The sequence below is a fragment of the Mangifera indica genome, chromosome 6 (genome assembly GCF_011075055.1).
Source record: "Mangifera indica cultivar Alphonso chromosome 6, CATAS_Mindica_2.1, whole genome shotgun sequence".
In the NCBI taxonomy this organism is placed as follows: Eukaryota; Viridiplantae; Streptophyta; class Magnoliopsida; order Sapindales; family Anacardiaceae; genus Mangifera; species Mangifera indica.
The window spans coordinates 15808783-15866355 of NC_058142.1; the positions used below are offsets into that span (position 1 = coordinate 15808783).

Consider the following 57573-nt stretch of genomic DNA (forward strand, 5'->3'; position numbering starts at 1 on the left):
ACCTTTGACATTTCTCTGCTTCTATCTTAAGTTTTGGGACATATCTCTTTTGGCTTAATAATTCATCATTTAATACAGGAATATCAACATGTTCACAATATACCATATTGGATTGTTCTAGAATCTTTTGAATATTATGCTCTTATGATAAAGTCAAAAGTTTCTTTGAACAATTCCTCTAGATATAAATTCATAATATGTAATATGTTTTCCTATATTTTGCAAGTCAAAAATATGGATAACCATCCTTTGATGATTATCACTTACTTCAAATCATTTCTAGCTATCTATTCATCATCACACACATTGATAAAATTACAAATTTGTCATCAGACTTTGTCACATAGACATGATGGTCTTGATTAATCATTTCAAAATCATAAGGTATTAATACTTATGAAATCATTTCAAATTTCAAGTACCTGTATCTAGATGACAGTTTTAGGTCATTCAACATCTTTCAAACTTGCACACTCTGCGTTTCAGACTTATAACAATGAGATCTATATCTCATTTCATACATATTTCTTTGTCATGTTTTCCACTAAGGAAAATTGTCTTGACATTCATCTGGTGTGATTCTAAATTTAAATATGTTATTACAACTAGAATCAAATATATTGAAGTAAATCTCATAAATGACAAAATATCTTTCTACACAATCTATACCTTCTCATTGGGTATAGTTTTTTACTATTAAGCGAAATTATATCTATTTATTAAGCCGTCTGCCTTACGATTAATTCAGGAAACTCATTCATTCCTAATGAATTTTTGATCTAACAATAAGTCAACCAAAACTTAGAATTGGTTTGTTTTCCTTGTATTCCATCTCTTCTTCCAATGTATTTCAAAATTTTCTTATCAATGGATGAGACAATTATTTCAGGTTCATCATCATCTCGGAGAGTGGTTATGAAAACCTCGTTTTCACTTCAAAATGTCATTTGAGTACTTTTAGACGTCCACTCCAATGTAATTAAGAATTAATACTCCCACTATCCAAAATAGATTAAAGCTTAATCTCAATGCTCCCACTAAGTTGAGATGAATGAAACAAACAATTGAAGATCATTACTTCCACTATCCAAAATAGATTAGAGTTTAATTGCATTTGCTCCTACTATTTAGAACAAGTATAGGTCTTATATCTTAGGACTCAACTAATGGTCGTTAAGATATACCCATCTTTATTGTTTTCTCATTTCATTCAGATGAAACCTTTTATCAACATCATCCCTATTAAGAAAAATATCCTCTATAAATGTAGTATCCCTAATACAAGTTTAGTTAATCTTCCAACGAAATCCTTTCTAATGAACACATACCCTTTGGAGCGCTCAACATATCTGATAAAGATACATTCATTTCTTCTCAGTCCTAATTGTTCAAACTTATGGGAAAAGTTATAGATTGACATTGCTAACCACTAAGGTTGCAATCAATTAACTCAAATTTCTACCTGACTATAACTCATAAGGAGTGGAAGTACCTAGATTAGTAGGCAATTGGTGAAGTATACAAGCAGTAATAAACATCATATCATCACAAAGTGACTCGACATTTTGCTTGCACTTTCATTGACTTAACCATTTCCAATAGAGTTCTATTACTTTTCTTCATTACACTGGTTTTCGTGAAGTTTTGGAATTACTATTTACCATATTATTTCTTTTTCATTACTTTGTTTCTTGAACCTTTTGGACAAATGCTCAAGATCTCAGTGAGTTCATAAAACTCTTATCTATTTTATCTAATTGATTCTCAACCTCAATTATATATAGTGTCTAAAGCAGTTTATTGCATCTGACTTGTGGGAGATCAAGTAGACAAAACCGAATTGAGCATTGTTATCATCACTAGTAATGAAATATGAGATACATTCTTAAACTTTACATTCATAGGAAAACATTGTTATCATCACTAGTAAGGAAGTCAAACATTTATATCATTGTTGAATGATTTTCTAGAAGTTTTTTTAGCTAGACAATGTTTACATATGAACAATTCTATTTATGTGAAAGTTTCTAGTAAACTTTCATAGGCCAATTTATTCAACCCATCTTAGCCAATATGCCCTAATGTAACATGCCATATATTTGCATTCATATCCATACACAGGAGAAACAAATAATGAAAAACTTAACATTGTCAGAATGTAAGGTGACAAACCCAATATAACTATTCAACCAACAAACCAAATCTCTAGAAGTCGATTCTATCGTATTTCACTCAAATACCTAAAGAAATTCAAATTATATCCTAGTTTAAGAAGAACAAGTACTTCGACTAAGATTTGTTGAATATTTGGAGTATTTTGGATTTTGTGTAGGTATAGGATTTGACTACCTCGCAAAACTCATTTGCTCATGTCTATTCCTCTTACTACAACCCTTGTGTGTTGCCTACACACATCCGATTTACTTTATTCAGAATTCTATAGAAATCTACTAAAGATCTTCTATTATGAACTACTTGATCGGTGGATTTTGAGTTCATAATCTACGTAGGATAATATTCAGTTAATATCATAGTACTAGAAAATAAAGTTTCATCACTTTATCTTGAAACAAGATTATCTTTTTTCAGCTCCATTGATTCACAGATGATATAATTCTCGTTGCTTCTATTGTAACTATTCATCTTGTTTCCGTCTCTTCTTATAATACTTTTGCCACGCTACCATTTCGATTCCTTATTCTTATTCTTTGAGCATTAAACGATCTCCCTTTTGTATTAGAACTTGAGCCACTCACTTTTAAAAGTTAATTCTGTAACATATGCACGAGTACCAAGTTTAGCTGCCTCAAATGCGCTTGTCCTCTAATTCTATGTGGCTAGAACAATTAACAAAAGTCCTTCTTTTCTTATTATAGGTCATATGTACCTTTATACGCTGCCATTATTGGGAAAAGATCATTTTTCTAAATGAACCTATTGTTCATATATCAGGTTATGCGTAGCTAACTTTAGTTTCATAATCAGATTTGACATGCAATCAAATTCAACAATCAACTGTTTTTATTTGGGGACTGCAGTTTCTTCAAACTTTTTAACTAAAACCATACTTATGGTATATGCAGTTGAACATTACTAGTACTCATATACCGGATCGTTATTCATGAAACTGCTCAAGATATCACAAGAAATGGATCTTGCTTCTTACATGCGTGATGTGCATCCACATCACGTTTGTGTAAGACACTCATTTGCGTTTCTATCCCTTAGTTAGCCATAACTCTATCTTAACCTGATCTACGGCCTCAAAAGCCTTTTGTTCATCTAGGATATTATGCATTTCAAATGCCACATGGTTTAATTCTCTCTATTCAGTATCATTCTCATTCAAATCAGCCATCATTTTTTAAGATGTTATGGTTAACTAGATCACAGAGACATATCTATTAGACACAACGCTATCAATGCAATCAAATACATATCAATTGTCACGATTACGTATTAAAATTTAAAATATCTCACATAGGGCACAAAATCGAAAGTTTACTATGTTCCCAATAATTTTTCATGACACAAATACTTGACATTTTAAACTTTAATCTAATTGCGCCAATATTAATTCTGGATGAGAATTTCATTAAATTCTATCAATCTCAGAATTCCCACATTTAACTAATATATATGATACAACGAATGCATCATCTATTTTGACTAGGACTATTTCATCAACCCGTATTGATCTTTGAGTCACTTTATCCATGATAAAGTCTCTATTATATTTGCGTTAGGTCAAATATCTTGTATTACATTAATTTGGGAATAACGTTAAAATAATGGATATTCTCTCGTATATTACTAAGCGTCGCTCCATAGCAAGTGTTAATAAATCCACTTAGTCTCAAAAGATTTCAAATTACATCCCGAATAAGATCATTGATTACAGGGCTCATATTTATGCATGGATATTATCTCTTTTCCAATTAAGAGGATTCAATAGAGTATTCATAGTTTCAACATGTAATGCGATGGTCCCTAGTCAACAAACTTGCATGAAGTAGAAACATGTATTTCAAAAAACCAATATGTGTTTTCAGGAGTCGGAATAAGATATTACATGTCATTATGTGCCGTAAGACCCACGAAACACATCTCATATTTAGATCCAAGTACCACACAACTTCCAAGGATCAGAAAACATGTTTCACATGCCAAGACATGTTGGAAATAGGTGCTCATGAGCTATCATGTGCCAAAATAGCTCATACACTCCTTCACACATCAAGTCGACACCGCACGCATTGTAAAGGGTTTGCAACAAGCTTCAACACGCTAGGAATGAGTTTAACGGGTCGTCATGCATTGATTATTGTATGTCATGTGCTTCCACTGGTCGGACTATGTAGTCACACACCGCCATGTGCTCACATGCGTCAGTCAACGGTATGGTCAACATTTTGACCATTGACCAATCAATTGACCCGATGGATAGTTGATCGGATCGGGTGCCTAGTTGACTCAACGGGTTAACCCATTAACTGATAGGTCTTGACTAGCCCATTGACCTCCAGGTCAGGTAATCCGGTTTTTCCAACTCGATTTTGATCCGAAATCACTCGATGAACCCTAGATTTTCTGTCTGTCTAATTGGCCATTTTTGATGATTTTTTGGCATCTAAACTATAGGGCTTTTGTAGCCCGGTCGACGAAGAGTCCTATCATTCCAAGTTCCAATGCTGATGGCGTTGGAATCTGTCAAAATGACAACAAAGCAAAAAACACCTATAGTCTTGGTTTTGGGTCTATTTCAATCGATTCCAACGTTAATTTGAGTCATTTTTCAATTTAAAACATGTAATATCATTCTAATCATTCATCCAACATGTTTCCCAACACCAATTTCATGCAATTTTGGCCGAATTAAATTCGTGCCCAAAAACGAAATTTTAAACAAAATTCAATATATAGATTTTAATTTGCATAATATACGCAATACGATTAACATAAAACATAACAAATACATATCCTAGGCTTTGATACCAATGTTGGGAATAAATAAAACATGCCATGATCAAATTTTGTGAAATCTGTAAATACGAATTTGCATACCCGTTTCAATTTTCGATGAAATGTCTTCTAATACTGCACGAGGTGTTGACGTTAGTCTATTTCCATGACGCCATTTGCCTGCGTACTGATTTCTAACTGGGAGACAAAATCTATGCAGTTTTTGTTGGGTGGAGAATTCATCCCTTCTCGTAAAATGGCGTATATATATTTTTGGAGGCAGTTAGGACTATATATAAGAGTCCAATTGTTAATTACTAACCACCAGTAACTGCCCTTTGGCAGTTATCAAAATCGGGTCTGGTCGACCCATTATGGATGGACCCGGATCCAATAATGTAAAACTCATCTAGATTCGGTTCATTACTATTGATATACAGACCTTTCTAAACTATACAGACGTCAATGTCTTTCCTATCAAAAAGTAAATACACAAATGAAAACTGTATCCCCTCAACTACCTTGTCATTGATGTCTTTATCAAATTCTACTGATTCATTTTGTTGAGCACAATTTATCATTATGTCCATTTTAAGACTTCTTGCATGCGGTTTTTGATACATGCTTATTGGATGATTCACTTCAACAGTACTGAACGTATTAATTGAAGTATTAAATGTTTGCCTATCTGATGAATTATTTAAATGGTTTTTAACACAGTAAATTAAGTCTATTGTTTACTCAAAGGACTTGCAAGATCGATGTTTGAGAATATTTCGGAAGTTCATGTTTCTCATTTCTATCTTTGCAGGCTACTACCTTATCATGTGGTAGCAGACTACGAAGCAGAGGAAGATGATAGAATCCTTGATTCTGACACAATAGGATTAATGCCTTCTTGCTGTCAGCCGTGGGATAACAACATTACTACCAAAGTTGCAGAGTTCACAGCAAACAGGCCCTTGCTTTTACCATAATAACACACAAGCGAGCCATTGGTGAATTCCGATGTGAGGAGAGGTTGATGATTGAGAAATCTCTTCATCAAGAAGAGAAAAGAGGGATACAGGAACTGAGGGCATAGATAGAAACGAGGGAGAAGGCTGGTAGGGAGGCTCATGAGGCTATGTTGCGAATGGCTGCAATGGTTCAAACAGAGCAGACTCGAGCCGAGTCTCATGCTCGTGATGAAATGATGGCTTGAGCACCAATAAGGGCAGGTGCTCTTGGTTCCCAAGGCAATAATATTGGTGATGATATGAGAGAGCAGCAACAAGGTGTTCATCCAGATGAAATAATGAACGGATGAGGAAGCAATACACAGAGAGATGAGAAGGAGCCATCTAAAGATTTCTTGAATAACGAGGAAACTGAAAATGAGGAGACAGGTATGCAAGACGAGTGGCGAGAAGTGGGAAATTTTGATTTGAACTCCAGGTGAACTCATGAGAAATCTTAAACAACAATCTCCACAAGGGAAATCAATGCAATTTTTTATGTCGTGAGCTTTAAGGTAAATTTGGTTGATGAATGTCAACTTTTTCTTCTTTCTGTGAACTTATGAATCTTTATAAAGTCGGTATATATAGCAGGTTGACTGTTATTATCCTATTTGTGGATTGTATTGCCTCACATTATTTCTTCTCCGGAAAGTGAGTTTCAGAATAACTTTGGGCATTGTTTTGCATTTTATAATTATATACTTGTGATAAGGTGGATTTGAGTTGAGCTCAAGTCAAACTTAAGAAGAGACAGTACTAGCTTGAGTTTGAGTTGAGCTAGTTTGACTTCTATCGAATCATTGAAAAGTCACTAGCATACAATTTTTTCTTTCTTTTTTCATTTCTTTTGGTAAAACTTTCTTTTTTTTGGTAGTTTCCCTGGTAAACTCATTGGCAACTCAAGCAAGTTAAACTTGTGCTTGTTTTCACCGTTCTAGTTTCGAATTGAGTTTAAATTAGTCTTATTCAAGTTTGGCTTGGCACAATGCAACACTAACCGTAATATAATTCATTTCCTGAACAAGAAGTCATTAGGTAAGCTTGATCAATTACCAATTTGATTCAACATACATCTCATAATCTCATCAATTTTCATGGTGTTTAGTTGTCAGGTAGGTCATTTTAGGATTCTTTAGAAGTGGTGTTATATGTATTTATGATAAGTATCAATTTAAATACTGATGATGATATATTATCATGTGACAGGGTGTTTTATTTTAACTTTAATTTAAAATCGTTCAATAAAATTAGGTGTAAAAACAATGTACATAACTTTGTGCAGACATGTCACCCATACATCATGATTGACACGTGTTCAAGTTTTGTTTAATGATATTTCAAAATCAAATTCTTGACTTACCTAATTTAGTAGTTATGAGATTGATCATTGAACTCGAGGTTTGATCTATTCAGTGTGGTTGGTTTCGTCCTGAAGGGGTAGTCTAATTCAGGTGGGATTCCTCTTTACAAACACAAAAAAAAAAATCTTTTATATATTCATCTTAATATTGAAAGAGCTAGTAGCATTTTGAAGCCAACGTTTGCGAGTGATGGGGACTAAGCTTTTTTATACTAAAGTGATAGTTAAACAAAATTGTAGGGCCTAAATTATTTTCACATAGGCCAAAAGAGTAATTCCCACCCAAGGTTTGTTGTATATCAAAACTTTTACCCACAAAGTTTTAAAAATCCAAATATCCACCATTTTGTTAAAATTCTCTGTTGGAATTAAAGTAAAACTATCCTTTAACAAAAAATAAAAAAAAACTAAAATTTTATTTTATTTGTCCTCTTTAATTAAAAAATTTCCACAAAAAGTTTGAAAAACTACCATTTCTCCTTAGGTTTTTTTCTTTTCTCTGGCCACTTCTTCTATATTGATAAATAGTTAGTGTTTCCCACTCATCTTCCCATGCTAACCACTTTGAAGAAGTCGTTGATGACTAAAGAAATGGACAAAGACGAATGAAATCATTTTCTAGTCAAAATTAGAGATAAATCTGTGGATGTGTCGTAAAAAAAAAAGATAAAAAGAAATGGTAGGAATAGGGATTGGAACCGAGAAAGGTCAATTTGTAATCGAAATCAAGATTGTTAATTTTAAATAGGTTTTGATTCTTACCTAAAAACTTCATTGTCAACTAATAGTTACTCTCTAATATGGGACGAAGAAGTAAATAAATATAAATCAATATTGATTCAATATTACATTGATTCCGACACAAAAACTTAACACAATATCTCTCATACACATGTCTCATTCTTCATTAGAAGTCCAAGAATATCATTATTGGTGGTAGATTTCCTCCTAAATTACTTTGAATCTTCAAAGGTCATGGTTTAAAACCTAGTTGGCAGCATTCACCTTCAGATCAAACACAAAATCCAGAAGCTCTACATAGACAACAAAGAATTTTACACGACTCCATGCATACTCTCTGAACATTGCATGTCTCATATTCAAATCTCTTCAAACGCACTTCAACATTCCTTATCTTGTAGTTTGTTTCTCTTTCTCGAGCTTCATTCTCAATGTTCCATTACGTGAGTTTCTACAAGAGCTCATCACCAAGTTGTGGTGATAAAGATGTATTCAATCAAGAAGATTCCATGAAAACTTTAGGAATATATAATCAAAATTTTCAGAAGATTTTCGACCAAGGAGTTGATGAAAATCGATGCCAATGAAAATTTTGTTTGTTATTTGGGTTCACAATACGAGGAAATGAAATGAGGGTCATGAAAAATCTTCGCGATTTTAGGGATATCACTAACATCAAAATGACATCATTTTGTGCTTTAAAAAAGGTCATTTTATGCTTGGATGGTTCTAGAAATAATATAAGTTGGATGGAGATAAATGAAAATACAGGATAGTTTTGGTTCCTTATTGAGAAGAATCAATTTCCGATTTAGAACCTGATTTCACTATATTACTGCCTAAATTTTATCATATTTCTATCTATTCAAGACAGAAATTAGAATTGACTAGGAATCAGAATTAACAATTGGATATCCGACCGTTCTAATTCCTAATATGTAATTTGCTCACTCTTTATCGGTATATCAACATAAATGTTGGTAAGACCATACATATTTAACGTGGGAATGATTGTATTGAACTAAAACGGTGTATAAATATCTAGTGGTGTAGAAGCATGGTCCTTATACAAATTTATTAAGACTCCTAATTGAAAATTTTTTCTTTGTAATAATAATAACACTTTAATGGGGACATATAATTATATCAAGGCCAAGCGACTAATTTTCACCCAAGGTTTAATGAAATCCTAATTTCTTACCCTTTAAGTTAAAAAAATTAAATTCTCACTTATCATCTATTTTTCGTTTGTGAATTACATTGAACTTGCTAAGAAATTATTATTGTACTCTTTTATTGAATTTATGAAATTACCATTAACACCTAATATAAATATTCAATTACCAATATATCCTTACTTATTTAAAGATTTATCATTTAAACCCTCAAAATATATAAAAATTCTAATCAACTTTAAAATATTATGTTTTGTTAAGTTCTTTGAGGGTCTTATTATCATTTTTAAAACTACTACGGAACATGTTGAAATTTTAAAAATTTTTAAGATACCCCATACTTTTTCAAAAATTATAGTTTACTTCTTAATATATATCGTTTTGAACAAAAAAATAGAATAGAAAACTAAACAAAATGACTTTTAAACTTTTTCACTGAATGAAATCCTTTAATAAAAATGGATAATTAATGAAATTTAGCTTTTTGAAACTTACATAGTAGAAATTTGTCACTTCAGTTAACGATGCGTGGGCAATAGTTTTTGGGCTTATATCAACATCACTTTATATAAGATTAGGGGCAACAGGTAGTGCTGGGACATCCGCAGCACTGCCTAATAAATTGAAATAATATTTTACAAACAATTTAGGGCGAAATGAGTGTTGGATTTTTAAATAAATGTGAATATTCTCCATATATAAGATTAGAAAAACCTTTGGAATGGTAGTGATATATAACTTATCTCTAAATACAAATGCAATGTGAAAACATCTTTCATCTAACAACAATAAAATAAAATTCTAAATAGAAAAGTAGAATCTGTCATTGCACTAGCATAGATCTTTGTATGCTGATTTTGTATGTGTGAATTCTCTATAAGTAATAATATACATGTAAATCATATAAATTTACATATATGTGATAATATTTAATTAAATGATTTTGATATGTGAGAAAAAATAAACAATCAGAAAACTCAATTATAAGTTATCATCTCAGTTTGTACAATTTATTTATATGTACAGTTTTATTTGTTTTAATTTATTTATTCTGACACATATGTAATCGTAACTCCATTAGTATAAATTTAAGACAATGGGAGAGACACTTCTAGTATATCCTATACTAGCATCTATGCCTTCTAACATTGTAATATCGCTACTCTCTTTAAATCACTCAGCTAATATCGTCTCCGTGGAAGTAGACTCTTGTCTATTGGCCGGCGTCTAGATGAGATGAGCATATGGTCTATATGGAAATTAAGATTTTTCCACATATACATGAATGCACACGCTGGTGTCTACATCAGTTGGCTCAGTTGGCAACATCAAAGGGATGTTGGTATTACATCGTCAACCAATGTAAACTTAGCATGCCTTATCGTTTCCACCGGGGTGGGCTCTTCAAATGGTGTTGACTTGTCATCTTTATATGACCATTCAACAATCGAAACCGAAAGTGAGTTTAGATTATACTTTTATATACATTTTAAACTAAAACTTACATTATTCAAAATGAATAAAATTATATGTTTAAAAAAAATTATATAAACTTTTACGCATGAACTTATATGATTTTTGTAATTGAATGATATAAATATTTATTTTTTTCTTATTTTAAAATCAATTAATTAGATGTTACTATCTTAATTTGTATATATAATTTTGTATTGTACATATAGTATAAAATTATGTAACTTGATGGATGTTACCATCATTATGTAATCTTGCCGATGTGGTAGGAGAATGGTTGCACTTTGATTGTAATTACTGTGATTATAAGAAATGGTTCTATGACAAAAAAAAATCATTATTTAACATTGAAGAGATTGTGAGAGTCACGATAGATATTAGCTATCTATCGGTTGACATGTAGTCTATATATATTAATAATTGATCGTGCTACGAGTTTAACTAAAAAAAGTTTTCACCGTGTATAACACACTCATCAGTTTTTCTTGTCTAAATGGGAAAATATTTAAAATTATTCCGGTACGTTTTATTCTTTCACCTTTAACCCACTACAGTCCCTCTCTCACCTGTGTATATAGCTGAGTCGAGATCCATCATTTCTTCATTATTCTCCTGTAAACCGAATGAATATCATGAGTTCCAGAACGAAGCTGCAGCTGCTTTCTTCTTCAGGATTTCACCATTGTCTTTTATGTATTTGCTTCTTCATAGCTTCTTTTATAGTCCATAAATCCACTGCTCAAACAAATAATGCCACTACTGATCCCAGTGAAGGTACTGTCTTCTTCTTCTTCTTCTTAATTTCTTTGTATTTTATATTTCATTTCTTTCTGTGTTTCAATATTTATATGTATTTACCATTTCGCATATGTGACGGTACCAAGCTTAAGTTCTGCCTATTTTTAATTTTTTCTTCATCTTCACGTGTATAAATATTGTTTAATTATTTCAAAATATCATTTCACGTGTATATATATATTTCAAAATTCTACTGAATTTACCGAATAAGACCGTCCAAAACTAAAATCTTATCTTATTCATAGCGGTTCAACCATGAGTTAATTTAGTCTGATGACTAATATAAATTTTTACTATTTAATGGATCTGATTTTGGATTGGTTCTTGATTGGATCAAAATAATTGATTTTGGATTGGTTTTAAAATGATGATTTGTTGTAGAAATGGATCAATATCAAGTTAACTCAAATAAGTTAATTTTAAATTATAGCTCTAATGCGAGAACTCGTTTCATTTATCCATTCATTAATATTGTTCGAATTAGACATTATATACTAACTCAAACGAGCTTCAATTTAAATTCGAGTTAAATATTATAGCTTCAGTTTAGATTTGAATCAAACCCTAAACTTTGATTTGATTAGACTTAAATTGAGTTTATGTTTAATAACGTTAAATTAATGTTAAAGTTTTCTATCATATGGATCACAAAATTAAGATAACCTAGAAATATGATTGGTATCCATCAATCATATCAATACAAATAGATATTTATATCAACTATTATAATATTAAAAATACTACCATAATACATTTCTATAAAATTAAGACAAAATATCTAAAGTTTTTTCAATAAAAATTAATTTAATAATTAAAATTCAATAAAATTATCTAAAAGGCATTGTCAAGTGGGGAATTTTGTTCTGTAAAATAGATAAAAAAAATTGCAATTTTCAAAACATAGAAAAGCAACATTATACAGTTAGTATAAAAAACATTAAGAAAACAAAAAAATTATAAAACACACCAAAAATTTCATTAAAAAACATGAAAGACAATAAAATTAAAAAAATTGAAAATACTAAAAAACCACAAATATATAAAAGTGAACGATTTTGAAAAAAAAAATCAAAATTTAAAAACTAAAAACATCAATTTTAAAAAAATAAAACAGTAAAATATAAAAATAAATATATAAACCAGTTAATAAAAAGGTTTTCACAAAATTTGGTTTTGAGATATATTTTAATTTTAAAATGTTGAAAACTATCTAATTCTAATATTCAAGGATACATCTGATCAAATATTAGCCCATCTAATATTCTAATATAAATTTATATACTATTATTCCTAACCATACAAAATTTAACAGTACTTTAACGGAAAAACATTGCTATTTGAGAAACCTCAGGGGTTGGGGTGAATTCAATGGCGGATCCAAAAAGGAACTTTGGGGTCTCAAGATTACAATATCATAAATATATTTAAATTAAAATAAATATAAATATTTGTATTAATAAAACATTCATTAACTTATATATTTATAATTGTCCACGATATGATTTCATTGTATACTAATACTATCAAATACTTTTTTTTTTTCTATATATACAATTAAATTATCATTTAATCACTTATTGCTCATTTTATTTCATGAACAATTCTTCATAAAATTTATTATTGAAAATGCTCTCTCCACACTAGCAATGGTAACCGATAAAATTAATACTAATTTCATTAACAAATAAACTAATGGAACCACTTTATCCTTCTTAGCTTCAATCGTCACTTTTGCAAGATCTCAAATCCCAATTTGAATTTCAACAAACTTGTTTTGGGTTGAACTCATTTTTGAATTTCAACAAACTCAACTTGAATATAGCCCTACTTGTTTACTTGTTCAAAGATTGAAAATACATTTTATAGTATAACATTGAACATAAAATATAAAGGGTACAATTGCACATAAATAAAAACTTATGGACCTTTTTTAAAAGTCAAGAAAGGTTAATTGACCCTTCTTACCTAGCTCCCTCTGCCACTTGGTGAATTTGATTTAAACCAAGCCGAGTTTGAGGTTGGCTCAATCTTAAATAGAATTCATAATCCTATCTCGAGTTCGACCTTTTTTGAAATAGTATATAATATCATTAGAAGACTGTTAGTAAAATGAACAATATTGTCGCAGACCAGAGTAAATAGTATCATCGACATAATGAATAGTGTCATCAAATAGACAAACAAGTCTATCTCGAATCGAGCCCTAATCTCCATGCATGCCTTTTTTTTTTTTAACTCCACTTTTATATTCATCGAAATTTTAATCAACTTAATATGCATGCATGGTGTTGTGAGCAGTGATGGCACTGAATTCAATATTCGGGCAATGGGGTGCAGAAGCAGTGACTTTTCTGTGGAATATAAGTGGAGATCCATGCAGTGGAACTGCCATAAGTGATATTCTTAATTTTGAGGACCCTTCGAATAATCCTGCTATCAAATGTGACTGCACTTACGACAATGGCTCAACCTGTCATATCACCCGACTGTAGGCCTTCCTTCTTCCTTGAATGCTGCCATTCTATTTACAGGGTCATAGCTCAATATTACAAGTTTTAACATTATAATTCATCTTACAGGAGAGTTTATGCTCTTGACTTAAGAGGAATAATTCCAGAAGAGCTAGTGGCTTTGAAATATCTCGAATTTTTGTATGATTTTTCCCACTTACTTTCAATTTCCTTATCTATATATATTCATCACGCCAATATTTTTCTGTTTGAGGTCTGTAGGAAAATGGATCAAAACTATTTCACTGGTCCTTTGCCTGCATTTATTGGAAACTTATCTCGATTGACGTTACTGTGAGTACTTCATAGTTGTGAATCAATGTTCGAAATAACTATTAAATAAACTACATGTATCAAGTTTTGAGTATTCAATTGGGAAACTAGATATTGCATCATCAAATAATTCTGTGATTTTGAGTAAATCACATAATGATATATTATCTTGATATTCAATTAAGTACTTACTTAATTGAATACTCAAAACTAGATATAGATAACATCACTCACAACTTATCTATATCAAGAATAAAAAAATATTACTTATAATTCTAACTGCACATATGAGCATTCGATTAACATGTAAGATGAAAGATAGGATTCTAGTTTGTGTTTCCCTTGACTAATAATATTTCTGACTTCTGTAAGGATTATTATAGTGCTAATTGATGCCTGTTTGTTTTGTTCTTTGGCTGTTTCTAGGTCAATTGCCCACAATGCATTTTCTGGGCCTGTTCCCAAGGAGCTTGGAAACCTTAAGCGGTTAACTGTTTTGTAAGATGGAATATTTCTTCCTCTTTTCAAATGAGTTTATGATTAGAATTGGATTAATGTTAAGCACTCATCTACCAGTTTAAGTAGTTAGATGTGATGACAACTTGCTTTACCATAAGTCACTCCAAATCTGGTTACCACAGATCACACCTGCCCTGTTCGTCTAAATGAACACGCGAACACGATCCTAGCACACTTAAATATAGTGGAAAATATAAACTGCTGATTCCAGTAAACCATTTATTGTAAAACTTTATTGGCACTTCAAGACTTATCATTTACATTGATCTCAGAATATGAATATTACACATATGGGTTATATATGGTTGGATAAGATACAATAGAAACTATATATGGCTGGATGAGATACAATATAATATATGGCCAAGATATGAGTTGTACAATATTCAACAGAATATATGATGCTAAATATGTCTGTGTGAGTTGGCATGAAATGTTCGTATCACCTTCCCTCAAGCTGAACAGGTTTTGGAAAAATTGTTAGCTTGTCGATTAACATTTGAAATTTGGATTTAGATAACGATTTAGTTAGGACATCCATGGTCTAATCAATGGAGGACAAATACTGCAACTTGAGGAGATGTTGTTGAACTTGATCTCAAACAAAATGGAAGCAAATCTCTAGGTGCTTAGATAGAGAATGGAAAATGAGGTTCATAGGGAGGTCAGTGGCAGATAAATTATCACACTAGATAGTTGGAGGCGATCTAATGGGAAAACCAATTTCACAAAGTAGAGATTTGAGCCACATAATTTCCAAGCCACATGTAGCAACCACACTATACTTAACATCTGTTGAGGATCGAGCCATGGTCCGTTGTTTATTGGAAGTCCCGGGAATTAGATTAGAGCCAAAGTAAACTGCAAACCTGATGGTGCTTTTCTAGTCATCCAACTGCCGCCCTAGTCGACATTACAATATCCCACTAGATCAACGATACTTGATTTGCGAAGTAGGTCATGACTAATAGTGCCACGTAAATAATGCGGGATCCGCTTGATAGGCTACAAGTTAGACACACAGGGTCGATGCGTGTATTGCGCCATTTGATTAACAGAGAAGGCTATGTCGTGTCTGGTGATACATAAGTATTGCAAGCTACCAACTACTTGGTTATACAACGTCGAATCACCAAAGGCTTTAGAATCTTTATAAGCAAATTTGAGGGTAGGACATGAAAGAATGGAGACTGATTTGATAATGCTCATGCCTGTTTTGCACATAATATCTGTAACGTATTTCTCTTAAGACAACCAAGGAAGCACGGAAACGCTTCAAGGGGTGTGTTTCACCGATTCTGAAACGTTTCCGTTTCTGAAACGCCTCGAAACTGGTACGAAACGTTTCGGGGCCGTTTTGGAAATTTTAGAAAGATGTAAAATGCATTTTCAGTATCTGAAACGCGTTTCTTTGTAGAAATCTGTTGCATTTCCACTTCTGTAAACATTTTAAGCCACACCTCTCATACTGATTTTGTCTTCTCAATGTTTCGACATCTGAACTTCCTCTCCTCTCCGGCGAAACTCATCTCTCCTCCTTCATTTTGTCCTTCTTCCCACTAGTTGTTGCCTCTTTCCAACTATTTGTTTCATCCTTCCAATTATCAGTTCCCTTTCTGGTATCTGTTTCACCAGTCTTCTCACTATTGATTCCCTTCTTCTCATTTTTCATTCGTTCTCTGCCGAAATGGATCCAAAGCCTGGGAAATATTAAACACCTTTATAGTACCTGATTATGTATCCTATTAAAGGTAAATTGTTCTTATATTATATAAAAATATTTGTATATTTTTAAAGGTTATATTTTTTTAATAAAATTTTGGTATTTATAATAAAATTCTTATATTTTTCATGTTTACACGTTTCCCCACGTTTTCGTTTCCTATATTTTTTAATAAAGGTGTTTCAACGTTTCCGTTTCAGTGTTTCGCTGTTTCCACATTTCCGTTTCCATGCTATTTAGAAGACAACGAAAGTCCATCAAATAGCTAACAAACCTCTACACCAAGAAATAATTTAGCCATCCAAGGTCCTTAAGAACAATTTCTTGCTGGAGTTGCTAGATGACATTAGCCAGAAAAATGGTATTGCTACCCATAAGGATAAGATCATCCACATAGATGAGGCAGTAGGCCATATTGTTTCGATGGTGATAATAGTAAAGAGAGGTATCAGCCTTAAAGCCAAAAAAGTCGAGCTTGTGCAAAAGAGTAGTGAGGTGTGAGAACCATGCTTTAGGAGCCTACTTAAGACCATAGAGAGACTTGCAAAGACGACATACATGATGAGGTTTCAGAGGATCAACAAAGCCTTAAGGTTATACCAAGTATATTATTTCATCAAGGCGACCATGTAAGAAGGTGTTAGAAACATTCAATTGATTGATAGTCCAACCTAGGGATACTGCAATCGAGAGGGCGAGTCAAATGGTGGATGGTTTAATGATCGGGTTGATCGTCTCAAAGTAGTTGATACCAGGACGTTGATGAAACCTTTCGCAACAAGATGCACTTTATACCAATTAATAGTACCATTAGGGTTCTTCTTAACTCGAAAAACCTATTTATTGCCAACTAAATTAGAGGCTTCTTCCCGAGGAACCAAGTTCAAAGTGCCTTGAGATAAAAAGGTGTCAATTTCATCACCCATAGCATCACGCTAGACTTTGTGCTTAAAAGCTTTTGTGAAAGAATTAGCTGATTCAGGAACTCTTATGGTAGAAGACAATATTTTAGGTGGCAACGCCCTTGACTTTGATCTAGTAACCATAAGGTGAACATTACTATCCGATGGCAAAGGCATTGAAGGGGGACTGGGCATTGGTTGATGAGCATATTGTGAAAAATCAACAACTAAATCTAGCCCTAGTGTGTCCGTATAAAAGCAAGTAGAGGTATGAACAGAGTTTGGAGTAGACGTTACTTTTCTGTCTCTTTTACTTATTCTTGTTGATCATCCAGTCCTCTGTAATCTGCCAGACATAACCTATTTTGCAGCATAAAAAAAGATTAGTAGACAGGTTTAGTTAAGATATCTGCCACCTGAAATTCTGATGGAACAAATTGCACTGATAATTGCTTTGTTGTCACTTGTTCCCTGATGCAATACTCATCTAATTCAATGTGCTTTGTCTTTCCGTGAAACATAGGATTTGAAGTTAGAGACCTAGTCCCCTGATTATCACACCATACCACTACTAGAGCAACACACTGTACTTGTATTTCAGTCAATAAACTTCTTATCTAGGCAAGCTCAGTTGACACCCGACTAGTGCATGATACTCTGCTTCAGTTGATGACAACGCCACCACTCTCTCCTTTTTTGAGCTCCATTGTATCAAGTTTCCTCCAAAGAACACACAACACCCACTGCTCGATCTTCTGTTACTTAGGCTCCCTACCCAATCAATGTTAGCATAAGCTTCTGTTCCCAAAAGTGGTGCAGACCTAAACACCAAACCATGATTCAAAGTCCCTTTAACATATCTCAATATTCTCTTTCACGCCTGCCATTGCAACTTTGTTAGGGCTTTCAAAAACTGACTAAGTTTGTTAACAACAAAAGACAACTCAAGCCTGTTCATCAGCATATATTCAAGAGCTCCTATAGTATTTTTATAGACTGCTGTTCTTCAAATAATTTACTGTCTTCTGGAAACAACTTTAGCCCAGTTGCCACAGGAGTAGCAAATTGATTGACATCCTGCATATTTGTCTTTATTAGCAAATCATGTTCATATTTAGCCTGACACAATATCATCCCTTTGTCATTGCTGTGTGCCTCTAAACCAAGAAAATAGCTCAGTTCTCCTAAATCTTTTAGAGCAAAATTCAAATTCAAATCAGCCACCAGATTCTATATAAGCTTTGAGTTTGTTCTTGTCAACAAAATGTCGTCAACATAAACCAACATATACACTGTCACCTCCTTGTTTATGAAAGCAAACAAACTGGTGCCTGCTAAAGAGTTCTTAGAACCTTTTTGCACCAACACCTCTCTAAGTTTCTCATGCCAAGCTCTTAGAGCCCACTTTAAACCATATAGGGCTTTAACCAGTTTACTCACATGATTTGGTTTTTCAGGATTTACAAACCTTTTAGGTTATGTCATGTAAACGTCTTCCTTCAAAACCCCATTCAAGAAGGCATTGTTGACATCCACTTGGTGTATAGACCAATTAAAAGAAACTGCTAGAGTAAAAATAATTCTCAGAGTTACAAGTTTCACGACTGGACTGAAAGTGTCAAGATAATCAATGCCCGGATTTTGTTGAAACCCCTTTGCAACCAACCTAGCCTTAAATTTCTGTAATGACCTATCTGCCTTCAGCTTTGTGTTAAATGCTCGTTTATGATCAACTACACTCATGTTAGGCTGTAACGAAACTAACTCCCATGTATGATTTCTTTCTAGAGCTTCAAATTCATCCTTTATAGCTCAAAACCAATGCGTTTTATTAAGAGCTTCAACGATATTCTTTAGCTCTAGCAACTCACTATCAACCAGTCTCGTCGAAAAAATTCTTGGAGGTGGCAATGAGCCTGTTTTCAATCTGGTTACCATTGGGTGCTTGGAACAAACAGTACCTGAGATCATGAGATTGTTAAGCAAAGCACCAGTATCAGCAGATCTTTCTGACATGTTTTGAAAGCTTGAAGAAGAGCTAGCCATTGACGCCAATCAGTAGCTCTGATACCATGAGAAGCTGAGATCAATTACTAAGAAACAGAAGTCACATCTACTGAAAAAATGCCTTAGAGAATTTTATTGAAAAAATGATCTCAACACACAAGTTTTACGTGAGCTCCAGTATTTATAGAATTACAATGAGTTGACCGCTGGTGCTAGTTGTTCTCCATCGTTCACTCATCTGTCTAATAACGACGTCTCCGGTCTTCACCTTTGGATCAATCTTCGGCAGCCAGGCTCTCTCAAGAACAATGGAACAGTTTAATGTATCGAATGCTCATCTGGAGTCCCTGTTCATCTCCAAAACAAAAGCAACCCTTCTTTTTCCCCGGAACGTCACCATTTCTTCATGCTCCAAAACGCATACTTTCATTAAACAATGATACGCACCGTTTTTGCAGTCTTGCTTTCACATTCATTATTGTACAAACTGTTGATTATATTTGTTTACCATTAAAAATTTGATTAATTATATTTAAGTTAAATTAATCGAGGTCAAGATAATTAATTTCCGTTGACTTTGAATAATATTTAGGCCAAAGGACTTATTCCTACCAAAAGTATGTTACATTATTAAGTTTTCACCTCTTAACTTTGAAAATCTCATTTACCAACCCATGGATTATTAAGTCTGGTAATTTTAAGAGAAAAATCGTTATTTATATATAATATTAAAAATAAACTATAATTTTATATAATTTTTCCTCTTAAATTTAAAAAACTAAAATTTCTCCCTTAATTCAAGTTTTAAAAAAATCACATTTCCCCCTTTAAGGTTTAGTTTCAATATCTGATCACTCTCTCCAACACCATCACTAGCCATCTCTCCCTCTTGACGATTCCCCTTCCTCTGATGGTTTGCCTTAATGAGACTTCAACCCCTCAAACATGGTGCAATGTCATTTGAGAAGACGATTCATCTTTCTAGATGATGTTGCACTGCATCGAAGGGTTGGGGTCTCCTTAAGGCAAACCATCGAAGGAAAGAGAATCATCAGGAGGGAGAGACAACCAGTGATAACACCGAAAAGAGTGGCCAAAATTGAAACAAAACCCTAGAGGAAGAATGTGATTTTTTAAAACTTGGCTTAGGAGAGAAAATTATTAATTTAAAAATTTTTTTTTTGAAGGGGGGGGGGGGAATGAGAAAATTTTAAGAGATTAGAGTTTTGTTAGCTTTAACTATTTATAGATGGATAAATAAAATTTTCAAAATTAAGAGGTGAAAACTTGGGATTGCAGCATACTTTGCATGAGAATAAGTCCTTTGGCCGATTGATGTCTTCTTGGCCACTTTAAAAGGCACAAGTGGCAAAGAATATTCTCTATACTTTTTTCTAGAAAGACAAAATCGTTAAAAGCGAAGAAAACTGAATGCTGTCACCTGACAGAGAGAACTTCAAGCATGGTTCTTCAATTTTTTTACTATTTTCAGCATATATATATTTCTAGGATTTGAATTGAAGAAAACACTCCTTCTTCACTTTTTAACTTAGAAAATTTTATAAAAAGCTTTTTTCATATATAAAACTCTGCCTGGCTACAATATTCTGGTAAAAACCTTTTTTTCCTGAATTTTATGATTAATGACTGCTGCTTCTTAATTTTATTTTGGAGCTCAGTCATCAGATGGAATTAATGGCCACGTCTTCTTCTTCAGTTGTTTCTTCGATAAATCTTCAAGCAAAGAACCATGTTTTCCTCAGTTTCAGAGGCGACAACACTCGCCACAGTTTCATCAGTCATCTCCATTAACTTTCATCGATGATGAACTTAAGCGAGGAGATGAAATCTCACCCTCTCTTCAGAATGAGATCGAAGGATCAAAGATTGCGGTTATCATTTCCGCAAAAGACTATGCGTCTTCGAGATGGTATCTCATAGAACTTGTGAAGATCATTGAATGCAAGAACATGCATGGACAGATCGTGATACCCGTTTTCTACCATGTTTTTCCATCAGATGTAAGAATCAAACCGGGAGTTTTGGAGATGGATTTGCTAAGCTTGAAGAAGATAGTGGATGATATATTGAGGAGTTTGAGGAATGTTATCTCTCCGAGTGCTAACAAGAACTTGATTGGAGCATAATCAGCCATGGAAGAATTGATTGAGTTGTTACTGGACAAAGATGTTTGCAATCTGGAAATTTGGGGCATTGGCGGCATAGGCAAAACAACTATAGCTCATGAAATATTCAATAAAATCTCCCATGCCTTTGAAGGATTCTAGTTCGCTGAAAATATTAGAGAAGAATCAAGAAATCCAAATGGCCCAGTTCACTTGCGAGAAAAGCTTCATTCTTCTATACTAGGAGATCAAAATCCGATCATCGGAAGGCTTGGTGCAATGATGACTTTGATTGTTTTTTATGATGCCACAAATTTTCAGCAGATAGAAGATTTGATTGAAGATTATAAAAGTTTCGGTTCAGGAAGCCGAGTCATTATAACAACATGAGATAAACATGTGCTTGAGAATTGCAAAGTTAATAAAATCTATGAAGTTAAGAAATTATCTCATCCTTAAGATCTGCGTCTTTTCAACCAGTATGCTTTCAAACGAAATCTCATCCCTGAAGATCATTTTAAGCTCTCAAAAAAGATAGTAAAATATTCTCAAGGTCATCCATTGTCTCTCAAAGTGTTGGGTTCATCTCTATTTAACAAGAGCATACAAGTTTGGGAAAGCAGAATAAGTAAGCTAGAAGAAACTCTTACAATGTGTTAAAAGAACGCTTTCATGGATTGGATGACAAAGATATGGTGATAAAGATCTTGAAGGCAAGTAACTTAGAGGCTGAGTGTGGAATAAGTGCTCTTTTTAATGTATTTCATGTGCCACTGATACTTCATCTCTTTCTGTGCGCAAAAAGTATAGAAAAAGCCTAAATCTGGCATGAATAAGGTTGAATCAGTAAATCTGTTCTATCTTTTGCTTTACAAAATAAAATCATTGTGTATACAGCATCTTTGTTGCTTTTAGCAGCAGAAAATTGAGCAGAACAAAATAATGTATTTTATGTAAACGTATATAAAAAGAAAGAAAAGAATATAACTGCAGTCAATCCAGTTTTACTTCTTACATTCCTACAGTTGCAGCCATCAATAAATAACTAAACTTGTTTGTGATTACCTATTAAAAGCATAAAAAGTGGAGTCAGGTTCTATGTAAAATTGTAGTGAAACCGGACAGTTGCCTGACTTGCTGGTTTTCTGTGAGACTAGACCTGATAAGCCATTGCTACTTCTATCAGAGAAGTGTGGGGTACCCCACATGCTGTTGCTGGACTCCGGCAGTTCCTTCTTAAGAACCCGCAGATAATGTTAAGGCCAAAGACTTATTCCCACGTGAAGATTACTCTTTTCTCAAGTTTTCATTATTTATCTTGCAAAAACCTAAATAACTATTCATTTGTTAAATTTTGCTATTAGGGTTAAGGATAAAAATATCATTTATCTAAAAATACTTAAAAAACAAAAACTTATCACATTTCCTCCCTTAGTTTAAAAATCTAATAATTCCCCCCATAAAGGTTTGAAAAGTGACAAATTTCCCTTTAGGGTTTGAAAATTTTTCCAGTTTCTTCTCTAGTGACTGGAACCGGCCTTCCCTACCCATCTTCCATCGGTGGCCAATGAAGAAGGAAAGGCAACCACTTTTATCTTTGTCTGAAGCTTGAACGATGACAGAAAATGCACAACAACAAAGAATCGCACATGAAGAAATAGATCGGAGCAAACAAACAGCAATGGAGAAGAAGGTTGTCATGGTGTCGGTGAGGGAAGGCACATAGTACTTGCTTGATCTCGGTGAAGAAGACGGTAGAACCGAGAGAGGGATGCGTTCTATGGAACCGAGAAAGGGGAAAAAATGTTGTGTTCACACCAAAAGGAAGTGAACTTTGCTGGAGATGGATGCTAGGCTGAAAGTGGCTCGATCTCTAGCAGAGAAGCAGTTGGAGATGAAGGAGGACAAACTTTGGGAAGGAAGCAGCAACCGTGGAGAAGATTTCAAAAGCTGAGGGTGCTAGTGGAAGTAAGAAAAATATGGGGGTAAACATAAATTTGCCAAAGTGCAAAGAGAAATCCTAAAAGAAAATAGGGGGGAAATGTAGTTTTGCAATGTTGAAAAAATAGGGTTTGTGAAAAAAAAAGCAAGTAATCTTTTAAAATTAAGTTAGAAGAAAAATTCTTAGTTTTCAAAACTAAGGTGGGAAATGCAGATAAATTATTCCTTTTTAAATAAAATTTAAAATAACAATTTTACTCCTAACAGTAATTACTAAAATTAACAGATGATTGGATATTTAGGTTTTTGAAAATTAATGAGTGAGAACTTAGAAAAAGAGTAAACTTTGAGTGGGAATAAGTCGTTTGGACTAATATTAATGATAACCTTATTAATATATGAGGATGTGTCGGTTGCCAAGACATAAGTGTTACCCATCATATATGCCAGACTAGATTCCCTAGCATCCTCAAGTTCCTCTAGTTCCTTATTGCATCCAATATCACAAAATCTTACTCTTTTTTGGTTGGTCCTAGTCCAAGCTCTATTATGTCTTCTTGTACCACCTAATTCCCTATTTGAGCTTGAATAAGTCATAGTCATCACCTTGGAAGTTTCGACATCACAATCATCACTTTTGTGTAGAAGCTCAACTATGGTTTCAAGAAGCTGGTTCTCAAAAGCATCATCATCCTTCTTGGCATCCTTATAACTATACTAGACAACACATTGAAAGAAATAAGACTCTGGTGGGCCAATGAGGCTAACCAAGAATCACTGATTAATAGAAACTTTTGGAACCATGAAGGACTGAATAGTAATGAATATAAGGATTTGGTGAAAAGTGGGGAAGTTAGTGACAAAATGGGCAAAAATTAGAGGGAACCCTAAGACCATATTGAAATAGATTAAACAAATACTAGGAACATGAGTAATAACACAATGGGGTTGTAACACCCTTTTCTAGATATATACCCCTGATAGGAATATACCAAAAGAGATATGTACAACTAAATTATTTGAAAACTTTAATACATTATCATAATTAGAAAACATACAAAAAGGTGATGTAATAAATATGATTTTATTAATCAATACTCATAAGGTAATAAGTGTTTGAAAACAATGTCGATAATAATAATGATAATATTAATAATAACAACATGTTTGATAAAATAAAGCTGAATGTCCAAGAAAGTCCCTTTGTCTTTGTGCAGTTACTCGTTGGACCGTCGGATCTCTCATCTGCCTTGCCACTCACCTTTACCTATAAATATACAAAAAGAAACGTGTGAATAAAACTCAATAAGTGGAGACCTTTTGGCATGCCTAGTTAATAAAATATCTTATGTTAAACTTGTGTTCCATTTGTAAGCTGAATATGTTCACACTACGGTACCTCAATGCCCTAACATAGATCACCCACAAAAATTGAAGAGTCTCAAGTTGGAATCAACATATTTGATATCCTAGTGAAAGCTATTATTATGCCTTATGCACATGCCAAATGGCTTATTGGGCTATCTAACTGGGACACCCTGATCACGTAAGAAAATATTTGATAGCAATTTTTTCTCTTATCACATAAATTGATCAGAATTGTTGACTAACTATCTGAAAATGGCCTCTACCTTAAGTACTTATGTGGTGCATCCTGTTAATCATGTGAGAAATATCTAAAAGTCATATCTTTACTATACACACTTGAACTAAACTGGGTGGCTATGCGCTTTGGCATTAAGTGTATGATGTATCTCATGGATATCCAGCCTTATCTCTTTCACAATATTGTCACTTATACACATAGTTAATGACTATTTACATGTGTGAAACTAGCCTTAAGGTTGCTGACTTTTGACTCGGATTTGACTTATTTTGAGCTTGTGCTATTATCCATATAGTCGGGCACCTAATCTATGTCTTTCTTAAATTCTTTATACTCTAATGGCTCATTATTCTTCTTGTTTAACTCTCCCCTTCTATGCACATAGCCTAGTGGTATAACTGTCCTTTTGTCTTTGTTTAAGGGTACACAGTCATGTACTTCTCTTCCTAAGCTTGTGTGCCTCTTGACCTGTATACATAAGCGTGTGGCACTCAATACATAGTTTTGCATATAATAGATGCACATGGGGAGGTGACTTGGACACACTCCCGTGCACTTTGCTCCACATGTATCTGCCATGTGTCTTCTACTACACGTCATCTACTTTTGAAATCCATACACAAGCATGTGTCTTATACCACATGATCGTGTATGTCTTTCCTTAGTACAAGCACAAGAATCTCAGACTTTTGAAATTTCTAGAATGAAACACAAGAATCTCAGACTTTTGAAATTTCTAGAATGAAACACAAATGTGTATAAAACCATATACAATTGTATGTCACAATCTAAAAATCACATCCCAGGGTTTCTATGTCTTTTTTATTATGATTTCAATGATATTCACTCAACCAAGGTACAAACAATAGTCTCTAAGCATCCTATACATATTTTTTCCACTATTTGTTTAACTATAATGCATATATACATAATTTCATGGCATCAAATCTAAGAAAAATGAACATTCAAGCCAAAACACACAATCAAGAAACTAGACATGCATATAACTCATCGTATTCACATCTGAAATCCATTTCATCAATTAGATCATGACAATCATGTCTAAATCACTCTAAATCATGTGCATAACAAAAAAAACTTCATAAAGTTCATGATCAAACAAGGAAATCCATTCCGCTTACTTGAAATCCGACGAAAACGCTTCCCTTGCATGACTATGGTGATTCTAGTGATCGTTGGCGACTCCACAAGCAACGAAGACACCTTTTCTTCCCTTTATACTCTCTACTTTTTACACTATGAAAGATAATGGAAGAGATTTAAGGTTATCGCATTTTTATTTTAATTCTAAGACGCGATACACAGAGGTGTATAAGCCATAAACAGTCATGTGTCAAGTTGCAAAACTAAGGCAACTTTTTATTTCACCATGATCACAATCTAATCCAAAAGTTTGACTTTTTGTTAACCATACACAATTGTGTATGTGTCTATACATAGACATGTACCTCTGAAAATTACTAATCATCCAATTCAAAATTAGAAAAATGACTAAAATACCTTTGGGCTTACCTGTGGGTATTATACAGGTCCCATAGTGGACTCCATTGTTTAGAAAGTTGAAATCAAGAGCATCGATGTAATTGTTGAGATCAATAGAGAAGATGTCCTGTTGGTCAAATTCCCGTCACTATAGAAAGAGGAAAGAAATGAAACCTTAAGAGGAAAAGTTAAGTTTTCAAATTTTAGGGTGGGGAGAAATTTTTAGTTTTTAAAACTAATGTGGGAAAATATAATAAAATTTTATTTAATATTATTGGTTAAATGATGATTATACTTTTAATACTAATAGATTTTGTTAATTTTAATAGTTGATGAGTCAGTATTTGGATTTTTGAAACTTAATAGAGGGAGTTTGACAATGGACTAAACCTTAGGTGGGAATAAGTCTTTAGGCCTTTTAAAATTATATACTTGTACTAGGGTGAATTTGAGCTGAGCTTAAGCCAAACTTAAGAAGTGGTAGTCCTAGCTTGAGTTTCAATTGAGCTAGTTTGACTCTATAGAATCATTGAAGTCATTGACATACGGTTTGTCATCCTTTTTTGTGACTTTTTTTCTTTTTTAAAATTTTTTGTGTGGGTAAAATTTTCTTCACTTTTGGCAATTTCTTCATTGAACTCATTGGCAACTTAAGCAAGCTAAACTTGAACTTGTGTTGACCATTCTAGTTTTGAATTGAGTTTAAATTGGTCTTGTTCAGGGTTGGCTTGACACAATCCAACCCTAACCATAAAATAGTCATTTCCTAAACAAGAATTCATTACGTAAGTTTGACAAATAACTTGAGCTAGCATACATCTCATTAACTCATAAATTCCAATGGTGTTTAAGTTGTTAGGTAGGTCCTTTTAGGATTCTTTAAAAGTGATGTTATATGCATTTATAATAAGCATCAATTTCAATACTAACGATGATATATTATCATATGATTGAGTGTTATATCAACCTTAATTCAAAATCATCCACAATACAATTATGTGCACAAAAACTGTGCATAACTTTATGCACAAATAATGACATATCACCAATATATTATCATTGACACGCATTCAAGTCTTCTCTAGCGATATTTTAAAATCAAATTGTTGACTTACCTGGTTCAGTAGTTATGAGATCGATTACTAGACCCAAGATTTGACCTTTTCAATGTGGTTGGTTTCATCCCAAATGGACAGTCTAGTTGGGTTGGGATTCCTCTTTACCAAAAAAAAAAATATTTTATACATTTATCTTAATATTGAAAGAGTTAATGACATTTTGAAGTGAAATGATAGGGACTAAAAGGTAATTGATAGAGACCAAAATGTTACTAAATTTTTTTGTAAAATTTTTTTTGTAAGACTAAAGTGATATTTAAACCAAATTGTAGGGACTAAATATATTTTCCCTTAACTAGAAGTATCAAAATAGCCAGTTAGTTAAATAACGTTGAAATTTATCAAAGTAAAAAAGGCCTTAATATGCATTTTTCTCAAAAAAAATTTGACAGTAACATTGTGAATTGCACAATTGTATGTTTTAGTGCAAGCGTGCTGTAATATATATAAAAAATCATTTTCTAGTCGAAATTAAGGGTGTGTAAGTCTGCGCATGTATTGTTGAAAAAAAAAAAAAAGGGATTGGAACCAATAAAGGTCGGTTTCCATTTGAAATTGAGGTTGTTGGTTCTTAGTTGAAGAAGTAAATAAATATAAATCAATTAAATTATATATATAATTTTGTGTATGAATAATGATATGTCACTATATAATTGAGTGTTATTTTATCTCTAATTTAATACTATTTAATCATATGATGATATATTATTGTTCGTGCATAAAGTTACACACATTATTTGTTCACATAACACTAAATCAATATTGATTCAATATTATATTGATTCTAACACAAAATCTCAAATACACACGTCTCATTCTTTGTTAGAACTCCAAGAATATCATTAATGGTGGCAGATTTCGGCCCAACTTACTTTGAATCTTTGAGGGTCATGGTCCAAAACCTGGTTGACAACAATCACTTTCAAATCAAACATAAAATCTGGAAGCTCTACATAGACAAAACAATGGCCAAAAAAGAATTTTACATGACTCCATACTGTCTGAGCATCGCATGCCTCATAGTCAAATCTCCTCGAACACACTTCAACATTCCTTATCCTTTAGTTTGTTTCTCTTTAATGCCTTCTCAAGCTTCAATCTCAATGTCCCATTACGTGAGTTTCTACAAGAACTCATCACCAAATTGTCCCGTGAATTGTCTGGAGGAGTGAATTTCAAATGTTTGTTGAAGTGGAAGTTGTGAACATTGAAGTGACCGGAAATGTGGTGATAAAGAGGTATGTAATCAGGAAGATTTGATGAATGATAAAAAATTTCAGAAGATTTTTGACCAAGGAGTTGATGAAAATTGAGTGCCGATGAAGATTTTGTTCATTATTTGGGTTCACAATATGAGGAAATGAAATGAGGGCCAAGAAAAATCTTTGCAATTTTAGGAATATCACCAAAATCAAAATGACATCCTTTTCTACTTTAAAAAAGATCATTTTATGCTTAGATACTTCTAGGAAAAAAATATAAATTGGATGGGATAAATTAAAATACAAGGTAGTTTTGGTTTTCTATTGAAAAGAATCAGTTTCGGACTTGGGACCTAACTCCACTATAGTGCTACCCAAATCTTATCATACTTCTATCTATTTAAGGTAGGAATCAGAACTGACTAAAAATCAAAACCAGCAGTTGGATACCTAATGGTTCTAATTCCCAACATGTAATTTGCTCAACCCTTGTCTATATGTCAACATAAATTTAGGTAGGACCATACATATTTATCATGGGAATAATTATATTGAAATAAAATGGTATATAAATATCTAGTGGTGCATATGCGTTGTCCTTAAAAAAATTTATTAAGACATCCTAGTTGAAAATTATTCTACCTAATAATAAAAACAATAATATTTTAATAGGGACATATAATTTTTTCAAGGCCTAACAACTACTTCTCACCTAAGATTTGATGAAACGACAATTTCTTATTCTTTAAGTTAAATGAAAAAACAAAATTCCTACTTGCCATTTATTTTTCGTCAATGAATTATGTTGAACTTGCTTATAAATGACTTTTTGCGCTTTTATTGAATTTGTGAAACCGCCATTAATACTTAATATAAATGTTTATTTATCAATATATTCTTGTTTAAAAATTTATCACTTAAACCCCTAAAATATATAAAAATTCTAACCAACCTTAAAATATTTCGTTTCGTTAAGTTCTTTGAGGGTCTTGTTGTCATTTTTAAACTACTAAGAGGTATATTGAAATTTCAAGAATTTTTAAAACACCCCAAATGTTTTTAATTTTCCAAAACCTTTGGAAAAATTTCATGGACATCAAGTTTTTCAAAAATTATAGTTCAATGCTAAATATATATAGTTTTGAAAAGCAAAAATAGAATAGAAAACTAAGGAAAATGACCTTTCAGCCCTTTCACTGAATGAATTTCATTAACAAAAGTAGATGTCTGATGAAAATTTTACCTTTTAAAATTTTATAAAATAGAAATTTGTCATTCCAGCAAACCTTTAGCTAGAAAATAGTCTTTTGGTCTTATATCAGTATCACTTTTGAATACTAGGACTTACAAATAATTTAGGGTAAATGAGTGTTGAATTTTTAAATAAATGTGAGTAGTTTCCAAATAACAGCAGGGATAAATGACTTACAAACCTTTGGAATGGTAGGAAATTCATCCTCAAAGTTCTAGTGAATATATATAAAACTTATCTTTGAGTACAAATACAATGTGAACGTAGACTCTTGTTTGCTGGCTGACGTTTAGATGAGATGAGCAAATTGTCAACATGGAAAGATTTTTCCATATATAATTGAGTGCACGCGTTGGTGTCTACATCAAAGGGATGTTGATATTACATCGTCAACCAATGTAAACTTGGCATGCCTTATCGTTTCCACCAAGGTGGGCTCTTCAAATGATGTTAACTTGTCATCTTTATATGACAATTCAACAATGGAAACTGCGTGAGAGTTTAGATTATACTTTTATACATATTTTAAACTGAAATTTATATTATTTAAAATAAATAAAATTATACGTACAAACAAATTATATAAATTTATATATACGAACTTATGTGATACATATGATTGAATGATGTGAATATTTATTTTTTCTCTTTTTTTAAAATCAACTAATTAGATATTATTATCTTAATTTGTATATATAATTTTATATTGTATATGTAATATTACTCAATGCAAAATTATATAACTTGATGGATGTTACCATCATTGTGTGATTTTCACGATGTGGTAGGAGAATGGTTGCCCTTTGACTGTAATTATTGTAATTTTGAGAAGTGGTTCTATGACAATAAAAAATCATTATTTAATATTGGAGAGATTGCAAGAGTTGTGCTAGATTTTAATTCTTGTTTCTTCTTTACTGCTTTTGGGTCATTTTTTATTTATGTCTCATCCCTATTTATGTGTTGACATGTAGTCTATATGTTAATCGCTGGTCATATGGTAAATTATGCATCTATAAGTTTAACTAAAGAAGGGTTCCGACCCTACAATACTCTCAACAGTTTTTCTTGTCTACATAAGGCATAGATGATGCCTTTCTGATGAGTTCATACTACAATAAATGGGAATATATTAATATTATTATTCTTTCTCCTTTAACCCACTTCAGTCCTTCTCTCACTTGTCCATATAATGAATATCATGACTTCTAGAGCGAAGCTGCTTTCTTCTTCAGGATTTCCCCATTGTCTTTTACGTATTTGCTTCTTTATTATAATCTTCCTCGTAATCCAGAAGTCCAGTGCTCAAACAAATAATTTCACCACTGACCCCAGTGAAGGTACTGTCTTCTTCTTTCTTTCTTTGTATTTTTCATTTCATTTCTTTCTGTGTTTCAATATTTATATGTATTATATCATTTTGCATGTGTGTCGGTGCTTGAAAAATTCTCAGCAAAAACCATTTTTGATTTATGACCGAAAGATTCTTTATTCGGCTTTTGACAGTTTATTTATTATATATATCTAAGCGTAAGTTCTGCCAATTTTTATTTCATCTTCGCATGTATGAATATTGTTTAATATATATATATATATATAAAATGAATTTACCAAATAAAACAATCCAAATCTAAAATCTGACCTTACTCACAATGGTTCAACTACAAGTTAATTCTTTTTGATAACTAATATGAATATTCAATGGATCTGATTTTGGATTGGTTATCAATCGGACTAATCAAATCAACTAATCTAATCTGAAATCTAAAACGATCATTTGTTGTAAAAGTAGATCAGATTCGAGTTAGCTTAAATGAGTCGATTTTAAATTGAAACTCTAATATAATAGCTCGATTTCAGATTGACTCATTTGTCTATTCGGTAATATTGTTTATCCTCTTAATAAACATTTGGTGATATTGTATGCCAACTCAAACGAGCTTCAATTTAAGTTCAAATTAGACATTATGACTTTAATCTAAGTTTGAATCAACTCTAACCTTTGATTCGGTTAGACTCAAATAGAATTTACACTTAATAATGTTAAACTACTTTTGAAGTTTTCTATCATTTGGGGCACAAAATTAAGATAACCTAGAAATTTGATTGGTATCATCAGTCACATCAATGAAAATACATATTTATACCAACTATTATAATATTAAAAATACTATTATAATAAATTTCTATAAAATTAAGACAAAATATTTAAATTTTTAAAAAAATTAATTTAATATTTAAAATTCAATAAAATTATGTAATAGGTAAAGTTAAAAAACTATTTTTATTTATTTTATGGAAACTTCAATTTTTTTTGGCTGTGTTAAGAAATTTCAAAATTTTTAGGCTTTTCTCTATTTATTTTTTTAAAAAATTATCTAAAAGATTTAATAATTCACATAACCAGATAACCAATTCGTCAAGTTCTGATATCACAAGAGAAGTAATTGGTATAAACCCACAGACCTTTTTCTTTTAATTCATTATATTTTGTCAAATAATTATAATATTAATCATAATTTAACAATGCATTGTAAATGATAGAGTAAACGTAATTCTAGTATAAAATATAATTGTTGCATTATTATAATTTGGGAAATATTGTAAGTACAATTGGCTTTCTTGACCCTACCTCACACTGTCATTGAGTGAATTCAATCTAAACCAAATTAAGTTTGAGGTTGGCTCAATCTCAAATAGAATTAATAATCCCAACTCAAGTTGGAGTTTTTTGAATTAGTATATAATATTATTGGAAGGTTATTAACAAGATGAATAATAATGTCAGATCAAGGTGGATAGTATCTCGACAAAATAAATAGTGTCACAAAGTAGACAAATAAGTCCATCTCGAATTGAGTTATTAAATCAGAACTCTAACTTAAGATTGACTCTAACAATACCAGCAAACTCCATGCATGCCTTTCTTTTTTTTTTAAAACTCTATCACATATATATTCATCAAAATTTTAATCAACTTCAATATGCATGCATGGTGTTGTGAGCAGTGAGGGCACTGAATTTAATATTCGAGCAATGGGGTGCAGAAGCAGTGGCTGGTCTGTGGAATATAAGTGGAGAACCATGCAGTGGAACTGCCATCAATGATACCCTTAATTTTGAGGACCCTACGAATAATCCTGCAATCAAATGTGACTGCACTTACGACAATGCCTCAACCTGTCATATCACCCGACTGTAATCCTTCCTTCTTCCTTGAAGGCTGCCATTCTATTTACAGGTTCATAGCTCAATATTATAAGTTTTAACATTATAATTCATCTTACAGGAGAGTTTATTCTCTGAACAAAAGAGGAGTAATTCCAGAAGAGCTAGTGGCTTTGAAATATCTCGAATTTTTGTATGTTTTTTCCCACTTACTTTTAATTTCCTTAACTATATATATTCATCATGCTAATCTTTTTCTGTTTGAGGTTTGTAGGAAAATCGATCAAAACTATTTCACTGGTCCCTTGCCTGCATTTATTGGAAACTTATCTCGATTGATGTTACTGTGAGTATTTCATAGTCGCGAATCAATGTTCGAAATAACTAGTAAATAAACTATATGTTTTAAGTTTTGAGTATTCAATTGGAAAACCAGATATTGCATCATCAAGTAATTCTGTGATTTTGAGCAAATCATATAATAATATATCATCTTGATACCCAACTGAGTACTTACCTAATTGAGTACTCAAAACTAGGTGTAGATAAAATCACTCTCAACTTATTTGTATCAAGAATGAAAAAGGAATACTTATAATTCCAACTGCGTAAATGAGCATTTGATTAACATGTATTCTGGAATCGGTAAAATGTGAAAGGTAAGATAAAAGATAGGATTCTAGTTTGTGTTTCCCTTGACTCATAATATTTCTGATTCCTGTAAGGATTATTATGGTGCTAATTGATGCCTGTTTGTTTTGTTCTTTGGCTATTTCTAGGTCAATTGCCCACAATGCATTTTCTGGGCCTGTTCCCAAAGAGCTTGGAAACCTTAAGCAGTTATCTGTTTTGTAAGTTGGAATATTTCTTCCTCTTTTCAAATGAGTTTATGATTACAACTGGATTAATGTTAAGCACTCATCTACCAGTTTAAGTTGTTAGATGTGATGACAACTTGCTTTACCATAAGTCACTCCAGATCTGGTTACCACTGATCGCACCTGCTCTGTTCATCTAAATGAACACATGAACAAGATTCTAATACACTTAAATATTGTGAAAAGTCTAACTGCTGATTTGAGTAACCCATTTATGACATCGATCACTGCTATACAATAGGAACTAGTAAACTTAAATCTTTAATTTGATTTTGAAGAGAAGAAACATTCACATCATTGATGATTCCTCAAGATATAAATATTCATTTGATATATGTTCTGTAGGTCTTTGAGCAATAACAATTTCTCAGGTACACTCCCTCCAGAACTTGGCAACTTAGCCGTGCTTGAGCAATTGTAGGTTCCACCTTCCTTATTTGTTTAAGTCAAACACTTAATTCAACTCTAAAGCTTTATGAGTTCTACAATAACAAAACCTTTTAATAATAATTTTGCAGATACATTAACAGTTGTGGATTGAGTGGTGAAATTCCCTTAACTTTTGCAAATCTTCGGAATATGCAAACTATGTAAGAAAGATTTTGTCTACATGTTTATGGCATTCTATTTTTCCTCTGACTGAAGATTAATTTGCCAGAAACAAGCTTACAATGAGTCTTTGTAAAATTCAGGAAGGCATCAGATGTTCCTTTCGCAGGCAAAATACCAGACTTTATAGGGAATTGGAGCAAGCTTATATTGCTGTTAGCGGCAAAACTTTCTGCATAATCTTCATTTGTATTCTGTGAATGAGAACATAGAGTTTATATAAATGTTCTTTGCAGGAGATTTCAAGGGAACGCATTTGAAGGCCCTATACCATCAAGTTTTTCTAACTTGACCTCATTGACCTCCTTGTTAGTATATTCTTTGTTATGTCCATCTTTCGATATTTTACTCAAGGACTACTATCGTCTCCTCATTGGATTATCACCTTAATAAAATGCAAGTTCATGAATCATAATCATACATTATCATCCATGTACAGGCGTCATGGGAATTGTAAAACTTCAGGAGGTTGAACTTAGATTAGAAAAGCATTCCCCCTTTCTCTCTGCAAAGAGTACTTATATTAGTTTTGTTATGTTGGAATTGGTGATTCTTTCATCTATAAGCTAGTATGTTAATGCATACGAGTCTCACTAAAACGACTATTGGAAAGTTGGCTCTTTAGGTCCCACGTCTATTAATTTATTCTCTTTGTATTTTACCAAAGGCCATAAATAGAGGTTTTGGTTTTAATTCAATATCATCCCAAAAAACAATTATAGTCAAACATAATTGTATTGAGAGAATCTTATTATTAGGGATCTCTAATAGTTTATTTTTCCTTTATAACTATTTTTTGAAGATAGTGAAAGTAGTCAGTGGCACCGAGGACGTAGGTACATTTACCGAACCTCGTAAATTCTTGTGTTTTCTTTCTTTTATTTTTCTACATTTTATTTTCTGCCTCAATTATTTATTTATTCAATAACATAAAAATTGTGTATTATATTTCCGTTGCACAACAAGTGGTATCAGAGCCTAGGTTTAGGACAGTGAGTAGCTCTTTATATGGTTATGTGCATGTCTAGGATAATGTTATCTAAAGAGGTTGGTTTTGAAGGAGGCTTTGTCCCCACCAATCTTTCATAGGTATTTTCCTGGTGCATATATTATCATTTTTGGCATTTACTACTATCCTAGGTTATAGTAATTTTGTTTTAGCTATTGAATATAAATTTTTGAAATTGGTTATTTAAAAAACTATCTACCAAGTAAATCGTAGTCAGCAGAAAATTGCATCGACATCAACAAAGACAATTATGACAATCGCAAAAATTGATGTGAAAAAATTTGATGGTCGAAACAATTTTGGCTTGTGGCAATGTGAAGTGATGGACACCCTGTGTCAAGAAAATCTTGATATAGCTCTAGAGGAGGAAAAACTAGAGAAGATGAATGACAAAGAATTGGTAAGCATCAACCGATAAGCTTGTGGTACAATCTGTATGTGTCTTTGTAGAGAGCAGAAATATTCATTCATGAAAGAGACGTCTACAAGTAAGATGTGGAAGACATTAGAAAACAAGTATATGAAGAAGAGCAATGAGAATAGACTTTATTTGAAGAAGAGACTGTTTCGTCTTCAATTGAAACCTGGTACAAGTATAAGTGATCATATTAATACTTCTAACCAGTTGATAGATGATTTATTGAACTTGGATGAAACCTTTAAAGATGAAGATAAAGCAATGCTTCTATTAGGATCTCTTCCTGAAGAATTGGATCATTTAAGCATTACATTACTTCATGGAAAGGCGTAAGAGACTTACAATAAGGTATGTATTGCTTTGAATAATAATAAAATTTGAAAGAAAAATCAATAAGAGAATAAAGAGACAACTATTGAAGCCCTTACTACAAGAGGATGAAGTCAAAGTCGCAAGTAAGAAAGAAGGGGTAGACCTCAATCAAAGAAAAGACCTAGTAAAGATGAATATGCTTTCTGCCAAGAGAAGGGACATTGGAAAAAAGATTGTCCAAGGTTACAAAGGAAAGATAAAAGTAAGACCAAAGTTGCTTCAAATGCATGTGTAGCTGAAATTGAAGAAGATGAGTTAGACTTTGCTCTAGTAAGTCTGCTAATGACATCTCAGTATGATGAATGGCTTTTAGATTCTGGTCGCACTTATCATATGTGTCCACACAAGGAATAGTTCTTCAATTATGAAAAATTAAATAGTAGAGTTATTTTCATGGGTAATGATATTCCTTGTAAAATTGAGGGGATAAGTTCAATCCGTTTAAAGAATAATGATGGATCAACTAGAGTTCTGACAGATATTCGACATGTATCACAATTGAAGAAAAATCTTATCTCTTTGGGAGTTTTGGAATCCAAAGGCTTTAAGGTGTTAATGCAAGATGGAGTCTTGAAATTTATCTTTGGTGCTCTTGTAGTGACGAAAGGTATAAGAAGAAATAACTTGTATTATTATAATGGTGATATAGTTTTTTAATCAACAGTTGTAGTACTGAAAAAGATGTAGATGATGAAACAACTAGATTTTGGCATATGCGTTTGGGACATATAAAGGAAAAAACCTTATTTAGTTTGGTGAAACAAGGCTTATTGAAAGGAGCAAAGACCTGCAAGTTGGATTTTTGTGAGCATTGTATCTTGGGAAAACAGACAAAAGTAAGATTTAATACTGTAATTCATAATACTAAAGGTATTCTGGATTATGTTCATTCTGATGTGTAGGGACCTACTAAGATAGCTTCCTTGGGAAGTAGACACTATTTTGTTACTTTTGTTAATGACTTTTCGAGAAGGACATGGGTGTACATTTAAAAAAAAGAGAATGACGTATTAAGTGTTTTCCTAAAATGGAAAAAGATGGTTGAAACTCAGACTGACAGAAAGATCAAACGACTAAGGACTGATAATGGTGGTGAGTATACTAGTGATCCCTTTTTTGAAGTTTGTCAGGCTGAAGGTATTGTACATCATTTCTCAGTCAAAGGAACGCCATAACATAATAAGGTGGCTAAACGTATTAATCGAATCTTACTGAAGAAGGTTAGATGTATGTTGTCCAATGTTGGGTTAGGCAAAACATTTTAGGCTAAGGTTATTACATATGCATGTTATCTCATTAATCGTTTACCATCCACTGTAATTGAAGGGAAAACACCTCTTGAGGTATGTTCTAGAAAATCTGTTAATAACTATGATTCCTTACGTGTGTTTGGTTCTACTACCTATTATCATACAAAAGAATCTAAATTAGATCCAAGAGCTAAGAAAACAATCTTTATAGGGAATAGTTCTAGAGTGAAAGGATATTGTCTTTGGTGTCCAAAGTTGAAAAAATCATTCATAACAAGGATATTACCTTTGATGAATCTGCCATGTTAAAAGAGATAACAAAAAAGACTGATGATACTCAATAGTAGGTGGAGTGTACTCCACAATAGGTGAAGTTTAAGACAATCACAATAATAAACCCAGCCAAAGTTATTGAAAATGATAATGATACTTCAGTGGTAGAGGAGGAAAGTGAAGATGGAGAGGTTTCAACCCAAGAACATCAGTAGCAACAAGAATCAATTGCATCACATAAGCTAAAATAAGAAATACATAAACCTGCTCGATTTGCTGATATGGTGACCTATGCACTTCTAATTACCGATGATGATATTTCTTCCACCTATAAAGAAGCAGTCAAAAGTCTAAAAGCTGAAAAGTGGAAGAAAGCCATGGATGAGGAGTTATAATCCTTTTAGAAAAATGAAACTTGGCAGTTAGTTCAATTACCAAAGAACAAGAAGGTAATTAGGTGTAAGTGGGTGTATGCAAGAAAAGATGGATTTCCTAACAAAGAAGATGTTTAGTACAAGGCAAGGTTGGTAGCAAAAGGCTACACTCAAAAGGAAAGGATTGATTTCAATGATGTATTTTCTCTAGTTGTTAAACATTCCTCTATTAGAATTTTGTTGGCCTTGGTAGCACAATTGAATCTTGAACTAGTTCAACTTGCAGTGAAAACTGCGTTTCTACATGGTAATTTGGAAGAGGAAATCTACATGACTCAGATTGAAAGATTTAAGGTTGTTGATAAAGAGAATTAGGTTTGCAAACTAAAGAAATCGCTTTATGGATTGAAATAGTCACCAAGACAATGGTACAAGCGATTTGATTGATTCATGATGAAGCATAAGTACATAAGAAGCAAGTATGATAATTGTGTATATTTTCGCAGGCTATAAGATGGGTTTTTCATTTATCTATTATTGTATGTTGATGATATGTTGATAACTTCAAAGAATCAAGAAGAAATTGAGAAATTGAAGAGACAACTCAATCAAGAATTTGAAATAAAAGATATGAGAAAAGCCAAGAAGATTCTAGGTATGGAGATTAGTAGAGATAAAAGAAGAAGCAAGGTTAGTTTGACTCAAAAAAAATATTTGAAGAAGGTACTACATCGTTTTGGTATTTCTGAGAAGTTAAAACCTGTAAATACTCCACTTACTCCTCATTTCAAGATTAGTGCATCCTTATCTCCATGTACAGATGACGAACGAAGATATATGTCACAAGTTCCGTATTGTAATGCGGTTGGTAGCTTGATGCATGCAATGGTGTGTACAAGACCTGACATTTCACATGCAGTTGGAGTTATGAGTAGGTATATGCATGATCCTGGTAAGGGACATTGGCAGGCTGTGAAATGGATTCTGTGACACTTACTAAAGACTATAGATATTGGTTTAGTATTTTAGTATGATGATGTACTTGGTCAAGATGTGACTGGATATGTTGACTTTGATTATGCTGGTGATTTGGATAAACGTCGATAAACTACTAGTTATGTCTTTACTCTTGCAAAAGCACCGATAAGTTGGAAGTCTACCTTGTAGTCTACAATTGCTTTGTCTACTATAGAGGCAGAGTATATGGTAGTTACATAGGCCGTAAAGGAAGCTATTTGGTTACAAAGATTGCTGGAAAATTTAGGAATTGTTTAGAAGCATGTCAATGTGTATTATGATAGTCAAAGTGCAATTCATTTGGCAAAGAATCCAGTATTCCATGCACGAACTAAGCATATTGATGTTAGACATCATTTTGTAAGGGAGATAGTTGAAGAAGGGAATATACAACTCCTGAAAATTAGGACTACTGAGAACCTTGCAAATATGATGACCAAAGTGGTAACAATGATCAAGTTCAATCAATGTTTGAACTTGATCAACATCCTGCAAGCTTAAATTGTGCCACAAGGGGCATTTGAAGTCCTTGCTAAAGAAGGAAAATATAAGAGAAATTTGGTGGGACGCATTAAATCGCCAAGGTGGAGATTGTTGGAAAATTGGCTCTTTAGGTCCCACATCTGTTAATTTATTCTCTTTGTATTTTACCAAAGGCTATAAATAGAGGCTTTGGTTTTAATTCAATATCATCCCAAAAAGCAATTATAGTTAAACACAATTATATTGAGAGAATCCTATTATTAAGGATCTCTAATAGTTTATTTTTTCCTTTGTAATTATTCTTTGAAAATAGTGAAAGTAGTTAGCGGCACTGAGGACGTAGGTACATTTACCTTACCGAACCTCATAAATTCTTGTGTTCTCTTTCTTTTATTTTTCTACATTTTATTTTCTGCCTTAATTATTTATTATATTCAAGAGCATATAAATTGTGCATTATATTTCCACTGCACAACAACGAAATTGGGTGTAAACAGTAAAGAGCAGCTTTTGAATTTCTCTTGGGAGTACTCGAAGGGTTTTTCAGGAGAATAACATTGAGATGTAGTCTTGTTTTGGGTCAAGCAGAATAAATCGTGCCTATTCTTTTTCTTTACATTTGAGTCATAGACTTCACAGGCGCTCTAATTCTTTCATGTTGGATTTAATTGTGTAGGCGAATCAGTGACTTATACAATGGTAGCTCTTCGCTTGATTTCATTAGAGGAATGAAGAACTTAACTGACTTGTAAGTTTATACAAACTTAAATTCATATATTCTGTTCTTCTTGATCAATCTTTCATTTCTGACACCAATCGTTTATGTTCTTATATGTAGATCCCTGAGAAATGCTATGATCACTGGTAGGATTCCTTCCGGCATTGGAGAACACCAACAGTTAATGACTTTGTAAGTTGATATTAGAAACAAAATCGCAAGTGCATTTCCACTGATTAATTTGTTTTGAACTATAATTCATCTTTATTTTGCAGGGATTTGAGTTTCAACAACTTAACTGGTGAAATCCCAAGTGCCTTATTCAATATCAGTTCTCTTACTCACTTGTAAAAATCATCAATCTTCCAACTGTCAATTTCCAGATTTTGAGTTTTGAAAAGTTATGTTTGTTTTAAATTTAATTTGAGCCTTACAATTCTCTTCAACGTCCAGGTTTCTTGGAAACAATAGTCTGTCAGGCAACCTTCCTAGCCAAAAAAGTGAAAATCTTCAAACCATGTAAGCCTTGAGTTTACATATATAGCAAGTCTAAGATGAATTGTTACGTTTCCTGTTAGTGTTATCTTCTTTTGTAAATTTTAGAGATGAGAAATAGATTGACATTAGCTGTTACTAAACCTAAAGAACAGCAAACAACAGGATGCACTAATATTCAACATATTCAATATACAAACTCTAGGTGACAGATACTGACGTGTATACTTGCTAATCACATTTTCACAAAAAGTTGTATTTCACTACAGTTGTCGTTATACCTATTATGTTTGACTAAACTAACAAGCAAATACGATTCTAACCGCTATATTTAGTAAATTGCATTTTGATATTAGATCAATGTCTTTCAAATCTCAACTTCTTTAATTCGGAAACTTACAAAATTTGGGTCATCACTACAAAACATGAACAAAGAAAGATATAGTGTTGCCAATCCTACCCATTCCGTTTGAGAATCAAATATTATATTGATAGATTTTCTCATATGCGTCTTGGAATTAGTCCACTGACAAATGGAATTGAGTTCTTTACATGCAAACACTTATAAGAATCATCTTACTGTCTTTCTCTAAATGTCAAAAACCATTTGATGAAGCTTACTTCAATTGAGTTCTTTTTTTCTGCTTGTTTTTGTTTACATCACAGGTACCTAACATACTTAAAATTTTCTGCAGAGATTTATCATACAATTTTCTATCAGGATCTTTTCCATCTTGGGTGACTTCAAATTTGCAGATGTATGTCTCACAAACTATATAATATGTTCTTACATCATTTTCTATACATTGCTATTGAGCTTAAGCATTATGAAGCTTATATAAGCACTCTTAGTTTTATTTTTCTTTTGTGGGATTTAAAGGGTTATTGTCAAGCAACAATCTTCAATTTCATAATGTCTTTGCAATCTACTTAATTATAAATCCTGCATCTATGTTTCAATAACAAGAATGCTTCAGAATTTTGAATAAATTTGGCTGCTTTGAATAATATAGGAATCTGGTGGCTAACAACTTCGCATTTGACAGCTCAAACAGTAGGTGAGCTATAATTTCTCTTTTGATCATGCTTATTGAATCTACAATAAAAATAAGATGTTCTGTTTTATGTGCTTGCCAGTGTCTTCCCTGGATTGAACTGTCTTCAGAGAGACTTCCCTTGCAATAAGAATGCTCCGCGCTGTTAGCCGTTCTCTTTCTGCTGTTGAATTCTTTTCTCTCTAATATGGTGTGTCAAAATGCATTTTATGTTATGTTGTTAAAATTATTAGCGCTTGATCTTTGTATTTTCAGATGCAAAGTTTGCAATCAAGTGTGGTGGTAGACAGATGAAAGCAGATAATGTAGACTATGAGACTGAGAACACATCTTTTACCGCAGCTTCATTTAATGTAACAAGTACAGAAAAATGGGCAGTGAGTAACGTGGGAATGTTTTACGAGAGAAACGATCCATCATACGTGCAAAATAGTCTCGCTCAAGTGACTGGAACCCTAACACCAGAGCTTTATCAGACTTCAAGACTTTCCGCTGGGTCACTTAGATACTATGGCCTTGGTCTTGAGAATGGTCCTTATGATATAAGCCTGTTATTTGCAGAAACAGTTTTTGAAAGCTCACAAACTTGGAAGAGCCATGGTAGGCGTGTTTTTGATATCTATGTTCAGGTAAACATATTCTTATTGTCCATAGATTCCACAATAAGAACTCCACATGCTTTAAATGATGCAGTAGAAATAAGATTAGTTCAGGAATAGAGCCTAATCTTTTCTTCCTTTCCGCATCATTAACTGAATTGAGAAATATGAATTCTATCCCACGTTGTCCTCTAGGGAACTCTCCAGTTAAAGGATTTTGATATATCGAAGGAGGCAGGTGGTGTTAACAGAGCAATTACAAAGAATTTCAATGCTACAGTGTCTGAGAACCACCTTGAAATTCACCTATTCTGGGCTGGTAAAGGTACTTGCTGTGTACCTAAGCAAGGTGATTATGGACCATCAATTTCGGCTATTAGCGTTGTTCCAGGTGAAACTTGTGGTTCCTTTTCACCTTCATTCAGGATGACTTGTACTAACTGTGCTCAGCTGTTTCTTACCACTACTCACTGAAATTTACTGCTCAGATTTTGTACCAACTGTGAGTGGGCTGCCGCCAAAAGCTATACACAAAAAGAACCAGACAGGGCTAATTGTTGGTGTTGCCGTCTCTCTGGGAATTCTGGCCTTCATACTGATCTTTGCAGTTTTTTACATAAGGAGAAAAGGAGATGATTATGATCAGGAAGGTAAGGGAATCATACAGGGTGTAGAAATAATATAAAGACTGGTGTGCTATGTGACTGATGCTATGGAAGTTTCTATTGAATATGCAGTGCTACAGGCAATTGGTCCTAAAGGAAACACTTTCAGTTATGCTGAGTTGAGATCTGCAACGAAAGACTTTGACTCTTCAAATAAGCTCGGAGAGGGAGGATTCGGACCTGTTTACAAGGTAACTTATCTTTCAAGTAATGCATGACCAATACTTTACATTGGGAATGGTAAACTAGTCTTAGCTCTTGGATTCTGTTCTTCACAGGGTACACTTTCTGATGGAAGAGTAATCGCTGTGAAACAACTTTCCGTGGCATCTCACCAAGGGAAAGATCAGTTTATAAATGAGATCGCCACCATCTCTGCTGTGCAACATCGTAATCTTGTGAGACTATACGGTTGCTGCATTGAAGGAACGAAGCGCCTCCTTGTTTATGAATATCTCGAAAACAAAAGTCTCGATCAAGTATTGTTCGGTATGAGATACTCATCATGATTATTATATATTCATTGGTGCAAACTATAAATTTAATGAATTTCTGTTGTTTTAACAATATGAGTCCATGTTTCATACGGAGATAAGTAACAATGTTTTAGAAAGCTCCAAATTTCTTCAAGAGATCATTCTTGAATCCTAAATTTCCCAATTAAATAGATACTAAATCTTGCAAGTTTCTAATTACTAATGCAGCTATCATTTCTGCAGGAAATGGTGAGTTGCATCTTGATTGGCCAACCCGGTTCAGTGTATGCATGGGAACGGCAAGAGGGCTAGCTTATCTTCATGAGGAATCAAGACCAAAGATTGTTCATCGAGATGTTAAAGCGAGTAACATCTTACTTGATGCTGAACTCTGCCCCAAGATTTCAGATTTTGGATTGGCAAAGCTGTATGATGACAAGAAAACTCATATCAGCACCAGAGTTGCAGGCACAATGTAAGCTTCTTCAACCATCTTTCACATTGAAAAGGCATATATAAACACACATTGTAGGCCTAATACTGTCAATCATCTTGCAGAGGTTATCTAGCGCCTGAGTATGCAATGCGCGGACACCTAACAGAAAAGGCTGATGTATTCAGTTTTGGTGTTGTTGCTTTGGAGATTATCAGTGGAAGAGCAAACTCTGACAATAGCTTGGACACTGAAAAGATTTATCTTCTTGAATGGGTAAAGAATAAATTCGAATTCTATTTTCTTTGCTTGTTTTCACCTTTGTACTTAATCAATTAGACTTTTGCGATAGGCATGGAACCTACATGAAAACAACCGAAGTTTGGGCCTGGTTGATCCCACATTAACCGAATTCAGTGAGGACGAAGCTCTTCGAATAATAGGAGTAGGCCTCTTGTGCACTCAAGCATCACCAATGCTGCGACCACCCATGTCAAGAGTTGTGGCCATGCTTGCTGGAGACATAGAAGTGGGCACTGTTACTTCCAAGCCAAGTTATTTGACTGACTGGGATTTTAAGGACATAACAAGTGTCTTTCTGGATAATGAAGAAGGTGCAGCAGCTGCTGCATCTGATAAAAGCTATGGCAATCAGAAAAGTGATTCGAACAATGCAACCGCTGTTTGCCATGCAGCTGATCCATTGCTCTCCCCAGTTGATGTCACTCAGTTCAGTGACGTAATAACAGATGGCAGGTAAGAAGAAATAATTTATACATGTTTAGAACATTTTCAGACTGCAGACAGCAATAAGGCATGTAATGTTAGGGAAGTTACGGTGAATGGATTCAGCAGAGGTTCACTTTGTTAAATAAATTCAATTTGATCCGTAGGATCATCATATAGATCATAATATAGTGAATCTATATAAGGTTTATAGATCATTCATCTCTAAAATTTCTCTGAGTGACGGTTTTCATTTGGTAAAGTCATCTTATTTTTTGTGTTAACCAATATACAAAAGATTATTAATCTTTGGGTTCCCTGCCATTACCAACTACTGTTAATGAGTTTCCTCAAACTTTCTTATAACTTATTTTAGTGAATATACAAGGACCTCTTGAAGGGTCCCTAAAAATGTTATCAGATTTCTCCAGCCTAAAGAATAGCTTAAGATGTGAGACTATTAACCATCAGATTTAAATTAAGGTTCTCAACACCTTTAAATGATCACGGGTGGATTTTAGTGAATACTAGTAAAGAGTGTATAACAATATAAAAGATTAAAATAAAAAAAAAAAGAGAAAACCCTCTTAGTGGTTTTACCGGAAAACAAATGATCTAACTAAATCAAATGACCATTGACAATCAAAGATAACCTTTTACGTAAGATCCATAACTCATGTTTTGTAGTTTGTATGATAGCAATGATCATACGTAACATTTATTTTACATAAATTAAATAAAATTATATAATCTTAATTTCAGATGATTTACATAACTCCATTGATGTCTTCTGGCCTTTTAAACGGCACAAGTAACAAGCTGAGAATGAAAAGAATGTTCTCTGTTACTAATTCACACGGCATTGAATTAGTAAAAGCAGAAGGAAAAGGCAGTGCATGGTCCAAAACCCGTGGAAAGAAAACTGAATGCTGTCACCTGTCAGATGGAAACTTCCAGGATGGTTTTTCATTTTTGTTTTTATATATATTATTTTTGGATTTTTATTTATAATATTTATGTTACCCTTTAATTTATATATTTGTTAATAAAAATGTTTCATATATATTTTGTTCTATTTTATTTTATATATTAATCATATTTTATAAAAACTCGAAATTTTTTTGTAGTTTGCTTATACATTAACTTCGAGGATTTAAATTGCCGGTTTATAGTATTTTAAAAATTTCAAAATTTTGATTTTTATGATGTTATAGAGTATTATTATCCGTTTTATGAATTTTTTTTTTAATGATTTTAGAACTTATAAAAGTTGCATAAAATCAACTAGAATCTCAAGGTATTAAACCTGAAATTTTGATAGAGTTTGTAATTTGTAAAAAAATTTAGTATTTTTACAGCATTTTTAAGCATTTTCAATTTTATTATTGTTTATATATAAATTAATATGTCTAGTTTTATTTTTGAAATTTTCATAATTTTACTAATTAAAAAAATTTATGAAAATTGTTATAAAATTAAGCGTTAAACCTGAAATTTCTTTGATAGAGTTTGTGCCTATAAAATCAATTTAATTTTTAGAGCTTTATAAATTATTTCTGATTTAATATTTTTTTATAAATAAAGTAGCATGTCTATTTTAATTTTAGAAATTTTCACAATTTTACAAATTATACACTATTTATTAAAATTGTTACAAGATTGTGTGTCCAATCTGGAAGATTTTTGCCAATGTTAGTAATATATGAAAGAAATTCGTTTTACATGACTTTTTAATATATTTTCAGGTTGATATTTTTTTTATTTAAACCCATAAATATGTTAAGTTTATTTTTGCAAGATTTCATAATTTTTTGAGCTATATAGGATTTTATAAAATTACTAGAAAATTGAACTATCAAATGTAAAAACTGTTGACAGTGCTCATTAGCTATAGAATAAATTAAATTTTTGAGAAGTTTTTATATTCTTTTAAGATATATATATATATATTTCGGCAAACTATTTATGTGTCTTCTTTGTCCTTGCCAAGTTTTGTAATATTTCAATTTATATAAAAATTTATAGAATTTATGAAACAAAGATTGTACAGTGTAGACATGTGTTAGTTAGGTCTAGGTTTGTTCATTTGGATACCTTTAGAATTTGTAAAATTAGGTTTGAATTGAGGTTTTTTAATAGAATCTGAGATGATTTCTAAGACTTATTAATACAAGTTGAATTTATGTTGACTATTTTGCTTTTTTATTGAATTCACGAAACTATTATTAACATTTAATATAAATGTTTAATTACCAATATATCTTTGTTTAAAAATTTATCATTTAAACCCCAAAAATAAATAAAAATTCTAACAAACATTAAAATGTTTCATTTTGTTAAGTTTTTTGAGGGCATTATTGTCATTTTACAAACTACAAAGAAATGATGTTTTTCATGTTCAATTTTTTACAAAAATTCTAACAACATTCCCAATCATGTGAGCAAACTTCTTACCTTCTCCAACCATCTTCTTTAAAAATCTCTCTTTTACATTGTTTTTCAAGGAAATGATGTTTTAGATCATATCGATGGCACCGATGTTTATCTGCTTGATCTAAATATTGGATCTAATACTATTTCAATCTTAATCCTGGCCCAACTATGGCGTCAGATTGATTCTCTTATTTTATCATGGATTCAATCCATAGTATCTACTGTTATCCTCTGCACTTTTCTTATACCAGCTATTTCTCTAACTGCTAGATAGGCTTGACTTGCCATTGAACAATTGTTCAAAGATCAAGCTTATTCCCAATTATTACAACTCAAATCTAAATTCTACAGTACTCAGAAGGGTGACCTTTCCATTGATGCTTACCTTCAAAAGTTGAAAAATCTTTTTAATTCCCTTTGTTTTGTTAGTCATCAACTTATAGAAGATGATCTTATTCTTCAAATTCTTGAAGGATTACTTGATGAATATGAAAGTTTGGTAATTAGTATCAGTTGATAAAAACCTTTATCCACCTTTGTTAAAGTTTGAATTGATTTATATTTTCAAGAAATGTGTGTGTCTCACCATAAAAAATCCTCTAGAAGTACTACTCGACAAGCTTTGGTTACAAATCAATTTTCTTCTGGTTGGGCAAGTCATATTCTAATAATCGTTCTTTCACTTAGTCTTTTTATGGTTTTGATCAATCCCAACGTTTTGTGGTCATTTTTCTTATGGTCCTCACTTCTCTAATCAACGTAATTTCTATCCTTTTTATTCCTATAACAATGATTTTGGTATACTTGGTAGTCGTCTATAGTTTACCAATAAAAACTTTGATTCCTCTATTTAGTGTCAGTTGTGTTTTGCTTACAATCACACTACAAGGGATCGTCCTCAAATTTCTCATCCATCTTTTTGTTCTCAATCTCAATTTTTTTTCCAAATCTCTACCTTACGTTTACAAGAACCTCCTTCCACTTCTTGGATGCCAGATACTAGTGCTTCATCTCATATGACTCCTTTTATAAGTACTTTAATTTTTGTTGTTCCTTATTCTAGACTTGAAAAGGTAATTTTGGTGATGGTTTGATTCATGATATTTCTCACATTGGTTTTTCAGCTATAAACACCCTATCTAAATCATTTTCCATGAATAATTTTCTTGTTGTTCCTAACTTGACTCATAATCTTTTTTTTGTTAAGAAATTTACTCATGATAATTCATGTAGTAATAATTTTGATGAGTTTGGTTTTTATGAAAAAGATCTTTGGAGTCATCATGCTCATCACAGCTACAATAACCTTGGTGATCTCTATTCATTCTTGTCTTTCTTGGATGGTTAAGCTCCTTTTACAACACAGTATAGCTACTTTTTTTAAATTCTCTTTTTTTAAATTCTCATGTACACTTACAAGCTCCTTTTGATTTAATATATTCTAATGTTTGGCCTTCTCCTGTGTCTTCATTTTTTGATTTTAAAAATTTTGTAGCTTTTATGGTTGATTATTCACGCTTTCTGTCGGTTTTTCCTTTGAAAAAAAAGAGTGAGGTTCATAAGTGATTTGTTATCTTTCATAAATTTGTACAAACTCTATTCTCCAAATTTATCAAAGTCTTTCAAGCAGATGGTGGTGGAAAATTTACTAATAATAAAATGAAGCAATTGGAATACACTGTTGGCTTACATATACAATTTTCATGTCCTAATACTCCATAATAGAATGGGGTTATTGAGAGATTTCATCACACAATTATCAACGTGGTATGGGCACTTTTGTTGCAAGCTCAACTACTACCATAGTTTTGGGTTGAAGCTTTACACATTGCTATTCATCTATACAACATATTGCCTACCCCTACCTTGTCCAATATTTCACCTTATACAATGTTGACTTTCAAATAATGAATTTTGACCATTTAAGAGTGACTGGTAGCTTATGTTATCCAAATCTTTCTGCTAAAGTTTCCAATAAGCTTTCCCCTCATTCTATACCTTGTATTTTTTCTTGGTTATCCAACAAATTCTAAGGGTTATAGATGTTTTGATCCCATTGCCAAAACCATTCACATTTCCCGTCATGTCCATTTTTATGAGAATATTTTTCCTTATCATGAATTTGCCATAAATAATGGTAAATCTCAAAGTCAAAATATGATTCTCTTCTCTCCCACCAAAAATCTAAATAATTAACTTTCCTCCACTATTACTCACCTAAAATCAAGCTTTCCTAAACCATCACATTCCAATCACCCAACATCCCATGATCCTAGGAATCTTGCTTCACAAAGTCCACTATCACATCAATCTACTCCTTCAATTTTGGTGTCAACTGAATCTTCAACTCATCATTCCAAATTTGCTTCATTGCCTCAATTACCTATATCTCAACCTACACCTTCCTTTTTTAATTCAAATACTTCAATTCCACCAACTGTTCCCACCATTACCCTGCATATTGCAACATCCATACCGATCACAACTTCCTTACTCAATTTAAATATTTGCCTTTTAAACCAAGATTCTCCAATTCATTCAAATTTACGTTTTCTTTCCAATCAAATCTCACATTTTTCATCAACTGTATCTCCAAGTGACAATATCCCTTCATCAATGGATCAATTAACAAATGATCTCAACTAACAAAGTCAATGCCAAATCTCCATCCCTTCACAATTCCCTTAATTCTAAACCCACCATCCTAAGCCATCCTTACACAACCTACTTTAAGAGAGGTAATCTTAAACTTAAAATTCAGTTTTCTCTTACTGCATGACCCACAATTCCATTTTACCTAAACCAACCTCATATACTCAAGCTGAAAAACATCCAAAATGGCTTCAAGCTATGTTAATTGAATATAATGCCCTCATTGAAAATGGAACTTGGTCTTTGGTCCCAAAACCTTTCAATATGAATCTTGTTAGCTCTAAATGAATCTTTAAGGTAAAAAAGAAGTCTGATGGTTTTTTATAATGCTATAAAGCATGATTAATGGCACAAGGCTTTACACAATAGTTAGGGGTAGACTATAATGAAACATACAATCCTATTGTTAAACCCACAAAATTTGAACAGTTCTTTCCTTGGCTATTTCTAACAGATGGTCTTTGCATCAATGTGATGTCAAAAATGCCTATCATTATGGCATTTTGATTGAAGATGTGTACATGTCTCAACCTTATAGGTTTGTTTATCCTGATTTTCCAAATTATGTCTGTAAATTGCACAAGGCGTTGTATGGCTTGAAACAAGCACCTCGTGCTTGGTTTTAGTGTTTTATTGATTTTCTTAAAGACAAAGGATTTCAAGGTAGCAAATCTGATCACTTTATGTTTATTTACAAAGGCATTGATGGTATGACCATTCTACTCTTGTTTGTGGATGGGATTCTTTTAACAACATCAAGTTTTGATTTATTGCACAAGTTGTTGAATGTATTGAAGAATGAATTTGCTATGTCCAATCTTGGTCTTATTCATTATCTTTTGGGCATTGTTGCGACTCCAAACATCGAGGGTTTCTTTTTGGATCAACAAAAATATGCTATTGATCTAATTTAGAAAAGTGGATTGAAATCTGCTAAACCTGTTACTGCTCCAATTGTTAGTTTGGAAAAATTATTTGTTGTCACAAGTCCTTTATTATCTGATCCTAGTCAATGCTGAAGTTTTTTTGGTCTCTTCAATATCTTAATTTCACAAGACCTGACATCTCTTTCTTTATAAATCAAGTTTGTCAACTTATGCATCAACCAAGAGAAGCTCATCTTACTGTTGTCAAGCGTATCATTCGATATATCAAAAGGATTCTTCATTATGGTCTCCAAATTTTTAAAGATAAATGTGATAATCTTTAGGCTTATTTTGGTGGAATTGGGTTGGTTGCCCAGACACATGATATTTCACAATAGGCTTCTGTGTCTTTTTCAATCCTAACTTAATTTCTTGGCATGCTACGAGACAATCCACTTTATCCTAATCCAGTGCAGAGGTTGAATACTGTGTTATTGCTTAAGTAGTTGTTGAAATTGCTTGGATTCAGAGTATGTTACAAGAACTTTCTATTCCTCTTGCTGATCCTCTACTTGTTCTTTATGACAACATCATTACTACATATATGGCAACTAATCTTGTCCAACATGCCCGCTCAAAGCATATTGAACTTGATATACACTTTGTGTGTGAAAAGGTTACCACCAAAATGCTCAAAGTCCAATATGTTTCCAATACTAATCAACTCGCTAATTTGCTCACCAAGGGTTTACCATCAAATTGCTTATACACATTACGTAGCAATCTCTACATCTTGGCACGTGCTTCGATTGAGATAGAGTAAATGTAATTTTAGCATAAAATATAATTGTTGTATTATTATAATTTAGGAAATATTGTAAATATAGTTGTATATTTCTGCTTTTAAATAGGCTTTGTACTTCTCTTCATACATCAATGAGAATAGTCATTCTCAAATTCTATAGTCAAGTGGGGAATTTTGTTCTCTAAAATAGATTTTTAAAAAAATCCATTTTCAAAACATAAAAAAGCAATATTATATATAGTTAGTATTAAAAAAAGTAAAACTATGTAAACAAACAATGAACACAATTTTATACACACATAATAACATATCATTAGGTGATTGAGTGATTTTGAATTAGTATATAATATTATCAGAAGACTATTGATAAGGTGAATAATGTTATCACAGATTAGGGTAGATAGTATCTCGATAAAATGAATAGTGTCATTAGATAGACAAATAAGTCCATTTCGAATCGAGCTACTAAACCAGAACTCTAACTCAAGATTAACTCTAACAATACTAGCAAACTCCATGCATGCCTTTTTTCTTTTTTTTCTTTTTTTTAACTCCATCACATATATATCGTCAAAATTTTAATCAACTTCAATATGCATGCATGATGTTGTGAGCAGTGAGGGCACTGAATTCAATATTCGAGCAATGGGGTGCAGAAGCAGTAGCTGGTCTGTGGAATATAAGTAGAGAACCATGCAGTGGAACTGCCATCAATGATACTCTTAATTTTGAGGACCCTATGAATAATCCTGCAATCAAATGTGACTGCACTTACGACAATTCCTCAACCTGTCATATCACCCGACTGTAATCCTTCCTTCTTCCTTGAAGGCTGCCATTCTATTTACAGGTTCATAGCTCAATATTATAAGTTTTAACATTATAATTCATCTTTCAGGAGAGTTTATGCTCTGAACAAAAGAGGAATAATTCCAGAAGAGCTAGTGGCTTTGAAATATCTCGAATTTTTGTATGATTTTTCCCACTTACTTTCAATTTCCTTAACTATATATATTCATCATGCTAATCTTTTTCTGTTTGAGGTTTGTAGGAAAATCGATCAAAACTATTTCACTGGTCCCTTGCCTGCATTTATTGGAAACTTATCTCGATTGATGTTACTGTGAGTATTTCATAGTCGCGAATCAATGTTCGAAATAACTATTAAATAAGCTATATATATCAAGTTTTGAGTATTCAATTGGAAAACCAGATATTGCATCATCAAGTAATTATGTGATTTTAAACAAATCATATAATGATATAGTATCTTGATACCTAATTGAGTACTTATCTAATTGAGTACTCAAAACTAGGTGTAGATAACATCTCCAACTTATCTATATTAAGAATGAAAAAGTAATACTTATAATTCTAACTGCGTAAATGATCATTCGACTAACATGTATTCTGGAATCGGCAAAATGTGAAAGGTAAGATGAAAGATAGGATTCTGGTTTGTGTTTCCCTTTACTACTAATATTTCTGATTCCTGTAAGGATTATTATAGTGCTAATTGATGCCTGTTTGTTTTGTTCTTTGGCTGTTTCTAGGTCAATTGCCCACAATGCATTTTCTGGGCCTGTTCCCAAGGAGCTTGGAAACCTTAAGCAGTTAACTGTTTTGTAAGTTGGAATATTTCTTCCTCTTTTCAAATGAGTTTATGATTAGAATGAGATTAATGTTAAGCACTCAGATGCAGGCACATCAATTGGGTCAGGCTAAATGGAGGCTGGACCCGAAACATGAATTTACAGCCCAGCACGATAAGGCCTGATCCGGTATTTTAGCGTGTTAAGCCAAACCCATGAGTCGGCCTGGCCCATTACTATTTAAAAAAATAAAAATTAAAAAAATCAGAGGGCAGAAGGGCTTCTGCAGTTGGCTTCTACCTTTGTGTGGCAGAAGCACATAGGCAGAAGCCTTAAATCTATATATTTTTTTAATTTTTTTTATTTATTTATGTTTCTATATATAAATAAATTCAACTCTTCATCAATTTTAATTTTTTCATTACATTATCAATCTCATTTTCTCTAATTAACTTTCTTTAAAAAATTATCTAAATTTACAAATAATAATTTTTTGTATTTATAATTTTATTTTTATTTCAATTTTATCATTACAAAATATTACAAATGGATCCAATGTTAAAAGAATTCAGAGAATTGGATGTTAAAAATGAGTAAATAAATAGTATAGTATATATATTTTATTTATGTTTATAATTTATATAGTATGTAAGTCAATTTATTTGTACTATATTATAAACTTATAATATTTTTTATTATGTAACCACAATTCTTTTTTCCCACAAAGGAAGGATTATAAATAAAATATTAGAGGTATTGTTTTCGATTTTAATAATTAAAAAATAATTTATATTTAAAAATTTTAATTAAAATTAAAAAAATATTTAAACGGGTCAAACCCATTTATATATGTGTTAGGCTTTGTGCCTTCAAAAATATATGGGCGGGCTTGGCCTGAAAGCCCATTATTGTATGGGCTTTGGGTTTGGCCGGACCCATAAGCTTGATGGGCTGAGCCAGAGCTGGCCGGACCCAGCCCATTGCCATATCTGGTTAGATGTGATGACAACTTGCTTTACCATAAGTCACTCCAAATCTGGTTACCACTGATGGCACCTGCTCATGTTCGTCTAAATGAACGCACGAACATGATCCTAACACACTTAAATATAGTGAAAAGTCTAACTGCTGATTCGATTAACCCATTTATGACTTCGATCACTGCTATACAATAGGAACTAGTAAACTTAAATCTTTAATTTGATTTGAAGAGAAGAAACATTCACATCATTGATGATTCCTCAAGATATATATATTCATTTGATATATGTTCTGTAGGTCTTTTGGCATTAACAATTTTTCAAGTGCACTCCCTCCAGAACTTGGCAACTTAACCAAGCTTGAGCAATTGTTAATGCCAAAAGACCTTATTTGTTTAAGTCAAACACTTAATTCTACTCTTAAGCTTTATGAGTTTTGCAATAACAAAACCTTTTAATAATAATTTTGCAGATACATTAATAGTTGTGGATTGAGTGGTGAAATTCCCTCAACTTTTGTTAATCTTCGGAATATGCAAACTATGTAAGAAAGATTCTGTCTACATGTTTATGACATTCTATTTTTCCTCTGACTGAAGATTAATTCGCCAGAAACTAGCTTACAATGAGTCTTTGTAAAATTCAGGTGGGCATCAGATGTTCCTTTCACAGGCAAAATACCGAACTTTATAGGGAATTGGAGCAAGCTTATATCGCTGTAAGCGGCAAAAATTTCTGCATAATCTTCATTTGTATTCTGTGAATGGGAACATAGAGTTTATATAAATGTTCTTTGTAGGAGATTTCAAGGGAACGCATTTGAAGGCCCTATACCATCAAGTTTTTCTATCTTGACCTCATTGACCTCCTTGTCAGTATATTCTTTTTTATCTCCATTTTTTGATATTTTACTCAAGGACTACGATCGTCCCCTCATTGGATTATCACCTTAATAAAATGCAAGTTCATGAATCATAATCAAACATTATCATCCATGTACAGGCGTCATGAGAATTGTAAAACCTCAGGAGGTTGAACTTAGATCATAAAAGCATTCCCCTTTTCTCTCTGCAAAGAGTACTCATATTAGTTTTGTTATGTTGGAATTGGTGATTCTTTCATCTATAAGCTACTATGTTAATGCATACGAGTCCCACTAAAACGATTTGGGTTTAAACCGTAAAGAGCAGCTTCAGAATTTCTTTTGGGAATACTCGAAGGGTTTTTCAGTAGAATAATATTGAGACACAGTCTTGTTTTGGGTGAAGCAGAATAAATCGTGCCTATTCTTTTTCTTTACATTTGAGTCATAGACTTCACACGCTCTGTAATTCCTTCATGTTGGATTTAATTATATAGGCGAATCAGTGACTTATACAATGGTAGCTCTTCGCTTGATTTCATTAGAGCAATGAAGAACTTAACTGACTTGTAAGTTTATACATACTTTAATTCATATATTCTGTTCTTCTTGATTAATCTTTCATTTCTGACACCAATCGTTTATGTTGTTATCTGTAGATCCCTGAGAAATGCTATGATCACTGGTAGGATTCCTTCTGGCATTGGAGAACACCAACAGTTAAAGACTTTGTAAGTTGATATTAGAAACAAAATCACAAGTGCATTTCCACTGATTATTTTGTTTTGAACTATAATTCATCTTTATTTTGCAGGGATTTGAGTTTCAACAACTTAACTGGTGAAATCCCAAGTGCCTTATTCAATATCAGTTCTTTTACTCACTTGTAAAAATCATCAATCTTCCACCTGTCAATTTCAAGATTTTGAGTTTTCAAAAATTATGTTTGTTTTAAATTTAATTTGAGCCTTACAGTTCTCTTCAACGTCCAGGTTTCTTGGAAACAATAGTCTGTCAGGCAACCTTCCAAGCCAAAAAAGTGAAAATCTTCAAACCATGTAAGCCTTGATTCTACAAATATAGCAAGTCTAAGATGAATGTTGCGTTTCTTGTTAGTGTTGTCTTCTTTTGTAATTTTTAGAGATCAAGAGTATTTATGATTGCCAGATGAATGATGAGGTGAGAAATAGATTGACATGAGCTGTTACTAAACCTAAAGAAAGGCAAACAACAAGATGCACTAATATTCAACACATTCAATATGGGATTACAAGTTGAAGAAAAAATTATTTTTATTCTCTATTTTGCGGCACACACATTCTCTTTACAAACATTTTAATACAACTTTAATATACAAACTCTATGTGATAGATACTGACATATATACTTGCCAATTGCATTTCTACAAAAATTGTACTTCACTACAGTTGTCGTCATACAAATCTCCACTTCTTGAAGTCGGGTAACTCCTTATAAAATTTGGGTCATCACCACAAAACATGAACAAAGAAAGATATAGTCTTGCCAATCGTATGGCAAACCCATTCTGTTTGAGAATCAATGTTATATTGATAGATTTTCTGATATGTGTCTTGGAATTAGTCCACTGATAAATGGAATTGAGTTCTTTACATACAAACTCTTTGAAGAATCATCTCACTGTATTTCTCTAAACGTCAAAAACCATTTGATGACTGCAATTGAGTTTTTTTTTTCTGGTAGTTTTTGGTTACATCACAGGTACCTAACATACTTAAAATTTTCTGCAGGGATTTATCATACAATTTTCTATCAGGATCTTTTCCATCTTGGGTGACTTCAAATTTGCAGATGTATGTTTCACAAACTATATAATATATTCTTACTTCATTTTCTACACATTGCTATTGAGCCTAAGCATTATGAAGCTTATTTGAGCACTCTTAGTTTTATCTTTCTTTTATGAGATTTAAAGGGTTATTGTCAAGCAACAATCTTCAATATCATAATGCCTTTGTAATCTACTTAATTATAAATCCTGCATCTATGTTTCAATAACATGCATGCTTCAGAATTTTGTATAAATTTGGTTGCTGCTTTGAATAATACAGGAATCTGGTGGCTAACAACTTCACATTTGACAGCTCAAACATTAGGTGAGCTATAATTTCTCTTTTGATAATGCTTATTGAAT

At 32.5% G+C, this 57573-nt stretch overlaps 1 protein-coding gene across 2 annotated transcripts; it reads left to right on the forward strand.

Moving 5' to 3' along the window:
- Positions 1-11279: 11279 nt before the first annotated feature.
- Positions 11280-45428, forward strand: LOC123218258 (probable LRR receptor-like serine/threonine-protein kinase At1g56140). 2 transcript variants are annotated; one of them, XM_044639564.1, is made up of 24 exons: positions 11280-11486; positions 13809-13998; positions 14090-14161; positions 33635-33706; positions 34140-34211; positions 34584-34655; positions 34757-34828; positions 34931-35002; positions 35084-35155; positions 40720-40791; positions 40882-40953; positions 41037-41108; positions 41215-41280; positions 41952-42014; positions 42270-42314; positions 42394-42455; positions 42567-42940; positions 43106-43301; positions 43399-43560; positions 43648-43766; positions 43854-44064; positions 44295-44526; positions 44610-44760; positions 44837-45428. In XM_044639564.1, the coding sequence occupies exons 1-24, from the start codon at positions 11336-11338 to the stop codon at positions 45242-45244; spliced, it is 3150 nt and encodes a 1049-aa protein (XP_044495499.1). In that variant the 5' UTR covers positions 11280-11335; the 3' UTR covers positions 45245-45428. The 2 variants fall into 2 exon arrangements, with proteins under 2 accessions (XP_044495499.1, XP_044495500.1); XM_044639565.1 differs by lacking the exons at positions 11280-11486; positions 13809-13998; positions 14090-14161 and adding exons at positions 31242-31532; positions 33201-33390; positions 33482-33553.
- Positions 45429-57573: the final 12145 nt, after the last annotated feature.

Excerpts from the sequence above, each read along its gene's own strand:
- LOC123218258 (XM_044639564.1), top strand. The coding sequence starts at position 11,336 with ATGAATATCATGAGTTCCAGAACGAAGCTGCAGCTGCTTTCTTCTTCA. Across the intron at positions 11,487-13,808 it reads CACTACTGATCCCAGTGAAG|TGATGGCACTGAATTCAATA; the intron begins GTACTGTCTTCT and ends TGTTGTGAGCAG. Across the intron at positions 35,156-40,719 it reads TTGACCTCATTGACCTCCTT|GCGAATCAGTGACTTATACA; the intron begins GTTAGTATATTC and ends TTAATTGTGTAG.